General features: G+C 40.2%; 1 protein-coding gene across 1 annotated transcript; it reads left to right on the top strand.

The window, feature by feature from the left end:
* Positions 1-22,016: 22,016 nt before the first annotated feature.
* Positions 22,017-67,485, top strand: LOC149244363 (xylulose kinase 2-like). The gene is made up of 4 exons (XM_089371519.1): positions 22,017-22,206; positions 65,888-66,084; positions 66,188-66,252; positions 66,375-67,485. Exons 1-4 carry the CDS (start codon positions 22,017-22,019, stop codon positions 67,483-67,485), a joined length of 1,563 nt encoding a protein of 520 aa, XP_089227645.1.
* The last annotated feature ends 4,604 nt before the right edge of the window (positions 67,486-72,089 follow it).

Genomic DNA, 72,089 nt, shown 5'->3' with positions numbered 1-72,089 from the left:
CTGAAAGATGCAACGGATCACTGAAATCAAAGACTGATCCCATAAGGTACCAACTGAACATGATGGAATAGGATGGTACTACACTGCAAACTCAGGTGCCAGCATATAGAATGTCGCCATGACTGACTGCAACATATAAGGTGGAATGGTATCAACTAGCAGCAACAGGAGCAACTGTCAAGTGAACCAATGAATGCTGATACAACCTGAGGTCTTCACCGACCGCCGTGGTACATTTCTACACCATGGGAATAAATGATCTGAAGTCGACCATGTGAGAAATCGTTTGATTACCGGTCATTGATGTATACCGTTAACAAACGCAAGACTACTCACCGATAATGATAATGAGCGTCAAGGTACCCAGTACAATCTAACAAGTGTGAATAGATGAGCTGAAGTCGAACACCTGTAAGAATCTATCAATCAGGAGACAATGATGGTTTCCCACTGTCGATAGCGAGGAATCTGCCACTAATGACTGCAAACCCCAAGGTACTGCCAAATGGACTCTAGATCTTTGCCCCAGAGCAATGAGTCGGAGTCGATAGGGAAAGATCCGCTAGAAGGAAGGCATTAAGGCATCCTCCATCAATCTAGCGCGAGTGTAACCCGTAGGCCAATAATGTGGAAGGAATCGGACGAAAAAGATGTAGTAACCCAACCGAAGTACGTTTCCGGCGTACACAAGATGTGGCTAGCGCACGGCAGAAACCCTCTGAACCAACCAATAATGAAAGCTGACACAGAGGCGAGGTATCCACCAATAGGGTCAAATGGAAACCAAGGTACTGCACGAATCCCAATGTGTGATAATGTATGCTGATGTCGAACACAAGGGAAACCACTCAGTCAAAGACCCATGATACTGATCGATGCTGAGCACAAGGTGACCTATCAATAATGAAAATAGGGCCAGGGTGCGGTCTCTAGGTCTGCCCTCAGAGCAATGTGTCGTCGTCGATAAGGACAAGACCCGCCAGCAAGAAGTCAATGGGGACCTTCTCAAACCGGCACGAGTGAAGGACCAATATAACTGATGTGATGATAGACATGACACTGACAACCAGGGATGGCCGACTGAAAAATGAGTCAAGAGACACCGCAGAAAGGCCGACTCAGGCTAACTTCCCTTGAACAAAAGCACGACTCAATGTGACTATGTGGCAGCATATAATGAATCTGTATAAGTTCGTCATGCAGGAGGCACGAACGAACCCTCCATATGATTGGAAGAGATAACCAATCGGGGGAGAACTGACTCGATAACAAGGTTATGGCTTACCTAAGTCAAACTAAATCCCACCCATGCGGAGGAGACTTTGTTTTGAGTGCTTTGTTCAAGGGTGACACGACTGACTCTAGCTGCCAACAATAAATGGAAGTAATGTCCCTGTTCCCGCTCTTTTTGGAATATTTAATTTTTTTTGTCTTTTTCTGATAAGCCGGAAAAAGAATAAAAGAATGCTATGGTACAGTGGAAAGAACGAGTGTCGGTGAAACAAATGATCTAGTTCCTGGGAAAGGAACGTTCCTATGCTCAATGCAGGGAGGTGAAAAACTGGTCAGTGACACTCAGAGGTATGTCCCTTCCACGGATCTGTGTATGCCAAGCTGCAGAGGTCAAGGGTATGCAAGGTTGATTTTTGCAGACATCATGGTCAAAAGTGGGCTTAAACACGAGTCCAAGTGAAGCCGGCTATAGGCCAAAAGGTGCAAATGGTCAACATGCAATGCAGAAGTACAACTCAACACACATAGGAGCCTCTAGGGTATAAGGCCAGAACGAAGCGAAGAAGCAAAGAGGAATGAGTCTTCAACGCACAAGTCATGGCGGGACTACAGAGGACTCCCGAGCCTAGTGACAAAAAATCAGCATGAGTGCCAAGTGACAATCAGGTACTAACTAGGGCACCCATGATAAGGTAGGCTCTACCACACAAGTCATGATACTTCTAAGCAATGAGAAGGTTCCGCATCATAACTTGGTGGGGTCGATCCTAAGGCCAAAATGGAAAAGGAAACTGATAAATGCACAATGCAGGCGGAAAAACCTAACCTATATGCCAAGTTCGAGAACCAATACCTGTCAGAACGGACCAACCATAAACTTCCAGAGGAGAAATCTTCCAAGTTCTGTAAACATAAATAGGAACACTAGACACGAAGTTAATACATCCCACATATAAACTTCATATAAAATCTTTGTGTTATAAGATACAAAACTTGAAGATGCGTACCTCATATATACAATATGGTACAGGGAACCACGCAGCCTTGCGGCTTACGCATAACAATTCTGCTGAACAAACCCCTTGCAGGGCTCAGGCCAAGGGCTCCTTTGGTAGTCATAACTCATGGCTTCAAAGAGTTCCTCCTGTGAAGGCAAAACAAGATCTGAGAAATCATGAGAACTACAAGGATCAAAAGAGGGAATTAAAGGGTCCCATGTCCCTATAGGAAGAATCTCTCGGTCAACTGCCGGGACCAAGTCCGAAGAAGGAGAATAATAAGTCAAAGGATCCTTCTTAGAAGCAATTGAACATTGAGGATTCAATGCCACATAATTGACCCGTGGCGGGGTAGAGTCTACTTGAACACTTGGAACAAACCAAGGGGCATTCTGCAATAAAGTCGAATTAGGGTGGTGATTATCAGATGGAAGCTGATCAATAGTGACAATATTCCCGTTATGGGGAAAGCACATTACTCGAAAGAGTGAAGACACCACAGCATTCATAGCATAGACATAATCACGCCCAAGTAGCATATTAAAGTCTAAAGGGCTATCAACCACCATCATATCGATTAAGACAGTCTTCCCACCTAAAGTGATAGGCAATTGAGGAAGAACACCCATAGATTCACCAGGCCTTCTATCATAGGCTAACAACTGACTCCGAGCTGTCAACAACTTTGGGGAACCCAAAGCTTTCCAAGTCAAAGAGGATATAATACTTGTAGAGGATCCTTCATCCACCATACATCGATAGACATTTGTGGAATTAACTCTGACCTTTATTTGGAAAGGTGCAGCGGAAGGAAGACGAGGCTCAACAAGACTATCCCAATCAAAGGAAACACTCTTAGAACTTGGAGGGGGAACATTTGGAGAAACCGGAATGCCCCCTATACTAGAAGACTCTGTACTAGAGATCAAACAGACTCTTTTGTTAGGCACTTCACCCCCCAAAAGAGGAGTGTAATCGGCCAGCGATTGCACTGGCTCTACCACATTTTCAACCAACGGTTGATGGGATTGATGAGAAACCATATCAAGTGTAGGACTAGAAGTACTTTCAGACTCGGACCATATCCTTTGAACCTCTGGAATACCAGGGCATAAATGAGTAAGATGGTCTCCCTTGCATATCTTACAAGGGAACTTAGGTTTAAAACTTCTACGTCCAGGTTTCTTATCAACCTCCATTCCGCCAACATGACTAGCAGTGGTTTGCGGAGAGTCCTGAACATGACTTGCAGAGGTCGGTGACTCTTTGCTAGTATGACTCGCATTGACTAGACTCGTGCCCCCAGCATGACTCGCAGCGGCTGAAGACTCATCTCCAACATGACTCGCAGAGGTTGAAGATGAAGTGCTAGTATGACTTGCAGTGACTAGACTCGTGCCCCCAGCATGACTCGCAGCGGCTGAAGACTCATCTCCAACATGACTCGCAGAGGTTGAAGATGAAGTGCTAGTATGACTTGCAGTGACTAGACTCGTGCCCCCAGCATGACTAGCAGCGGCTGAAGACTCATCTCCAACATGGCTCGCAGAGGTTGAAGATGAAGTGCTAAAATTATTCTTCTTCTTTGACTTCCTTTTTCTCCTCTTTTTAGATTTCTTGTTACAAGAAGGAGGAGAAGAAAGCACCCCAGATTTCTCTTTGACAGAAGATGAACAATTAGCACCCATGTGATGCCCTTGAAATAAAGCATTCATCTGAGAAGCTTCAAAAGCATTCGGAATATTCGGAGTGGACCACAGCCAAACGGGTAGTCCAACATTCAACCCAGGAATATTCAAAGTGGCCATCAAGGGAGTGCCAACGTTTCCAAAGAAAGGAAAAGCACAAGGATCCCCTTTTGGAAGGGTACCTTGGTTGGTTTCCACAGGAATACTAGCCATATTAAATTGATCCAAACACCCCTTCCCTTGCGGGAATATAGAAATAACTCTTCAAAGAATATGGATAAGCAATCAAAACCTTTGCCCTTGAGGAGGCAACTCCACAACTTCCGAAAGAACGCCCAAAAGCCTTTCAAGATCGGTAAAGTGGTAAGCCAGTCACTCAGAACACAAAGTCCAAATGTGACTAGACAAAAATACCTAAAGCCAACTATGTACAAGGAGCAAAGAGCACTCACTATAAAATCGCTAAAGAAACAGCCAGTCAAACAACTTCCAAGTATTTCCGCTCCGGGTGGTGAGGACCGGACACCAAAATACAAGAAAGTGGAGTCAAAGGGCCTTCCGAAGATAGTCTGGGATGATGAGGGCCCAGTCCTATCAGCGAAGGTATCAGAGGAAGTTACGCTGACCTCCTAACAACAGCCTGCGCCGGTGCAAGCCCCCAAGCTTCGCAAGGGTGCCCTCCAGAAGTACTGTCGAGAGTGATACAACGTCGACCTCAGGTGCCACGGGATTCCCCTCCGCAGCCACCTATGCAGATCCCTAGGAGAGGCAACTATGGGTACCAACTCGTCGCAGAAGCCAGGCGGAACAGTCGTGAGGTGAGTTTGGACAAGTAGGAGAGGGGGTATCTCTCTTCCCTGTCTTCACAGACCCTCGTGCTTAACTCCCAGATCCGGAGCTTTCCTGGTCTTCCTAACGCTGTTGGATTTACTCTCTTTAATCAGACTCTTATGTTTGACGTTTTGTGTGGCCTTGGAGAGTTAACTCTCCACTCGCCTAATCCAAGGCCCTAAAATCCTAAACTTGTTGGTGTAATAACTAAAACAAAAAGTTCTAGTGGATTTTAATTAAGCGCTTGATTTTATTAGGCTGTTCTTTAAGTCAAAGGTAATGGAGGTGAAACTTGTGGTGTTTTATGGACGCAAAAGAAATTAATAAAACCTAGCTACATGCACATGCACTTTTGTTTTCGATGAATAGCAATTTCTATGAGGTTCAGAAGGCACTTGTAATATAAACAAAATTTTTTCTTTTTCTTTTCAGACTCCACACTCACAAAAACTAACAAAACTAAATATGCCTAAAAAGAGATGCAAATCTTTCCCTAATGCAAGAACTAAATGTGGATGCACGATTCAAAGACTACTCTGCAAACAAAGAAGGAAAGTTGCTGCTTTACCAAATTTTGTCTTGCCACTAAAATGCTTAGATAGAAGATGATTTGTTACTAATCATTTCGTCCAAACAATAAAAACAAGTTTTAAGATAAAAAACAAAGCACTTTCACTTCGCAAAAAAGGAAATCAGATGAGAAGCAAGTTTAAGAAAGCGAAACTCAAAAACTTTCAAAAGATTTTCTTTCAATCTAACCAAAAAGTCTTTTTCAAAGGAAAACTCTCAAAAAAAACTGACACTAATGATTGATAAACAAGCCACCAAACACTTTTGTGAATTGACACCTTCCAAATGATGAGAACTCAACAAAAATAAAATGTGTTCGAAATCGCTTTTGACAATCAAAAGCAGCAATGAAAGTCCAAGAAATCAAAAGACAAGTTTCAAGGAAATGGTAACAAACAACTTTCCCGAAACGAAGGAGCAAATGGTCATAAAAATGATTTCGTTAAGCAAACACAAATGTCATGAAAACAAAATGGACACAAAGATTTTAAGACCATCTTCCCACTCTGCCGAAACAGAGCAATCAAGATTCTTAAACAGAAACCTTGTGTGTCAAAAATCAATGACGCTTGCAATCAACGAAAAACAAGACTAGCACTCCTAGAGAGAGTTCGAAACAAGATGCCCCCTGTTAAACAGAGAACTGTCACTGGGACTTGACTGCTTTAAACTGACCCAAACCACCAGACAGACATTCAGCAAAAGAAAAATTATAAATCTTGAAAATTATGTGATATACGCGCCTGCAATTATTTGCAGAATGCGTGTACACGCGACTGTAACTAAGGAAACCTGCGTATACGCGGGTTTACTTAGTGCAACTTGCGTATATACGCTTCTGTAATCCAGAAAAAGTGCGTATATGAAGTGTTTCAAGAAAAATAAAAAACACAAACTGAAAAACTGGAAAAGCTTGGAGTTCAAGAAAATATCAAACAGTCAGAACCAACAAACAGAGGGGCTGAGCCTTGATTGGCTTGAGGACTACCCAAACTAGGAACAACAAGAATGTTATCCCCAGCGGAGTCGCCAATTCTGGTTGAAGGGAAAGTACCCCTAGAGTCCTTTGGGCTGAGACTCTACCAGACTGAAAATTGCTTATACAAAGAAACACACACACACAGCCATCTTTTTTACTTTTAAGCAAATTCTAATGTTTAGGGTACATACCTAAGGTCCTACGTCCGAGAAGACCGTTAGGGTGCAAACCCTTCTTGGAGTTCCCTTCTTCTTTCTCTGATCTGCAAGACAAACAAATCAAAGAATACAACAGTACATGTATAGAAGTTTATATATAAATCATCTTCATGCTATAAAGTTAGTTATAAAAAAAAAACTTTAAGTAACTACTTTCATAAGAATTCAACACAAGAATCTCATAAGCATAAAGAAAGATTATTCGGGAACAAAGACGTGTTTCTTTATATATAAAGGCAAATAAAGTACATATATCGGAAAGATATCACCTGAACACCTTCAGCAGGCTCCAAGCAAGCTTCCTCCCGGATTCGTTCCAGCCTCCAGCCTCCAACAAGAGCTCCTTCCAAGTCTTACTCAATGATGATGTCAAGGATGAATGATCACCAATACACATGGAAACAAGGGTTTCCTATGCAAAATGGGGGAAGTGCAGGATGCACCAAGGACTTCAGACCTGGTCTAAGGGAAAAATCTCAGCATAATAATCTTGCTCTCCTTTCTCTCTCCCTTTGGCCTTCCCTTTGATGTCTTTTTATACCCTCTCCAAAGTAGTTTTTTAGTTAGGAGTTGGTTGGGAACAGTTGGGCCACGGGCACTAACAGGTGATCCAGCAGGTAAACCCGCGATCACCGCCCGAAAAAGAGGAAATTATATTTTTTTAAGTGTTTTAATAGATACACGCGGGTTGGGTATGACAGACCCGCGTGTACACGCGTTTAACACAGGGCAAAGTCGCGTATAGGGAATAAAACACTGTTTTTTTTAATTTTTGGACCAGGTCTGGAAGGAGGGGTTGCCCTAGGCCATAAGTGTAGCATCACAAACCATAAGAGTGAGATTTGGAGCTATAACAGTTCTTCACTGGCACTCGAGGAAGAACCTATCATCCTACTCTCCTGCTTTGGAAATGGATCTTTCAAAACAGCAGGAGTTGGGGAACCCTTGACGATTTTCACAACCTCGGCCCGATGAGGGCAATCTCTTGTAAAATGATCCTCTTCACAAATAAGACAAGGATATCGAGGTTTGCGCTTTTCGTCATTGGTTTCTGACTTTTCTGTTTTCTCCTTTGGAGTTTTGTCTGCTTTATTCTTCTTCTTGCCTTTCTTTTTCCCACCGGATTTTGATTTAGCTGTAGATGACTCTACAGCGTGAATATCAGCGGAAACTTCAGCAGAAGATTCTCCTGTCGGGGAGTCCGGTAAGGTTATAATAGGCGAAGAATTCTTTGAGGATTTCTTCTTGCTTTTAATGTTCATTGTACCAATCATACCATCAGTGGCATGAGACCCCGAAGGAGCAACAGTGATTTGATTTGACTTAGGAAGATCTGGGATCTTTTCGTGTCACATACCTAACTGAGTGTAAACTAAGTCAAGGTACTGCGCTTCAGCAATCACTTGCTCCTCAGTAACTACTCCGGCCTTAGCTACGTCTTCAGTAATCTTCGGTAACAATGATTTAACAAACCATTCAGCTAAGATTTGGTCCGGGATAAAAACTTTCACTAATCGTCTTCGATGTCTCCATTCATGAATATGATCGGAAATATAAGTGGACGTCGATTGTTTTAATGAAGTTAGTAACTCCGTGCCATTATCATATCTGACCGGCAACTGAAAATGAGTCAAGAACGAGGTAGCTAACTGGCTAAAATTATAAAAAGAGGCCTGTGGTAACTCAATGTACCACTTGGCCGTGAGACCAATGAGAGTACGCTGGAAAAGATGTAAGCGGATCGAATCATCCGAGATGGAATTAGAGGCACACCAGAGGTGGTAAGTCATCACATGATTTGACGGGTCCTCTCCAGACTTACCTTCGAACTTGGGTATATCACTGGGCAACTTATTTGGCATTGGCGGCCAAAACGGAAGATAATTTATTGGATCATTCGTTAGGCGTGACAAGTCTGGTAAATCCAAAGTTGTGATAAACGGTAATTGCCAATTAGGATCCCTAAAACTCTGAGTCACAAGACCAGTCCCAGGAGGAGGATATCCAGGATAACTTGGAATAGGAATCGCGTTCGGGATATTGTATTCTCCTGGAAAACCAGGATTAAATGGACCGTACTGGGGTTGTTGAGGTTGTTGATAAGTGTACCCAGGATACGGTTGATACTGGTAAACTAGCTGCTGGATAGCAGGCCCATATTGGTACTGTCCCTGGTACGGTTGATAAGCGAACTGTGGTTGACTAGTAACAACTATACTTAAACCAGGTTGTCCTACGGGCATCTGAACTGTAGTTTAAATCGTGGATCCAAACGGTGGTAAAGATGTCTGAGGAGTAGATACAGGAACAATAGAAACTGGAGCTGTCGATACTCCAGAAGTAAGCGGGGTAGATTGAACAGATGTTGCGGCAGTTGCTACAGTCGTTTGAGATGGAGTACGAGGCGAAATAGGCCCAGACTGAGAAACTACCGAAGGTACAGAAGTTTGAATATTAGACTGGACTGGTTGCTGGGGTGAACTAGAAACTAAAGGTTGTCCAGTGTGAGATGACAACTGTACACTTGGCTGCAACACCTGTTGAACTTGCAATGGATCCCACGCCATGTTCATTCCAGGGTATTGACCCATAACAGGTTGAGGATATTGAGATCCATAACCGGATTGAGGGTAGGATTGATAATTGAAAGGTACCTTGGGGTGGTTGATAACCTTGACTCGAGTACTGACCTTGGGGTAGATACCCTTGAGGTAAGTACTGATACTGGGGTTGACCTTGAGGTGTAAATTGATACTGAGGTTGACCTTGGGGTACATATTGAGGCTGGGGTTGACCTTGGGGAATGTATTGCACCATGGGTACATACTGTCCTTGGGTTTGCCCTCCAGACGCAATTTGTGTACCTTGAGGTTGTCCCCCAGGCGTTAATTGAGGCTGCCCCCCAGGCGGTAATTGGCCACCTTGAGGTTGAGAATTAGGAATTGAACCTAACATCATGTAAATGTCTCCTACGCCCAATGGTTTATTACCATTGTTTCCAGTTAATAACCCATGTTCAATGGGTTGAGGAGATGCTCCCACAAAAGTACCAGAAAGTGACTGATACCCAGAGGGAACAGAAGGACCACCATACAAGAAAGATTCAGGCGATTGAGTAAACATGGACGACTGACCAGACATATTTACAGGAGTATAAATACCTCCAGGTGGATAAGGAGTACGAGGTGGAGAAAAACTTAACCCTGAGTTGTCCAAATAATTAGTTAACGAAAGATACCAAGTAGTACTTCTAGGTGGACTATAAAAAATGGATTCACGCTCCCTTAGATCAATAGTAGGTTGATCTTCAGGGATAGGGACGCCTATGTCTTCTTCTGGAGCAAGTTCTTCAATAGCTATCAAACCAGAAGGAAGATTTTCGGTGATGACTCTTTCTACCCTAGGTGAATCAGGAGCACTAGAAGTTGGAGTAACAGGTTCAGATATTTCAGGTTCTTCGCCTATATCACTAGTAGATGAAAAACTACCAGCAAGCTCGGAAACTGCAATAGCTTCAGGATTATAACCTGTTTCTAGACTTTGGTAATCAGGATGAACAACCAATGACGACTCTCCTTCTTTAGGTGATCCTACCTGACTGTCACTAGGAGTTACAAGGACTTTTAAACCTTCGTAATGTTCCGGGATGTCTTCAGGAGGTTGGCCCCGAAGTCTACGGGACTTCCTCAATAAATCAGCCACGGTTACAACCTCAGGAGACTGGCCCCGAAGTCTACGGGACTGTCTCAGTAATTCAGCCACAGTTAAAAACTTTTAACTACTGCACACGCAAACAAAGTAAAATCTCAAAGCAAACCGCCTAAAGTCTCTAAAGAACCAAACAAATTCGAATCACATGCCTAAAGAATCTAGGGCGTCAAACCATACACAAACAGTAGCCTTCCGGACCGAAAACACTAGTTGGTGATGAAGTCCAACATCGCCGAATTCAGTACAGAAGTGGCGGGTGGAACAGTTACCCCGGCAACCTACTTAATGAATAGACCGGCACAAGTTCCTCCACTTTAACCGTCTCGAGTGAAGTGAACCCCCCGGAAAATCCAAGTGAGTCTAGCCGACGTCTGCCCCAGGTACAGTGGGATCTTCCCTCCACCGTCACCTTGGGTAGAACCCTAAAGATAATGGTCACTAAGGTCACCAACATCAATAAATATACCTGGGGGAACAGTCTACGATCCGATAGCACACAAGGGCAGAGTATCAAGCTCAATCACCTTACCGGCTCCTTGACAATAATCCAAGGTTTACCGACAAGTGACCACAGGCTCCTCGACAATAATTCGAGGTTTACGGTTTGTAGTACGTGCGTATCTGGCGTCGTTCCCAATGAAGGAGGATTGATCCCCTCACTGGTTCGGACACGATCTCGTGCTTCTCTTTTAAGAGGAGCTTTCCCAGAGCATAAATGTAACTATTGGATTTATCCTACCACAAGATGAGCTACTTGTTTGGTTTTGCTGTCTTGGAGAGTTAATTACTCTCCTACTCCAAGACACTAGCTTGATCTATATTGGTGTTTCAGAGCCCTAGTAAATAAAAAGTGACTAAGTTAATTTTACTTTAAGCGTTAATTTTATGGCTTTTCTTTAGGACAAAAGGTAGTGGAGATGAAACTGATGGTGTGTAGACTCGACTCAAATCCACTAAAAAGATGCACCTAGGATGATTTAAACTATTTTTCTTTTTTCAATGAATTCCCTAGCTAAGAGAGTTGGAGAATGCAAAGTTGATATAAAGACAACTTTCTTGGAAATGAAAATCAAAGAAACAATCTCTTTATCTTTTCCAAAACATACAACACATGACCACTAATTATTTCACGAAAATTCCTTTCTCTTTTCAAAGACTTCAAATGCTACTAAAACAAACTTTTCTTCAAAAGAGATTTTTGTATTTTTTCTATATTAACAAAGCATGTAAAACTACTTAACAAAAATCAATTAAAAAATCTATGACAATCAAATCAATTTTACCTAAAAGAAAATCTAAGAGAAATTCACCTAAAAGCAAATCTAATGAGACAAAAGCCTACAAAGTATAATCCCAGGATGTTTTACTCAGTTACAATTCAACCAAGGACTAGTTCATGCAGAATCATAAACCGGTCAAAAACAAAAATCAAAATCTTTTGTTCTTTTTCTTAAGAATGAAATTCACAGCTTAACCAAAAAGCTTTCTCGAAAATTCCGCAAAGAGACAACACAAAGGTAGGTTTCTCACAAAGGTATATTTTATGAAAGGTCCGACTCCTAAGAAGACTGAAAAGACCAGGGATATCCAAGGTTTTACAACTTCTAAAGCCAAAGTCACTACAGGACCAATGCAAAAATCAAACCCTAGGGCTAGAACTTCTATGAATTTCACTGAAACCCTTGATACTAATGAAACAAGCTTAGATGAAGACCTCTGACAAGTAACCAGTGGATCTGGGCAGCAAAAACAAATTATAAACAAAATCTAAGAGGGAAAAAGGAAAAAATTGAAAATTTCTCAACTTTTGACAGGGTACACAGGCAACCTGTTTGCACAGGGGCGTGTACGCTCTGTGTACAAAGCTACAGTGCATACAAGTACGCATTGTGCTTAATGCAGCGGGTGCGTACTGCTAGCAAAACCAAGAAAAATAAAATCTAACTTAACCCTAAGCTATTCCACCCAAATTCACAGTCAATCAGTCAAAAACCAGAAAGAAATCGACTTTTCTCAAATCAAAGTATCAATCAAAAGAGAAATCAATCAAATCCATGGATTCCCCAGCGGAGTCGCCATTTTGTCATGTGGAAAGAGTCAATTTTGTGGACAAAACCGACCTCCCTAGAAGCTAAGGCTTTCAAGTGACAAACAAGACAATTAAGCACTATCTTTCCCTAAATATGCATTTAGAATACAAGCAATCAGGTGTTTAAAACATACCTTTAGTCCAACGTTGTTCGTAGCAGTCCAGCCTCTCCGATCTAGATGAGCTCCTCCTTCTCTTTGAAACATGCATTCACTAACAAGCAAACGATTACATAGCACCTGAATAACTCATAAAATAAAACATATTCATCATAAAGACCAAGGAGTATATGAAACAAATTATATATAACAACTTGTTGAGAAAAATGAACTTAATTGTATTAAGTGGAAACAAAAGAAACCATTACAACCAGTGCCTTGGTGTTGTGCAGGTCCCTCCCAGGGTCCAGCAAGAGTTCTCCTTTACTTTGATCAGCTCACCCACTTCCAAATGAAGCTAAGAAAGGATGGGAATCTCTCCTCTCAAGCTCTATAATGGAGTCCTAATTTCAGCAGCATCTACCCTTAGGAATCTTCAGCTCTCAACCTCCCCTCCCTCTGGACCAATGCCTGTATTTATAATGCTTTGGAGGAAGTTAATTAGGTCCACCATTAATGGGATAAGCCCCTCTTTGAATGGGATAGCTCCCCTCTTGATGGGATAAGTTCCTCTTTCATAGGGATGCATGAACCATCTGGAGGCGCTCAATACATGTCAAGCCAACTTCTAGAATGCTCTATAATCGACCACAAGTAACTCTTTTGGAGTAAAACTTGCGCCTTTTGACCTTTACAGGATTACGCACCCACCCCTTTACAGACAGAGCGTACAAGTACGCAGGTATTGTGAACTTGAGGTGCGTACACGCAGGTAAGGCTAAGAGAAACTGCGTACCCAGAGTTATATAGATTTTTAAAGACTTTCTCTCTTTCTTGGAGCTTGACATGAGTAGCAAAGGTATAAGACTTGCCAAGGAGGATAGTATGACAGTTGATGGAGCCATACTAACTGCAAATAGTCATGGTGACAAATTTTAGTATAACACTCATATTTAATATTAGGTGGTTGACTATAATTGAAGAATTCTGATTAGAAATTCCGAGGAATGAAATGTGTGAAGAAAGGAAGGAAGAGATCATGGAATATGTAACCATGGTAAAGGAAATCAACATCCAAAATACCAAGAAGATTTGACTAAGACATCTCTATGAAAGATATGAAGTCTTTGATGGAGTTTGAAAAGGAAAGAGACCCTTGACAATATATATCTTTGGGAGTTATGTCGCTATGTATACAGGATGCTGATGCAAACTAGAAGATGTCATGATGAAATACCATCACAAAGGTAATGTTGATTTTAATGTCCGTTCCTCTATTTCTGAACAAATATCTGGATGGGTTTATGTAGGGCTACTACGGGAATATTTATGGATGTCTTCCACCACTAATGCACATGTAGTAGGATGAAAGATTCTTAAGTAAACATGGCATGAAGAAAGCAGCATCGCATGAAGGAAGGCCAAATATGGACTAATGTATCACTTTCTAATGATGACATGGTTGACTCATGGATGAAAGTGATGGATGGTCAGTGCCCTACGTAGAAGTCCCAAACATGAATACTCCTAGATAACGAAAAAAATTCCATGACATCATAAGGAGGATTTATTCAAGAAATTGGTTGTCCCATCATCTCCACCTGAGGAGATGTTGTAGGTCCCTAATTAAGAGGGAGCCTAGAAAAAATTTTCTTACTTGGTAGAAACTTGGAAGCAAAATTATTAAGCCAAGAAGGAGCTTAGGTAGATTCCTTCAATAGGAATGAGTACATTCCTTTATTGGAATAGATATGTCCTCCCTAATTAAGAGGGAGAGATATACACATCATTCTTGTCTTCGTTGTGGGAAGACAAAATGGAGGATTGGGTAAACATTTGGAATTTAATGCTCTTTGAGGATGTATTAGGGAATTCAAGATAAGAGTAGTCATTGAGGATCGATATTCTTTGAGGAATGGGAATCCACTATAAGAATACTCTTGGTGGAACACACCCTGAGAACCCAAGTGGGGTATCTTCTGAGAGAGACAATGATGAGGGTGTCTATACATCATTGGTCGTGCCATCATTATGCTCAAATATCATGGATAGATAGAGTTGTTTGTCAAGGCCTTTCTATGTAACAATGTTGGTTGATGTGATGCTATATAGATGGGTTACTAATCTGACTCTTCTTATGATAAATTCTTCATATTAAGAATGACCATGTACCATTATGAATACCTCCCTGGTTAAGAGGGAGCATTGAAATGTGTAACTAGGTTCGATATTCATAATGACATGTGTAGTTGTGATTTTATGTAATTGGAGAAAAGAAGATAAATAAAATTATTATTGTAATGCTTGTATCATGGGTTTCATGAGCAAGGAATTTTATTTTAGTGATGGCTCCCATTGTGAGCCTTTAGGATTTTTCATCTAGTCATAAAAGTCAATTTGAGTCTTGTCATGTATGAAGGACCCTTCTTGGGCATGCTATATACTTATATAAGCCCTTAAATAAGCTAGAAAGCCCTCCAAGACCAAGAAAAAGTCACCTCCTTCAAGTCGGCTTCAAAAGAATAATATAATATCTCAAATTCCATTTCATAGCAGAATTTCACAAAAGGTTTTTCGATCAAGTCTGCAGCAAGAAATGTGAATCTTACTAAAGGAAGTATGTTATCAAGCGAAGGAAGGAAGGTATAAACCGATATCATTTCAAGTTTGTTTTCTTGGGTTAATTTCCTCTACATGTGTGGGGTAGCAAAGAATCAGTTGCAACAAAAGGAGCTGAGAAGAACAGTAGTCCTTTTGGGTATCCGATTGGAAAGAAGTTCAAGTCATAAGAGAGGCCGAGTCAAGCTAGTAGGAGACTCCATCCCAATTGAAGGAAAGGCATAAGAATAGGTCTTATGTACAAGTTAGAATTAGGATTGTAGACCTAATTCAAGGAGGCCAAAGATTTGAAGTATAAATTTGAAGCGGAATAGTAGGAAAGACAAAGGAAGGAGTAGAAGGTTGACTATCATCAAGGGAACTTGTGTCTTGGTCTTGGAGTCGACAATATGTCAAGGGTCTTGGTATTGGTATCCACCAATTGGAATCTATATAAGAAGAAGAATTTGTTGGTGTTTTCCACTCAAGAGTTAGAGGCTTTGGCCCTAGATGATAGCCTATATTATGTGTCTCTTGTCTATTTATGGTTTATGCATTGGTAGTTGCTTGATGAAGAAGAACACTAATAACCTAACTAAAATAATGTCCTAATCTAAAGAAGTAAAAAGCACTCACAAGAAATTACTAATAGAAGAGAAATCATTTAATTGTTATGCCTTAGATTTCTCAACACCACAGCTAGATCAAATTTCTATAACCTCGCATGTTTTGGAGATCAGCCAAAGCATATGAGTAGTTTCCAAATGTCATCAATATGGAGGTCCACCTATTGGTTGCAGATGGACTTTTATTGTATTGGTGTATCTCGTTGGTCAAGCCTATGGGCAATGTGGCTATGGAACACATAATAAGAAGAATATCAAGTTCTCGGTTCTACAAACAAACGAGTGAGGATTATAAGCAGGCAAGAGGGATTTGAAGATGATGTTGAAGTTGATAATGTGTCAAGAAATGTCTTCTCATGATTTTCTCCTTCAGTAATGAATCATGAGAAGAAAATCTCCTATTTTGATTCAGAGACTAAGATTTCGATTTCAGTTGTAGTTTCTCGGTAGTAATTACTCAAGTTGTTTAATTTCAACAACATTATAAAAACACTTCACTTGTAAGTGAACGGAGTCATTCAAAATCAAGAGATTGTTAATATTATTGTGGAGGTTCTCGATTCTGAAAAATATCTTTACACGTTGCAAGTAATATAAGTTATATTCATAGAATTTTTGTAATTGTTGATGGTGATTTTCTTCGCGTGATCTGAATTTTCGATACCTCGCACTCGTCAGGAGGGCCCCCTAAAGACGTGTGATAATAATATAGATTTTTTCCATTCCATTCCATTTCTTCATGATTTGTATTTAGATTAAGATTTTTCTCATTTAGATGCTTATTTCATTTAGATGCTCTGTTTAATTTTAATGCTTTGTTCTTAAGTTATAATTTTACTCATTTATCTATTCTTTTCTACAGGTCAAGTGCTTGATAAAAATATCAAAACAACCAAAAATATTTACTTTGATTGTCTTTTCTAGATTAGTCTCATATTTATGCTTGATAATTTATATTAGTTATGGTTCAAGTATGCACATGCTAGTAATCTCTTAGGATTTAATTCAGGTTCCTACTTTCCATTTTAGTACAAGATTTCATCATTCTTGCTTTCTAGAATAGTTTTGCTTTCACCAATAGAGTAATCTCAATTTATTTCTAAAGTCCTTGTAGATTAGGATCGTAGATCAATTTTTCTCTCAATAGATTAATATTGTCCTTGAATCCAAAAGATTAAATTTATTTCAAAGCTTCATAGAATATATTTATTTTCCAATTCAAATAGCTTGGGTTTCCTTTCCAAGTATAATAGACTGAATTTATCTTTCAAAGTTCAATAGAATAGATTTCATATCTTGATCAAAAGAATAGTTTAATAGAATAAAGTTTTTAAGCTCTCACATTAGCATAGTTTGTTTTGAATTCCTTTACATTTCAGTCTTGCATTTGATGTTTTATTAGAGACAATCTATGAGAAAGAACATGTGGGTGTGCTCACTAGATCTTTTGATAAATAGGTTTTAATTTCACCTTGTAATTAGACTAGTTTTATTTCCAATTAAAAGTTTATAACCTAGCATATATAGTACAAGTATATGTCACAAGTTCACAAACCCTAGATTGATAATTTAATGAAAGTAATTTAATGAAAAATTAAATTACCCAACCGAAGGCTCCTACTTCAATAGGCTACAATGTGTTCTTTATCAAGCTACAACTTTAAGGAGACTACAATCCCCCAATCAAATTACAAATTATATTAACTGGTTACTTGGTCTTTGTGTCTATTCTAAAATTAGTTCCTGTCCTCTTTTCTACTACTTATCCTCTTTGATTCTCTTCTTCAAGTCTTCTCCACTTCTACTCCTCTTTCTATTTTTCTTTTCTCCTTACCGGGTTGTTCAAGAATTCTCTCATACAAATGTTCAATTCACAAAAATGTTAATTCTCATTCAATAGTGCAACTTTATAAACATGGCTCTTTGACTATTTGCATTCTATGCAAGAATTTGAAATGAGGAGTTGTCTCTTGGTATTCCATGATGATTTTCATATCACCTTTTCACTTTCAGTTAAGTCTCAAATTAGGACAAATTTTCTTTCTATTTTTTTTTCTCATCTAGAATATCATGGTAAAGCATTAAATATTGCATAAGCTAAGGCTTGGATGGAAAAATATGTTGTAACATAGGATGGATCAAGATGAGGTATGTTACTATCTAGGGTAACGCAATTCAGACACTAAATGACGTGTGTTATAAAATTGGTCCAGAGAGAAAAAAGAGTGTTACTATTGTAAAGAGGCCAATAATATAAACTATTTTGTACAACTGATTCTATTCAATCACATCAATATGTTCTTTGGCCTTTGTTCTTTGGTTCTCTAGTTCTTTAGGCTTTGTTTCATGGTTCTCATGTGTCATGTATTCAGTTTTTTGAAGTATAAACATCAAAGCAATCATCAATTATCAAGCATTAAAGCCTATCATCAAAGTAATCATCAATGAATAAGCATCAAAGCCTTTATACATTAGATCACTTAGTCATCCTTCACACTTCACATCACTTTGATCAGCCGTAGCACATCAAACGCCAATCAACAAAATTGACCTTGCAACACCAAGAAACCTCATCAACATGACAGACTCATCAACATGCAACTTCATTAATATCAAAAAACCTCATCAACATGACTATGATCATTTGACATCAATGCCAACATTTCCAATAGGTTCATCCCCAACTTTGCAGAAATAGTAAATCCCTTGCAAGAAATGATTAGGAAATATGTGGAATTCAAGTGAAAGCCTGAGTAGAAAGAGGCCTTTTCAAAAATAAAAAAGGTGATCGTTGAAGCACCATCCCTTCTAAGCCTAGACTATAACCATGATTTCATTCTCTATACTTTTTCTTTGGAAGGATCATATGATGTAGTGCTAACTCAAAAGGATACAAAAGTCAATGAATTTATTTTCTCTTTTATGAGTTTGGGACTTCAAGGAGCTTAAATCCGGTATCCAAAGGTTGATAAATAGGCCTTCACAATCTTCAAAGTAGTAAAGCATTTTAGGCCTTATCTTCTAAAATCAGAAACCAAAGTGAATGTTCCCTACCCTACGATTAGGAATTTTATTACCCAAAAGGACCTAGGGGAGAAAAGGGCACATTAGATGAATTCATTACAAGATATGACCGGGAGATAAAACCTGCAAAAACTGTTAGAGGGAAAGGCTTGTGCAAGTTAGTGAAAAAAAAAATGCACAGACTGCCAATGAAGGATGGGAAAATGAAGCATCTCTGATTGAAGGAGGTGATTGCTATATTATTTCCCTAACCGATTCTTGGTATCATGAGCTCATATATTACCTCAATCATGGTTCAAATCTTACTCATTAGCTCACTCCTACACATCGAAGGTCCCTTAGGCTTAAAGTGGCTTCATATCAGTTGGTCAACGAAATCCTTTCTCATCGAAATTATGATGATTTCCTCCTTAAATGCTTAGACAAGTTAGATTTAGAAAAGATTCTAATGGATTTAAATGAATTTCCCACTAGAGGGCATTATATTGATGCTTAGAGATACTTGGGTAGAATGGTTATTATTTGAATGATCATGACATCAAGGTTACCAATATGTTTACCTCTTTTTGCATTATGACAATACAATTTTAGTTAATTGACATCAAGGACTACTACCATGTATCCAATGTCTATGACACCAATATCACCAATGGAAAACCTTTATTTCTCAATTCTATTTCCAGCACAAGTAATTTATACTCCCCATATCCATGGATTATTGGGAGTGACTTCAATATTATGAAGTGTCTCAAGGAAAAGAAAGGGTGAATCACAGTGTTTACCAAGATTTTTTGTAAGTTATACCATCAAAGTGCTAAAGTAGTATCCATTAAAGTTCTCAAAAAATGATCCAACTCACACATGTGGATCAATGAGACGTAATACATGTGTGTGTTGTGACTAACTTAATACATTGTTCTAATAACTCCACAAACTTAAGTATTTCACTCTGTCACATAAATTGACCATAGTGTTTCATAAGCAAACCAAGAGTAGACATGAAACCCTTAGGCAAAAAACATCCCCTAGAACCTCAATTAGGTGCTTAAATGATGAAGTGAAAATACAAGGGGAAAGAGGACTTAATGATTTAACCATCACAAAGATGTGAAAAAGTGTGACTAGGAGTGTATATATTCATATTTTTTCCAAAGAGGGAGTGAATACATGAGTTACCATTCGTTGGGCCTTATTTTTCTATCTTTTTCTTTTTATTATATATAGGACTTAGGGAATAAGGCTTTCATAAGTTTGGCACAACTCATTGATATACCATTTACATGAATTCTCACTTCAACCTTAGAGTTTAGAATTAAATAAATCATTATATTATATCTTTAATGATTTTGGCTTTCACTTTTTGATTTTATTTCATCACAAATGAAAAAAGGAGAAATATTTTGCCACAAATATATAAATTCTTAATCATAAAGGCACCATGCGATGAAAACAAATTAATGATGTTATTCTCTATGAAAATGATGGGTATTGTTGAGAAAAGCTTATGATTGTGGATGTCACCTCCCTGGTTGAGAGGGAGTGAGGGTGGACACCATATTATCCATGTGTCATGTACTATGTCCAGGACTAACAGTCCTAAGCCTAGTAAAGACACCAGTAGGGAGAATGGTGGATTGGATAAACATCTGGAACCAATATTATTTGAGAATTTGTACTTTGAGAATTCTCATAAAATGTAGTCAAAACATTTCAAGTATAACTAATTAATAGCTACAAAAAAATTATCTTTATTTCCAGGCATAAATTAAATTTAATCAATAATATCACATAATGCAAACTCTTCATCCTCTAGAGTTTCATCGTTTTCTTCTTCCACAATATTTTCTGCTTCATTTTTCTCATTTTCCTCTTTTGATGGATCTTTGATGCTTGTGAATCTCCTAATGTATTCCTTTCCAATCATTCCATCTAATGGTGGTTGAGGTTCCTTTGCCTTTTTTTCCACACGTGATTCATTAAAATCCCCTTTCCTCAACCTAATTTCTTGCATTGTATCTGGAAGAAATTGAAGAGCATTAAATCTTTGTTGAATAAATTTACATTGTACTAGATCTTTTTCAATGACAATGCAATTTATTCCTTTTTGTAGGCAACATGCTAGTGTTATACCTAATTATCAAGCAAAAAATAAATAATGAAGTAAATTAGTATAATGACATATAAATTAAGAAAAAATATATTGAAATTCAATTCTATATAATAAAACTTACCTGAGCCTGAAAATATATCCAGAACACAATCTCCTTCATTTGAACATAAGTTTATAAGATAGTTAATCAATGACTATGGTTTTTTATAAATGTTTTTCTAAGTAAAACTAATCTATTAATAAAAACATAATATAGAAAGAGGCACCGCCCTCTCTGGTACTAGGTCAACTATATGATCATTTTAAATAGTAATTTTTGACTTCGCGACTGCCCCGGTTGGGGAAACCAGTCCAAGAATGAGATAGGACAAGTTCATTTTACCCACGCAAGGGCTACAGTTCCAGAATTCAAAATTTTTAACCAAAAGACTATAAAATTCAGAAATATGGCCACAGTAAAACCCACAATATAGTTCAAAATTAACCACAGTAAACCTGCTTATGAGAATCGACTCGAAATCCGAGCTAGAAGCGAGACTCAAAATTGACCATGGTAAAACAAAAATAAACAAAACCGAACTTAGAACCTAACATGTGACCTGGCATGCAGCAGCTAGGTGGTTTATGTTGGTGGCTTCTCCTCCACAATTGGACACCAGACAAATTCTTCTAAACTAGTTTCCAATGATTGCCCGCCACCTGCAGTGTCCTCCACTTGAATTCCTTTGTCTTTACGGGTGGCTTTGCCTCCCAGAGTTTGATGTTGGCTATTGGATGGATGGTGCATGTCTCTCGATGAGTGGCTAGAGCTCGACTCCTCCTGAAAGTTGCCGAGCGGTGGAGGTGCCTGGTTCATTTCCGGGCTGAGCTCTGGTTCGGGGCATGAGTCAGTTACCTCTTTGAAATCTACCATGATGCTGGCAATGATGAACGGCCTATTCATGGAGCAGCGAAATTGGAATTGTGCTTGCTGGGAAGAAGCAATGGAAGTGGTGTGCTGGGCAATTCCACCTGAATGCCGAACCTCGCTAGTGCCCATTCTACCTCGGCCACTGCGGGTGTCCGGGTATCTGCCAAGGAAGCGAGAAGTGGAAGAGCTTGGGGGTGGGGAGGCAGACGGGGAGGTGGAGACATAAGGGGGCAGTGATGAAGGGTGAGTGGTGCCACCCCGACTACCACCTCGCCTACACCTCATTCTATGGCATTGGCACATGATTCTCCGACTTGAAAGATGCAGCGCGCGATGAGTTACAGGGTCAGGAGGTGGGTCAAGAACAACAGAGGGGATGTTGAGGGGAACGGGAGAATTAAAATCCAGACCGGAGAGAGGGGCCGATACCTCAAAATGCAGGTTGCAAAGAAAGGAATGAGAAAAATGATGACCATTGCCGAGGTTGACGCAACAGAGGAGTCTGCAGCATCTTCCCATAGAGGTGCGAAGGCTCGGATCTATTGCAGAGGGGTGGAAAAAGAAACTGAGAGGCTGAATGGGTGAATGCAGGGGGCTTTGCTCCATATTTCTGAAATTGTAGAGAATTTCTTGGTTTTCCCAACTGGTTAATGGCACCGACCGAGGAGCCAGGACCTACCTTAATTTCCCACAGGGGAAGGCGCAAGTTGCCATAAGGATCAGCCACCTACTTGTCCGGTCGCCAATGTGCATTAATGGTTCATCTGACACCCGCATCTAGGGGGTTTTTTATAAATTTTAACTATCTCTCCTTTTTCTTTTTTATCTCCATATGTTAGTTTTTTCACAACAACATCATAAACCAATACTTAGCTATGAATCCTTGCATCTACCTGATTAAGAAGCATAGACTTATAGCTATCATATTTTGTCCAACTATTAATATGGATGAACTCACAATAATTTATAATTGGTTGATCTTCACGGTTAAGAATATTTGAATTTTTCCTGTAACATGAAATAGTAAAAGTTAAATTAATTTGGACATAATGAATCTTTTAACATTAATCAAAAATACAATTTCAATGTCTTATCATGTAAGTTGCATCCTTGAGTTTGTTTTCCCATTGAAGCTTGTCAATAACATTGCCAATTGTGTGTCTGAATGAAATATCACAAATCTCCATAATGGTGATGATGTGACTTCTACAAATCTCGCAACCGCTTTACTAGGAGCTTGACAAGTATAAGGGTCACTATCATAGTCAATGTTTGGGATATTGAAACCATGGGGAATATCTACAATAACTAGGGAATAATCCCTTTTAGGTATGAGTTTAGAAATGTCTTCATAGTCACCTTGTATTACTTGATATTGAATAGTGTCAAGCCCAATCCAAATGAAATGAGTAAGAGTTGGATCAAGTTCAACATTCCTAAGGTGCTACTTTCTCAGTCTTTTGATCTTATTTTTTTCAATAAAGCTTCTAAAACTATCTGGCGCTCCATTTTCACCCTTCCTCGTCTTTAATAAAATAAAAAAATATATGCATAAGTTATAAAATAAAAATAATATACAAATGAATAAAAATGAATGTATAAATCAACATACCTTTTTAAATGCAAGATAAAAATCTTTTACCGTTGATGTAGAACTTCAATCTGGGTAGTTGCGTACAACATCATCCCAACTATCTTCATTCAACAATTTAACCATTTGTTCTTGTATTTTCATGTAAAATTTGTGACCAAGAACAATATGTTATATTTAAAAGAAAATTATAATCTAGAAATAAGTAAAAATAATTCAACAAACTTACTTTCGAAATTTCTCAGACATTTCGTCCAGTGATAGTTCCCCTGAGTTCACACGAGATAATATATCTTTGACAAGTTTTTCATCCTTCACTCCTCAGAATGCTCTCCAAGGTGTGATAGTCATACCTTTTGGAAGTTGCTTCATTTCAGGACCTGATTTACTGCTGCTACATATCAATGGTTTAGACTTTTTGAGCTTCTGGTTTTTAATGCCAATGTTCTCCCACATGCTAAAAATATCATTAATCAATTCCCATATCTCTACAGTTCTAAATTCTAACTGGAAAATGTTATCAATATTTCTGGATATATCAGAATTTACTTTTCCACCTTTTGAATTGATTTTCTCCTGAATTTGATATCCTATTTCCATACAACATTCCTTTTGAAATCTAGAGTAACATTCATCTTATCCCCACCACATTTTTCTTCAATTTTATTATGAATAAATCTAACCCTTTGGATGAAATTCATAGAGATCCTATATTCATTATCTGTATTATGATCCCATACCAATAACTTTGCTTTTGTATCTAATAAAGCAACAAAAATGATACATTTCATTGTTTCAAAACGTGGGTTATTGGGATATTCCTCCATCAATTCCCTTTGAGCTTCTACAGATTGGTTCCCTAGAAGCACATAATAATTTTATTCAAAACATTTTGACTTATCGAATTCTTCTTTGTTGGGAACTTGAACTAGATCAACAAGAAGCACATAATTACCCACATGAGCAAATGGATTGTACCTCATCAATGTCTTCAAGTTGTGAACATGCAGGTGGTGTGGCTTTCTGATTTGATATTTAAATTATCTTTCACTTGGCTTATAGATTTGTCTCAAATTAAGCTAAAATGTATGACCACCCTCAATTAAGTTTGTCCTTTTCAAGTTATGTCGAACGGATTTTTGTTTTTTTCTAATAATGCCATCCTCTAAATCAACACCAGGTGTAATGATTTCCCTTCTTTCTTTTGAATTTTCACTAGGATCTTCACAGTTGGCCTTGACTATTTGAGAATGATAAACTTTCATTTTCTTCCTCCTATTTTCTTCTAGATAAGTAACATTCTCATCATTAACTTGAACATAGACATTCCTGGGTATTTTTACTTTTGGTCTTTTATGACTCTTCTCATTTCTAACATCAATTCTAATGTCATCCTCAGTAATGGAAACATCTTCTTCAGCGTAAGTTTCAACTTCCTCATATTCAAAAGTAACATGTTTACCTTTTCTAGATTTATCCACTATAGACATTATTTTTTGATCCCTTGGATGTAGTTTTGTAGCATCATGAATTACTATTTTTTGCTTGTTTTCCATATCTTCTTTTGACCCTGAGTAGAAACTGCTAACAACATTCATAATATCTTGCTCTATGAAATTAATGCCTCCCAACATAATTGAAAGATTTTTAGTAAAATTATGTCAAACAAAATACCATATTTCAATAAAAATTAAGTTATAAAAATAAAATGATACAGTTACAATAGCGCAAAACACATAAATACAAATAACAATACTTACCATGTCTTATGCAATGTCATTTATAATTTTCTTACACATATTTGTAGATTCCTTTGGCGTGTCATACATTAACAATGATAACTAATATTTAATCTTGTCATGTGAGGGGGGCGATTTTGTAAGTACATAAACAACTTCATTGTCCGGTATCAAACAAATGTCTATGACATTTCCCAGCACCTCATAAAGTTCACCATTGTTAGGGATATCAACATATAGATATATTTGGAGTTATTGTTCGTCTTCTCTATCTTTCATATACCATACATTTTCTATAAGCTTCACTTCTTTTGATTTCTTAAAGTATGAAATCGTCTTCTTATCATTTGAGGCACTTAATAGATTTGTAGTTATTAGCTCAGGTTTGGTTCATTCAGTAGTGTTTTTTGATGATCCACCTTTAATTTTAGCAGTCTTTGGTACAGAAAGATTCATAGAAATATTCTTTGATGCCATTTTCCTGCAAAAAATATAGACATATATAAAAATCAATAAATTACAAACAAAATAATAATTTAAATAAACAAACAAAACAAAACAAAATCTAAAAATGATAATTAATCATAAATCATAAATAATTTTGTAAAACATAACCTTTAAAAAAGAAATTAAAAATTAAAAAAATGCAGCCCCCTACCGCCTCACCCCCGCAGCCCAACGGGCCTATGGGGGTGGAGGCCCGATTCGCGCATCCCCTCCCATCCCACCTCTGCGGCCCAATAGGCCCATGAGGGTGGAGGCCTGATTTACACAACCCTTCCCGCCCCACCCCCGCAGCGCAATGGGCCTATGGGGGTGGAGGGCCGATTCTGAGAATTATCCCTCACCCTTGGCAGGTTGGGCCATGGGGGTAGGTGCTGCCAGCGGGCATGACCGAGCTCGCCACACCCACTATGGATGTAGTGGTCTTCTACTTACCATTAGGCTATCAAGTAAGCCTGGCTCATCTAAATTTTTTTATTTCTAAAAAAATTCTAAATTTCAATAATAAAAAAATAAATATTATTTTACTAGAATATGTTTTTGGTTTGATATTTTACACAAAGATAACAACCCAACTGATACATAACTACTAGTAAACTTATTGAATTTTAAAACTTGCACATAACAAAAGGGAAACTAACCTTTCAAATGTGATAATATTTCGTTGAATATGTTGTCGATAACAATATAGTTGCTCCACAAAATCACTCCAAGTCTTTTAACGAACTTTGAAAAGCCTTGATGTGATGTGAGGAATATAGATAATGAAATTTATGATATAGTGGAAATGATGGAATTATTTTACCGCACGGTGAATGTGGGATTAATTTGTTTTTATAAAAACTTTAACATATAAATCTTGTTATGGCGATATAGTAAATTATGATAAAGCGAACATTACAGAATTGTTTTACCACATGGTGAATGTGGTATTAATTTTTTTCTATAAAAACTTAACATATAATTTGTGTTATGGCGATATAGCAATTTATTTTAAATGTGTGATAGATGATATAATAAAAATTAAAAGAAACATTCAATTGTCTAGTAAGTGCTATATAGTTTAAGTAAAAATTTAATTTAGGTAAAATATTTAGTTAACAATTTTAATTTAAATATTTAGTTTAAAAGATTACTTTCATAAGAAAATTTTAGTTAAAATTTTCAATAAATTTTAGAACAAAATTATGGAGGAAAATACATGAAATGGAATTTTTGGCAGGAAAAATTTCAGCGAAACTTTTTAGAGTGAAACTTTGGGGGGGAATTTTCATTCTTTAAGTTATATATTATCATTAGGAGAGAGTTCATTTGTATCATTCAACCTCTTCTATTTGAAAGGCATGGATTTTTCTGATAGTGAAGTTTCGCTTTGTGAAACATGAACATCTTTGTCGCTTAACAACTCTATTCATAGTGATGAATATAACGGAAATTCTTCCACTATGAATAGAGAGTCAAATCTTCCACTTAGTCTTAATCCTAAGGACTATGAGAGAAGAAATGATGAAGGGAAAGATGAATAATTTCAAATAAATAAAGGGTCACGGTTTCCACTTAGTTCTAATACTATGGACTATGAGAGCAGCAATGATGAAGAGCATGATGAGGATTTTCAAATAAATAAAGAGTCACGGTTTCCACTTAGTCCTAATCATATGGACTATAAGAGCAGTAGTGATGAACATCCTGATGAATAATTTCTAATGAATAGAGAGTCATGATGTCCAATTAGTATTAATCCTATGGACTATGAGAGAATTAGTGATGAAGAGCATGATGAAGAATTTCAAATGAATAAAGAGTCATGGTGTCCACTTAGTCCTAATCCTATGGACTATGATAGAAATAGTGATGAAGATCATGATGAATAATTTCAAATAAATAAAGATTTGGGGTTTCCACTTAGTCCTAATCCTATGGACTATGAGAGTAGCAGTGATGAAGATCATGATGAAGAATTTCAAATGAATAGAGAGTCACGGTTTCCACTTAGTCCTAATCCTATGGACTATGAGAGCAACAGTGATGAAGGCCAGGATGAAGAATTTCCAATAAATTGAGAGTCACATTTTCCACCTAGTCCTAATCCTAAGGACTATGAGAGTAGTAGTGATGAAGGGCAGGATGAAGCACTTAGTCCTAATCCTAAGTTTTATGAGAGCAGTAGTGATGAAGGGCAGGATGAAGCACTTAGTCCTAATTCTAAGGACTATGAGGGAAGTAGTGACGAAGGGCATGATGAAGCACTTAGTCCTAATCCTAAGGACTATGAGAGAAACAGTGATGAAGGGAAGGATGAAGAATTTCCAGTAAGTAAGGAGTCACATTTTCCACATAGTCCTAATCCTATGGACTATGAGAGCAGCATTGACAATGCACATGATGAGGAATATCCAATAAACATCGAGTCAAATTTTCCATTTAGTCCTAATTCTACGAACTATGAGGGTAGCACTGAAGAAGAGCAAGATGAATAATATCCTCCAAGTCAGTATTTCAAAAGCATAGATGATCATAATGAGGATAATATTCCTCATAATGATGAAAAAAATTCTTATATAGATGATGATCCAATTATGGAGATGTTTCCAACAAATATTGTATTGAGGAATAGGAGCAGACCTTTTTGTATCAATCCAAAATGTTCTAGTTATACAAGGGGTGGAGAAGAATATATGATGAGAAGAAGTTATATCAGTGCTCTCATTTCAATTGAATGTTGTCAAAAATATTTCTCGAAACATATGGATTTCAAGTTTGCATTGGAGAAAAGGAAGAGATATTTTTCAAAGAATAAAAGCATGCAAAAATATATTTATTGGGGTGCATGCAATCTACATTGTCAGGTTATGATTATCATATTGGATTTTTATTTATTTGTAGAAAGACTTTCAGAATGTTTCACTCAATGGGTAATTTTCGTCTCTCAAGAATCCAAGAAAATTTGGAAAAGGATCCCACATTTTATTCAGAAGTACGTCATAAACGACAATTTGGGCCATTATCAAATACTAAAATGTCATGGATGAAAGACTTATTTTCAAAGCATGGAGAGTGTATGCCAAATAGAGATACAATACATATTCCAGATAATTTCTCAAGACGAGAAATCTACAACTTATACAAATAATATGCAGAAGGTGATGAAGGAAATGGTCGATTTACTACATATCAATATTTTTTGAATATATGGAAGAAAGAATTCAACAATCTTTGTATTCCTAAGAAGACAAGGATGGGGATTTGTAGTATATATGCTTCTCTTAAATGAAAAAGGGATAGATGTGAAGGAGACAAAAGCAGTAAGCATTCATAACATTAATTTTTAAAATTATATGGTCATCAACTATGAAAAGGTATTTATTAATGACTTTCTTTTATGTTGTGTAGATTCCATTGTCAAAGCACTTCAAGGGCATCGCGAACAACAAACAAGTGAAAGGAAAAAGTTGTACAAGCATCAAAAGAAGTGTTATGATAATCAAAATAAATATTTGGATTTGATAATTGATGGTATGGACCAGAAGAAAACACTTCTACCACATTTTGTTCACACACCCAAAAATTTACAGGAGGAAAATTTTATTCAGTGTCACTTGGTTGGTTGTATGGTCTTCAATGGTAAATTGTTGCCAAGGGTATACTTCATAGCTCCAAATATTCATAATGATGCAAATCTGATAATAACCATAATTCATGATGTGCTTTCTCATTGGTCTGGTAATCTTCTTGAAGTTTTGTATCTACAATTGGACAACACTTGTCGCGAAAACAAAAATCAGATTGTTTTTGGATATCTAAACATGGTTGTTGAATTGAGAATTTTTCATTAGGTAAAGGTTGGTTTCCTTCTTGTTGGGCACACTCATTACCATATTGATCAGATGTTCAGTTGTTTTTCAGTCACAGTGAGGAGGAAGGAAGTTGGTAGATTGCCATCATTAATTGAATGTGTTAAGAAATCATACATGCTAGAGCCTATTTTTGATGTGTTGGAAGAAACTATTGACATGCGAAGGTTTATTCTAGGATCTCATGGTGAGGAGAAATGCATTGAACAAATTAATGACATTAGCTTCCAACATCATTTTCATATCAAAAAGATTTATGGGAAAACACTAATATGGGGAAAGAATTATTCATCTACTGCAGAATTGGTACCGTTATCAGGTTTGGAAATTTTCAAGTTCATTCTAGATCATCCAATATTTGCATCAAATATATTGTTATTACAATCAATTGTTGAAGTTCATAATGCAAGCAGGTAGAATACAGATATAAATTATTCTAATTGCCTGGAAGAAATTAAAAAATGTATTAGATATACATATGAGTACTTTGATATTGTTGATTTAATTTTGTGGGAGTCTTTTTTCAATAATCAAAGTGATATCATTTCAAGAACAAGAAATGAAGATATACCTTTGAAAACTCCATTTATTTGGCCACAAAATATGTGAAATGAACATGAAGAAAGAAACATTGTTCAACGGCAACAATCTCAAGTGTTCGACATGGAATCCCCCCCAACGCATGTTTTGGGGATCAAAGCCCAAGTTTTTATCCAATATTATTGTAATGCTCTGCGAATTACGGGCGCAAAGTGGGAAAAGCATGACAAAGTCACAGGGTTGTCCACCCTAGTTTTGTAATGTAATGTTGGCTGGATAGACCTACCCATGGTCCGCGAACCATGGGATTGTATAAATAGAGTGAGGCTCTAAGTGTAGAGAGGAAGTAGAGAGATAGGAAGAGTCTAAGTGACTAAGTGTATTGTGTCTTTAGGTTGTAGAGTAGGAGAAGGCTCTACATCTAAGTGTGCAGAGGCCTAGTAGTCTACAGCTCAGTGCACGGACCCCTGCAACTGAGTGCACAAGGCGGATTCGAGTCTATAACCGAGGAAGGAATTAATAAAGAGAAGTTTGTTGTCAATTTGTGTATATGTTCTCGAGTTAATGAATGAATGATATAATTTGAAAATATATTGTGTATTTACTGCGCACACCTGTATGAATGGTTTATGTTGTTAAGTATAATTTAAAGCATGCAAGTAGGATAAAATAATCAACTAACATTGAAATACCAAACACTCATCCCCCGAGTAGGGCTATGTGAAGGCAGTATATTAGGTTGCGAGGTACGAGAAAGTGCGCAAAGCGACTTGCGTGCAAGGTTGAACCGCGGACCACTTGAACTCATCAGACATCTCCAGAGTGTGGAAACCTGTTCTATCACCCTCACATACTACTTCAGGTGAGACCTCAATCTGCGCTCTGCAGACTATTGCGGAAAGCGCCAGTAGTATCGGGATTTGTTTGCCTAACTTAACTCTGAACCTAGTTCAGGCCCCAATAAGCCAACAAATGGTTCTATTGCTAGGACCTGGATTTGCATAAGAGATGTATGATGTTGTATCACTGGAATCCAACAAAGAAAGGAATTGAAGAGTGGTTGGACAAAAAGATTCACGAGTTCGCAGCATAGGAAAATAGGAATCTGCAGTTATCAAAGGAAGAGTGGTTAGATTTCTACTTATATATAGAGATCCACTAAATTTTCTTTGCATCATTTCCCTCTGAGCTGTACAAGTGGATCGTAAAGCTAGCAGATAGTGAAGGAAGGTGTAGGCTCGACAAACCTATTGTGTGGACTCCAGAGTTGGTGCACAGACTGGAAGCATCGAAAGATAAATCGCACATGCTGTGGACCATTGCCTCGATCGAATTATAGGAGGGTTTATCACCAAGTTCACGGTAAATACTTCAGTCAGCTATAGCAAGGTGGAATGACACTTCCTCAAAGGACCACAAGGTAAGTATGTTAAATCTTTGAACACTTGGATTAAAATGCTACTGTGTGAAAAGTGGGTTATGCGAATAAATTGATGTTTGGGGCTACTTGGAGTGGGAGGATCTATAGAAACGAAGGTACCGCAGAACTAGAGTCTAGCCCCTTGATTTCACCTCCGTGGGAAAGCAAGGAAGAGCCCACGAATGTTTCACCAAGAAGTGCAATCAGTCTGATAAAACAGCGATTTCCACGCATACCATCCCCACCTACACCACTACCATTTCCACCATCTTCACCCCTGTGTTCACCCACACCACCTCTACCACCACCAAAGTTCAATATGGTGAGCACGATAAAGTTGTTGGTGTTCAAAGGAGTACGGAACGAAGATCCAGACCAGTTTTTGTTCATGGTAAAGGCTGTATGGGAAGCACAAGGAGTCATGGATGACAATATAAAGAAATCAACAATGGTCAGTGCTTTGTAGGATCGCGCACTATTGTGGTACATTAAGCATTCCAATGAAAGTCCAAACACAGGGATCGCGGACATCCAAGCAGTGCTAAACAGGGAATTTAGCAAGCCAAAATCAGAGACATAGTCGATTATTGGATTTAAGGAAATCACGATGCTTCCAGGTGAGACTCACTGGGAGCTAGATTAGAGACTGAAGTGTATGATTCGTGAATCCAACATGACCTTGACTGATGGGCAACACCACGCATGGTTTGTAGCATCACTAATGCCGCATCTAAGGAACATGTTGTCACAGCAGAAGCTATCCACTCAGGCCAAGGCCTTGGAGATCACAATCAGACTGCATGAGACCCCAATACAAGATCCTAACCTGGGAGTCCAACAGATCCACGCACAGTTCAAAAACTTGTGCCTTGAGATGCAGAGTTTGAAATAAGACAGGATGACTCGCCCAAAAGTGCACGAGGAGTTATGGTGCGTAAAGTGCAAAGGTAGGGACATGACAAGGACCATTGTCCAGTATTCATGAACTACCTGGGGGGAGGAGGACCAATGCCATTGAGACCGAAGGCACAAGTAGGAATGAGTGTGGCGCCTGCATTATGGTGTGTGATTTTTCAGATAGGAGGAAAGCATGCTACAAATAACTGCCATCTATTACAGAAGTATATGTAGAGTTCCCAGCAGTTGTTTTGTAATTTCTGCAGGTCAGTAGGCCATGATGAGCGTACCTGTAGGAGTTATGAACTGATGATGGATCAGGCTTCTACCTACAAAGTTCAAACTGAAACACGGGCTCTCAATCAAAATGCAGGGATGGCGCGCACTGGATTTCAGGGGCGTGTACGAGGTCGAGGTGGAATGGGACCCGGAGGGGGTTGCGGACAACTAATCTGTTACAATTGCAGAGGGCCAGGGCATTGTGCCCGCGATTGCACAAGTCTGACGAGACCATCATGCTTATATTGTACCCAGTTTGATCATGAGATGGAGGACTGTACCATGCTGATAGTGAGGTTGCATGATAAAGGAGCACTCCAACCTCCCCAAACTCAGAACCTGCAAATGATGAGTTCTGAGCCGCATGAGGAAGACCCGAATGTAAATATCGTGCTCTGAAGTGGTATTACGATAAGAGATGACAAAGGCAAGTAGCCCGAAGAGAGTGCCTAGGTTTGCAAGGCTCCAACAAAGGAACCAGAATTTTATTTGGAGCGCACTAAGCTAACATTCATGGAAGCTAAGAAGAGTTTCGTGATGCATCCACTTCAAGAAGTAAAGACAAACTAGAACCAAAAATGGACCTATCAATGCTCACTACATTTTTGCAGACATACATGAAGCTGCTGCATGACAGCAAAGCTATGAAGGGACTGCAAGAGCTCACCACTAGATGTGTTGGCACCACACCAAGAGAACCGCGTGTAGTCCGGAAGCTCGGGAAGCACACAACGCAAACAGGAAGGGAGATGAGATTGACTGTGCAGATCGGGTAATATGAAATGGATCAGGTGATTTTGGATCTAGGATCGGACGTGAACGTCCTACCAAATAAAACATGGGAACGCATGGGCAGGCCCGCTTTGCAATGGTCTCCTATTCAATTGCGAATGGTGAACCAGAAAAAGATCCTACGCTTGCATATTTCAAAGTGATAGAGATTGTTGATGAAATAAATCCCTATCCCACGCTACTAGGAATATATTGGGCCATGGACACGAATGGAGTGATAAATCTAAAGAAGCGCAAGATGATTTTCGAGAAAACGTCACTACTCGTAGCGGTACCTTTAAACCCTATGGAAGGGTCGTGCTACACAAAGCCAGTGCGCAACTACGACAACGATGACAATCTAGACTATATCTACAAGATAACCATGTGAGAGGAGGATTGGGTGAATCCAACAGCGGATGATAGGATTTCGTGGGAGCGCAAAAGCTCCAGCACCTCAGATTCGGCCGAGGAGATAGAATGATGGTAGAACCAGTTACACGAGGTAACCACACTCAACTGCAACATGATGACAAGGTCACTGCACTGCATGGAAACAGAGGCAAGAGATCTGCCTATGTATAATGGACTAACCAAGGTGTATGATTTCCTAAACCAATTTGAAAGAGAAGTACCAGAAAAACAGTAGTTTGACACTCTGAAAAGGTTACTGCGTGCTACGCCCGCAAGATGGTGGGGTACACATGAAAGAAGTTTTGAGGACTGGCGGGAATGCAGAAGGATGATGCTCATGCAATTTGGAAAGTCTCAGCTGTGGATGAAAGCTGGGTATGACGGACAAAACAGCCAACACGCCCACCTCTCTAGATGGGTACAGGCATATGGTATGCAACCTACACAAACGCACACCATCTTCGCGATAGGAAACACGACCAACAAGCAGGATAGGGCAAGACGATGGTGCAAACGATGAAGTATGATAATACCAAGCATGTAGAAGATTATCCATGTGGAAGCCTTTGACAAAGTCTGTGAAGTACTTGTTATAGGGAAAAGTGTCTATTTAGAACTGCTCTATCGCACTAAGGTGTGACAGCTGCCTTAGAAACAAACAGAGAAAAATTACTTTTGTATTTCCTTTATGAATTATAGATAGAAAGGAATAGAAAGAACCAACCTGTGTCTTGCGCTAATCCTTTGATCCAATCCCTCTCTTCTTTGATAGTCTCCAGCTACCTGCTCCCTTGCATGCCCAGCTTCACAAAGTACCTGTAAGATCACAGAAGCAGAACACTATACAAAGACACGGATCTATATTCATAAACAACTTAGGATCATATTTAAGTTAACCATACAAATGTAACCAGCATCAATGATACAAAAGCATGGAGGAAAACTGAAATAGTTTTTATTGATAAACAAGAAAAGATCCAGGAGGAGTTACAACCAGTGGTTCCGACCCAGCATCACCCTCCCAACAAAGAAGCCCCTCTTCACCTCAAACAAAGCATAAATCACCCAACAATCTGATGTTTGTCTCTAGAAACCAACAACAATTCCTTACAATATGCAAAATTCCCGCCTTCTGGATCTCTGGGATGAGGGATCCATATATAGATATGTGTAAGGAGGATGAGTCAGCTTGTGATTTGATTAGTGTCTTCTCTCTGTCAGTTCTTGCTTCCACTTGGATACTGAGGGCCTCTTACTCATCCTTGGTCGAATTCAGTGAGGCAAGTGTCACAGGAGAAGATTCTGGAAGCTTCCATTGCCTCTCCACCTCGCGGAATGACACTGCCATTTGTCATTTCTCACCCATCGCACCCTACAAAAGGGATTTTTGAAATGCAACGCACCCTCACAGTGTATTTAGGTGCAATGCAACGCACTTAGCCAGTGGAGCAGTTGAAATGATCCTGTTTTGACCAATTCTGAGCAGTTTCTGGTGGAGAACTTCTGGGAGAAGCTGTAATCTGTTGACCTTGTTCCTTTAGGGGTTAGAACAACACTTTTAGGGACTTAGGAGCCCTTGGTTTAGGGACATTTCATGCTTGGATTTGTAGGGCACAAAAATGTCTATAACAGTTGCCCCCTAAAGTATGAGGCCGTTAACCTTTTGGTGTCGGGTGAAATGCTTTATTATGAGGATCCGAAGTTCTTTCAATGCTGGGAGGAGACCTGTAATAAGATACAATACAATACATTATCTTCATACTGTTTTCATGATCTAGCTGAGGCGGGCATTCCCATGCTCAGCTTTATAAATTCATTTTCATGTACATAGGACAGACAATCGTCTGATTGTAGACTGATGATTCTGATAGAGCCATCATCCTTTTGGTAGGATGATTATCTGTGCTGCAATGTTGTACATTAAATGTCTTTATTTCCCTGAATATATATCACAGCCCGGATGGATGAAACTAGATCCGGGGTCTTCAATCTCGTTCGATCTTCACTCGAAGTACAAGTCGATCCATGTGAGAAATGTTTTGAAGTCGAACATGGAAAGACATCGCTTGATTACCAGTCAATGATGTAAACTGTTAACAAGCTGGAGAGGAATCACCGATAATGATAATGATCCTCAAGGTACTGCAGTACAATTCACATGGCGTGAATAAGGGACTTGGCGTCGAACACCACGCAAAATCTTTCGGTTGAAGGCCATTGATGTAAACCTGTCGCCGGAAGTGAGAAACTTGCCATTGAGGTATGCAAGCTTCAAAGTACTGAATGGGGTGTTCCTAGATCAACTTCTTGGATAATGAGCTGATGTCGACAAGAAGTGATCCGTCACAGGAGGGCCTTAATGAATCCCACATCAATGACACGGAACGGAGCAAATGAATTTGATGGAGGTGAAAACGATCTGATGATATAAGGTTCAGGGTGGCGGTCATGAAAGAATGGAGTATAATGTATGGTAGTGGGTGAGACATAGGTGACTTCTCTGGATGACTTCCCTTGAACATATCGGCGACACTGATGTGATGGATTGGTAGCATTAACCCCAAATTTGGATGGTATGGCGTGACCATGGTGATGTGACCGGTGAATGAAACAACCCAACCCAACTCGGACACGGAGTGGAAGTGTCATGTTCAAGAGCGACTTGCTACCAACAAAGTTTCTTTGAGTTTTCTTCCCAATTTTTCCCCACTCATTGCTGACCAGTACCTCTTTATTTTTGTCAAGCTTGAGGAGGATAACATATGCTTGTTCTATAATTTTCCCTTCGGGAAAACCCATCGCTACGTTTTAATGAGCCTAGCGATAGTGAAACTCGTTCTCGTCTAAAGACAAGTTTGTCGCTATTAATCTTTTTAACGAGTTTAACGACAAAGATAACTTGGTCCTTTTCAATTTTAGAGAGTCTGAAAAGGAACGTAAAGGTAACTCCAAAACTCCTTTTTCGTCATCTAATCCCTTAATTCCGAAAAAGTATAAAACAATACAGAAGGGATGAATTTTCGATAGTTTTAACGAGCCGAACAAAACAAGCACTTGATCTTTTTGTGTAATAATCCCTCAGGTCCAAAAAGATTAAAATCTAGAGGAGGGATAGCACTTCCTATCCCTTTAACGAGCTGGAGAGGCCAATGGCTCGGCAATATTTTCATATTTTACGAGTCAGTTGAAAAGAGCTTAAAGGAGGCTCGTCTTTTGAGGAACGAGTGATAAAACGGGTAGCAGCTGATTCCAGGTAAGGTTTGGAATTTTCCAATCACGGCAGTGTCACAAGGATGGCTAGTGAAATCACTCTTCGCAGCTGTTCCTCAAAATGGGTAAACAATCAAATGGAGTTGAATGATCAGCCAATGAAAAAGTGGAGGTGAAGGTGCAAACACGACCAAGGCTTTAACGGCTGAAGTACTACATTCACGATGGTTATTTACCGGGGGAATAGTTCATTTTTTAATGAGCTTAAACGCGGGTGGAAACATTTTCTCATGTCTTATGTTTATTTTTTAACGAGCTTGAACTATGTGCTAAAACTGCTCGATTAGATGGTCTTGTTTTGATTTTACCATAAATAGCTTTGTCCTTTCAAAGATCGTACTGTACTTTCAACTGCTTCATCAAACTAGTGAGAAATGAACAATATTTGCTTGAAAACAAGTTAGAACACTAATATTTTACTTTGAACTACGTAAAAGTAATGAAAAAGTGTCTTTTACCTCTCATTTTACCATTTCATTTGAACTTGGTCTATTGGAGCTTTGGAGGTGCTTTGCCCCCTCGATTTTCATCAGCTGATTTCGAGAGATTCTGTGGACGATTCTCGGCACCGTCTAGACCAGGTAGGAGCTAAACCTGAGCTCTTTCATTTCATGGTTTCCATTTTGCATTTTGAGCTTGATTCCTAGCTTTTCTGAGTCCCTGGGGTTTAAAGAACTCGTTCTGCCATCAGTGCACCCTCAGTGCATCGAAAACTGCGTTGAATGTTGGCCTGTCTAAAGGCTATTTGACATTCAATGCACCTAGAACACTGCTGCAGGTGCGTTGGGCGCAAAAAGGGAATTTGATGCACAATTTTTGATGGAATGTTTGCCTGTTTCTCACCAAAATTAGGACCTAACTCCTCTCTTGTTTGTTTTTCAGAGATCTTTGGAGTAAGATGACCATTACATGGCGAGAATGTGAGCATGAAGAAGAGGACATGCTTGCCCTACATGATCCAATTACAGTGAATGCGCTGCGGAACTGTGGCTTGCTGAAGTTCTTCCGCATTTCTAGCATGAGACAGCAGATCAATTTACTGCAGTATTTGCTCGATGCTTCGGATCCTACCAATCAGGTTTTCCAGATCAGGGGCAAATCTATCCCCTTGACTGTAGTAGACATCTATTTCTTGACTGGCTTGTCGAGGCGGGGTGCCCCCATCTCTTTTTCAGGTTCGGCTCGAGGAGGCGATTCTGTGAGAGATTATGTCCGCCGGTACTACAGAGAAGGATCTCAACCGAGTAAAGACGGCAAGATCATCATCTGTGATGTCGCTGACAGGTCCCTTAGGACTATTCTGTTTACTTTTGGTAGGATGGCCGGTGGTGCGGCTCTTCATGTAGCCACCCAATCTTACATGCAGCATGCCTTGGAATGCCTCCAACCGAAGTTGTTCAACTGGTGCGACACAATACTTCTTGTGATGAAAGAACAGTTGACCAAGATAAAGAGCGGGAGGTTGAAGAACTTTGGGTATGGTTCTATTTTGACCGCCTTTGCCTTGGAGAAGATACCACTGATGCAGTCGCAGTACATTGCACTCGATTTACCTTCTCCTACTGAACCACGTATGCAGAGATGGGTTGACCATATGTTTAGGCATGCTGGCCAGTCTCAGATTTCATTTTCTAATACCTTCTTCAGGTGGTTTGATCGTCAGGAGATGGTTTATTCTAAGTATCCATACGTTGGCATGGACTTCCAGGGTGATCCAGATTTAGTACTGCCGGATGGCGAGCAATGGGGCACCATTGGTAAAATCTTTGACCATATTCCTGTTTATCGTTTTTTGTTTATAATTTCCTTGTGCTTTATTCTATCAAAACTTTAATCAAACTCATGTGTACATGCAGATGTTGGTCCTGTTCATCCAGTAGTTCGCCTGAGAGTACCAGCTGCTGCCCCAGCAGGAGAGGCCATCGGAAGGGCTATTCTTTGTGACCTCGATGTGGCCGAGACTCTCACAGAATTACAGGAGCAGGTTGAGGGCCTCACTCTCGGTATTCCAGATGTGAGGACCGACAAGCTACCTTTGCAGTTACAGCGGTATACTACTGGTGTGCCCAGACGATGGACTCGTCTCTTACGCATGATCGCACAGGCTGTGACTTGCTATCACGAGCATCATTAGACTAGGGTGCCCCCTAGAATTTTGAGTTTTTGGGTCATTTGACCGATTTTGTCTTGGTTACAAAACATTATGTGTAAACCATAAACAGTTATATATATATTTTTGATTTTCGGAGTTTTATTTTGGTTGAGCTACATGATCCACATGCAAAACTTTGATGGTGTGTTTCTTTTTACAAATGTTGCAAATGTCTATCTAACACATAGTTTGCTAATGAGTCAGTTAATGTGTTTAAGTTTCTGGAAATATGTTGATATTGAATAAGATCAAAGTGTCTTTCCAAAATCTTAACCCTTAGGAACATGCGATAAATAGCTGGGTTTCGGACGGAATATATACCATTGAGTTATAGTATTACGAGTTGTGAGTCTAGCCTGACAATTAGTTGGCGTATACCATGTGTGATGGCATCAGAGAGAAGTTCTATCAACGCGCTATATTCAGCGATGTTATTTGTTGATCGACCAATACATACACCTCTGAAACTTACTAACTCGCCGCTTGGATCAAAAATGGCCCAGGCTGCAGAGGATAGGTTCCACGAACTACGACTCGCTCCGTCGGCATATCCAACACATGACTCCAATAGGTTTGACATCTGCAACAAATGTAAAAAGTAGATTACTTGACCAAAATAAACACTTTAGCGAAAACAAAAATATAACAAAAGCACACAGGTTACCATTACGCATAGTAACGCTTGAGGTACAACCCATTACGAGGTTGTGCCAGCGGAATTCCGTCATAATCCATTAACTTGTAGGCTCCTTTTGCTAACACTCGTTTAACAATATAGGGGTCCATCCATAGAGACTTAAATTTACCTGCTCCCAATTTATCGGATTCTTGGTCGTAAAGCAAGACTAAGTCACCTTCTGAGAAGACACGGGGTTTGACATTTTTGTCGAACTGCGCCTTGACTCATTTCTTATGGGATTCATTAGCCAAAGCGACATCACGACGGGTTTCATCCAATTGGATTAATTCCAAGAAACGAGCTTCTTCTTCTGAAGTTCTGGGGAGGAGATCAATTGTGAGTTTGAGAGACAAGATTTCACACTAGATTGGTAAGACTACTTCCAGGCCATATACCAGTTGGAAAGGTGTGAACCCATTTGCATTCCTTACCGATGTTCGGTAAGCCCACAAAGTTGAGTACAGGATTAGGTGCCATCTTCTTTTGTGAACTCCAATCATCTTTTGCAGCATGCGTTTGAGGACCTTGTTGATTGCTTCAACTTGTCCGTTGGCTTGCGAATAATATGGAGTAGAGCTGTCGTGAGACAACCCTAGTTTGGCAGCTAATTCGACCATCATGTGATTGAAAAAATGTGATCCATGATCTGTGACTATAGCCTGCGGCACTCCGAATCTGGCGACTACATGATTAAAAAAGAAGAGGGCAGCTGTTTCACCAGTATTATCTAATGTAGGCATTGCCTCGGCCCATTTGGTAAAATAGTCAACTGCGACTATGATGTACCCATGTCCCCCGGTCGAGGTGGGGTTACATGTCATGAAATCGATGCCCCATTTGGCGAATGGCCCAACAGCAACTATTGGTTGCAGCGGTGCGGGTGGTCTTCTGGTTTTGCTATCGAAAATTTGACAAGCATGGCAACTTCTGACTGCGGTTATGCAATCTTTGAACATTGTTGGCCAGAAGTATCCTACTCATAAGATTTTTTGTGCCGTAGCATATCCAGATTGATGTCCCCCACACGTGCCTGAATGACAATCATTCAGGACTTTTTCAGCCTCCTCATGGGTGAGGCACCTTCTCAGAACTGTATCGATACCACGACAGTAGAGTGTATCACCGACGATCATGTAGTCTTTTGCTTGGTATCGAATACGTTTTTGTTCAGAGTGGGAGGTGTTTGGCCTGTATTTTTGAGTTTGGAGATAAATGATTATATCTCCATACCACTCATTGCTTGCAGATATCAGAAACAAACTTTCATCCACGATTGTTTCTTCTGATGTGTCATCGTTGGACGGCGATGGGAAATCGCACAATAATTCTGCGAAAACTAGAGCTTTCTTTGACTTGGATTTTACAAATTCCAAATCAAGCTCTTGTAGGATTGCTATCCATTTTGAATATTTGCCCCCAAGCAACTGTCACGACAGTATATAAGTCATGGGGTTACAATCTGACAGAATGGTAGTTTTCCGAAAGAGGATATAGTGTCGAAATCTCTGTATCGCTTGAAGAGCTGTGAGTGTTAGCTTTTCAACGTAAGAATATTTGCTTTCTGTATCATTTAAGTTTTTACTTAAATAATATATAGGATGTTCAATTCCATCGACTTCTTGAACTAAAACCATTGCAATGGTTGTATCCGCTACAGCCAGAAACAGGTTAAAATCTTTTTGATAATCAGGGGCGTACATTAATGATGCTTTCATTAGGGAATCCTTTAAAGCATCAAAGGAAGCTTGCGCAACCTGATCCCAGACAAAGGGTACCTCCTTTTTCAAAAGACGTGTATAACCTTTAGCAAGTTCTGCGTAATTTGGAATGAACCTCCTCAGAAAGTTCGCTTTCCCTTGGAGTTTCTGAATCTGAAGCAAATTCTAAGGTGGAGGCAAATTTATGATTGCCTGGACCTTACATGGGTCAAGACGAATCCCATCCTTCGAGACTAAAAATCCAAGTAAACAGCCAGAACTGACGCAAAATACACATTTGTGTGGATTGAGTCGTATCTTGTAGTGTCGGCAACGTAGAAATATCGCTCTTAAATGCTGCGGGTGATTAGTCTGCTTTCGCGAATGAGCCGGAAGGTCATCGAGGTATGGTTGAACGATGTTTTTGATGTCATGGAAGGCATAATTCATAGCCCTCTGAAACGTCACCCTTGCGTTCTTTAAACCAAAGGGTAATTTTTGATATGCGAATGTGCCCCACGGACAAATAAATGCAGTCTTTGACTGGTCCTGCGGGCAGATATTTATTTGATTATACCCGGAGAATCCATCCATGAATGAAAAGATTTTGCATCCAGCGCATTCATCAATTATCTGGTCAATGAAGGGTGTAGGGTAGTTGTCTTTTGGACAAGCTTGATTTATATCACTATAGTCGACGCACACTCTAATTGTTCCTTGTTTTTTCATAACAGGGACAATATTCGATACCCAATCGGTTAGAGGAACCGGGTAGATGAAACTAGCATGGAGAATTTTTTCAACTTCTACCTTAATGGCAGCGGCTTTCTTGGGGTGCACCTCCCATAGCCGTTGTCGTACTGGTTTGACATCTGGATATGTCTTAATTTCGTGTTCAACGATACTCGAGTCAATGCCTGGCATTTCATCATATGACCAAGCAAAGACATCTCTGAATTCGCGAAAAAGAGTGTTATATATCTCTAGTTCTGAAGGAGAACAACATTTGCTGACATAAATATTCTCTACAATATCTGTTTTAGTCGAGATATTTATGGCGATAGTCTCTTCAATATTGGACAAGTTTCGCTCGGAATCCACCGTGTTTACAGTATTTGATAGGAATTCAAAAACTGAAGGATGACACAGGTCATCTTGATTATCTTCTCCACAATCCAGAAGAAGGGAACGATGGTGGGAATCATTCCATGGTGTCCCTTCAATTACCATAGATCGGACAATTCCTTCGTCGGTGACATGCACTCGCGACCAAGGATCTGAAAGGGTACCATATTCTCTAGACCTATCTATCCAAACGCTTGATGAGCGTTGATTTGGGTTTGCCTCCCATGCTAGGAACATTGATTGCTATAATATTTCCATTGGGCTTGGGGGCAAAACCACTGCATGATCCATGTCGATATCGTTTTCTGAGATCTTTTTAGAAGATATCATGTTGCAGGTTCCTATCGACGCTACTTCCACCAGATTGATTGGAGGTGGAAGAGAGAAAGTTCCCATTAGTATAGGATCTTTTAGTAGGCCTACTCCGATATTCTGAAGCGAATGGGGGCTTCCATGGATCATGGGAATGCTTCCAGTAACTTGAGAACCATTGGGGAGGAAGTTTTGTTGATCGAAGATTGTAATCCCTCCTTGAAAGGGAAATGCAATCTTTCTAAAATAGGTCGACACAACAGCTGCCATGGCATATATCCATGGTCTTCCTAGTAGGATGTTGTAATCAAGTTTCCCATCGATGACTTCAACATCTATTTCTACTGTTTTCCCTCCTAGTTCGACTTTCAAGTTACTTAGGATACCATATGGGGTATATGTCCTTCCATCGAATGCTTTTAATGTCGTCGAAGATCGCGACAAGGTTGGAGATCCTAAAGTCTTCCAGCAACTCATCGACATAATGCATGTAGATGCCCCCTCATCAATAATCGTTCGATGAACAGTTTTGTTGAGGGCTTTCACTTGAACAAGGAAAGCTAGTTGAGCTGGTAATTGAGGATCGTATCCTTTATGATCGAAGGATACAAGATTGGAATCCTTTGGGTCAATCCCACCAATGGCCAATAATAAATCCTGCCTTTGGGATGGGCAATTTTGTAGTACTTCAAGAGTCAACATAGCGGATGGCGATTGGGCCAAATCTTCCACTATATTATAATGTTGTGCCGCTCTAGCACGGGGATTAGACGTCGACTTGTGTACTACTTCCTTTGGCGGTTTTATTGTCAATTCAGGGATGATGGGCGGTGCAACTTCTGTCGAAGTTGTTGTCGAACTACTAGGTTGATCTTTATCCTTGTTGTTCAACAGTTGTGGATTCCCATAATCTTTGTTCCTTGTCGATATCAAAGCATCATTTTGCTGTTTTGAAACCGACAACATTAGCACTTGAGACGGGGAAGCATTTCCACTTTCAACCAGATTTGTTCCTGGATTTGGAAACGGATCAGTTAACACTACGGAGGTTTTCGAATTCTTGAAGAATTTCTTAAGCTCAGCTCTGTGTGGACAATGCGCCGTCCAATGATCCTCATCGCATATAAAGCATGGATTTTTTGGTTTCCTATCTCTAGGTGGGTTTGAAGAAGATTTTTTAGGTGATGATTCCTACTGTTTCTTCTTCTTCCCTTTGCCTTTTTTCTTGCTTCCTGGTTGTTTGGTTTCTTTTCCTTTATCTGTCGATACGGCATTTACTTCCGAAGCAAGAAGTTTGTCTTTTGCATTTTGACCTGAAATCTTACGAGCCTTTTTGGATGTAGCCTTTGTTGATTTCGTGTCTGTCGTGCCAATCACACCATCGCCGGCATGAGAGTCATTGTTTGATTTAGGAGGAAGAGGAATTGAGAATTCCGGTCTAGGGGCGTCAGGTATTTTATCGTAGAGCGTGCCGGACTGAGTGTAAATCAAGTCCAGATATTGCGCACGAGCAATAACTTGCTCTTCTGTTACGACTCCCCCCTTTGCCACATCTTCCGTGATGGAAGGCAGTAATGACTTGATAAACCATTCAGCTAACAGCTGATCGGGGACATACGTTTTTACCATTCTACGACGACGTCGCCACTCATGTATATGATCAGATATGTGAGTGGCCGTTGTCTGTTTGAAATTGGTAAGAAGTTCTGTTCCTGTTTCGTACCTTATTGGTAATTGAAAATGGGTTAAAAAGGTTGTGGCTAAGGTACTGAAGTTGTCGAACGAAGCTCTAGGAAATTCGATGTACCATTTTGCCGCCGGACCCATTAACGTCCTCTGAAAGAGGCGAAGTCTTATCAAATCATCATTTAGGGTGTTTGATGAACACCATAGATGAAAGGTCATCACGTGATTCGATGGATCTTCACCCGGATTTCCATTAAATTTAGGAATATCTTATGGAAGTTTATGCGGAATCGCTGGCCACCAAGGGGCGTAAGCAATTGGATCGTTTGTTAACCGATTTAAATCAGGTAACTCTAAAGTTGCCACAAAGGGTAACTGTTGGTTCAGGTTAGGTGAAGCATACGCAGGGTAAGATGGGATTGCCTGAGCAGTTGCTCTTTGCATACCAGCATAATGCATTTGCTGCTGGTATGTTTGGTAAGGTTGGTGGACATGACCATTGTAAAATGGTTGATTTTGACCGTTTTGAATGTACGGCTGTCCACTGTTAGCAAAGATTTGTTGCTCAGAACCTTGGTATACTTGTTGGAATTGCGGTTGTTGGTATTGCACCAGCCATGGTTGTGAAGCCATGTGCTGTTGCCCGATACTAACAGTTTGACCAAGATGAGGGGTAATTGTACCCGTCTGAACCTACGGCGCTCCACTAGTCGGCGATTGTGATTGAGTCGCAGGGTCAAGGGGTTGTTGCATTACAACCTGAGAAACCTGAGGTTGGCATACAACAGGAAATGCTTGCGACACCGTCACAAGAGCTGGCGTAGTCGGGATATTCAACATAGGTATGCATTGTTGCATTGAGTACACAACTCTTGGTTGTTGAGGTAGTATAGGTACCCAACCACTTGAGGTAATTCCAGTATAACCCGAATGTTGTTGTGAACTCCTGCATGGATATCCTCCCGGAGGGGATAATGAAAGGGTGTACTGCCCCCCATACAGTGGTAATCCAGAACTCAAGGGAATTGTTTGCCCTTGGGGGCTGGATTGCCCAAATTGACCTCTAAATGGATCAATTTGTTGAGACTCAACATAAGAGTTTCCGGATATTATTCCGGATGAACAAATAGGAACGGACCATACTGTCGAAATAGCCCCTGAGTGGGCTCCTTCTAGCGGCTGAGAGCTAGTCGGGACAGATGGTATACCGGCGAACATTGTCGGAGTGATAGCAGGGAGTTCTGCCGTCGCTGTGTCAGATGACACAATCCTAGATGTTGACGGTTGTTCAGACATTTGTAATCTATCCAAAAGATTACCTAGCGATTCTACAGGAGCTTCTGCTGGTGGTAGACTAACTTCCGAAGAAGAAGGATATAGAATGATCCCGACTCCAAATTGTGTTGGAGTACTTGTTTGAGGATCTTCTACAATTTCTTCTATGGCAATCAGACCAGGTGGAAGGGGAAGACCGTCAAGTCCGTAAAATATTTCTGGTGCCGAAGAAGGTGTGAAATCGGCAGCGACAGATGTTTAAAGAGTAAGACTCTCCGAACCGGTTGTAGATGGAACTCATTCGGTAACACAAGTGTTTACTCTCAGACCAGGATTAGTATCACTGTCCTTCTGTGGTTGTTGAACTTCTTCTGTAGAGGCAGCGATTCCATAAATGTTTGGAGTAACCGGAGTCTCTGATGTCGTTAGAACACTTGTTCTAACTTTAATAGGAGATTTGGAACCGGTTAAATGAGTTCGCTTTGTCTGTACTGGTTTCGATTTCGGAGACAAAGACGGTTGACTCGTAAGCCTCCATGAACGACGGGGTTTCAATTGACTTTCTTCCACGATTGCAGATTACTTGATCAACTAAAATAAAGGGGAAGTATGTTTTCGAATTAAATGAATTTTAGACGCTTTGACACAACTTGTTTTTTCAGTTTTTAAGAGTCGAGAAAAAACAAAAGATGACTCTAGTCGCCTTCGATTTTTAATGAGCCTGAAGTGACAAGTGCTCGGATGGACCTTTTTCGTTAAGGAGTCTGAAAAGGAACGAAAGGGACTGCTATGGAGGTCTAGGTAGAGGGAGTACCAAACCAATCGCAAAACTGCAGAATACTTTTTACGGTATGGAAGTCAATCTTCCCGAATGTTGTGTTCAGTGCATTGCGATCGATAGGGCGGCAGACACAGCTTCCTAAGGATAAAGGATTTAAGCCTATAGGGGTCTCCCAAAATATACTCGACGGTACATGGGAGCACAAATCTGTACTGGCACTTATCGTCTCAAAGTGGAGGAATCACCCAACCATCAGTGAGGACAACAGTTACCAGGCTTTACGACGCCGGAATACGTCTCTAGCCTAGACCTCTAAATGTTGTGCGTTAAGTTCCAAAGCGTTGTTAGATTCATTGAATTTATTTTATGTTGATCTTGTTTATGAAGTTTGCCTTTCGGGTTCACCACGAGATGTAGATGTAATTCCTAAAATGCAATCTAAAGATGATAAACAAACTTTTTATCTCTTTTGTGCAATGAAAATCCTAGCTACTAGGGGAAAAGAAAGACAGAATCTTTTCACAAAGAGCAAAGAGCACACTATAAATGTACTTTCCTAAATCAAGCCAAACAGACTGTCTATATGCAAATGCACATGCATGTATTTGTTTTCGACTTTCTTAGTATTGATGCTAAAAAGAAAGTTGATGTACAAATCTGAATTTCTTTTCAAGCGACAAATATAAACAAGCTCTTTTCCGAAATCAAAAACAGAGATGATTACGACACCTTACGATTTTGAAATGGACACTCGTTCTTGACACTAGAAAATTACAAATTCAGACCAAAGGCAATAGTAACAGTATAATCGACCATCATGTTGTATCACTGGAATCCAACAAAGAAAGGAATTGAAGAGTGGTTGGACAAAAAGATTCACGAGTTCGCAGCACAGGAAAATAGGAATTTACAGTTATCAAAGGAAGAGTGGTCAGATTTCTACTTATATATAGAGATCCACTAAATTTTCTTTGCATAATTTCCCTCTGAGTTGTACAAGTGGATCGCGAAGCTAGCAGATAGTGAAGGAAGGTGTAGGCCCGAAAAACCTATTGTGTGGACTCCAGAGTTGGAAGCATCGGAAGATAAATCTCGCACGTTGTGGACCATTGGCTTGATCGAATTATAGGAGGGTTTATCACCAAGTTCACGGTAAATACTTCAGTCAGCTATAGCAAGGTGGAATGACACTTCCTCAAAGGACCGCAAGGTAAGTATGTTAAATCTTTGAACACTTGGATTAAAATGCTACTGTGTGAAAAGTGGGTTATGCGAATAAATTGATGCTTGGGGCTACTTGGAGTGGGAGGATCTATAGAAACGAAGGTACCGCAGAACTAGAGTCTAGCCCCCTGATTTCACCTCCGTGGGAAAGCAAGGAAGAGCCCATGAATGTTTCACCAAGAAATACAATCAGTCTGATAAAACAGCGAATTCCACGCATACCACCCCCACCTACACCACTACCATTTCCACCATCTTCACCCCCGTCTTCACCCACACCACCTCTACCACCACCACAGTTCAATATGGTGAGCATGATAAAGTTTTTGGTGTTCAAAGGAGTACGGAACGAAGATCCAGACCAGTTTTTGTTCATGGTAAAGGCTGTATGGGAAGCACAGGGAGTCATGGATGACAATATAAAGAAATCAACACTGGTCAGTGCTTTGTAGGATCGCGCACTATTATGGTACATTAAGCATTCCAATGAAAGTCCAAACACAGGGATCGCGGACATCCAAGCAGCGCTAAACAGGGAATTTAGCAAGCCAAAATCAGAGACATAGTCGATTATTGGATTTAAGGAAATCACGATGCTTCCAGGTGAGACCCACTGGGAGCTAGATCAGGAACTGAAGCGTATGATTCGTGAATCCAACATGACCTTGACTGATGGGCAACACCATGCATGGTTTGTAGCATCGCTAATGCCGCATCTAAGGAACATGTTGTCACAGCAGAAGCTATCCACTCAGGCCAAGGCCTTGGAGATCGCAATGAGACTGCATGAGACCCCGATACAAGATCCTAACCTGGGAGTCTAACAGATCCACGCACAGTTCAAAAACTTGTGCCTTGAGATGCAGAGTCTGAAACAAGACAGGATGACTCGCCCAAAAGTGCACGAGGAGTTATGGTGCGTAAATTGCAAAGGTAGGGACATGACAAGGACCATTGTCCAGTATTCGTGAACTACCTGGCGAGAGGAGGACCAATGCCATTGAGACTGAAGGCACAAGTAGGAATGAGTGTGGCGCCTGCATTATGGTGTGTGAATTTTCAGATAGGAGGAAAGCATGCTACAAATAACTGACATCTATTACAGAAGTATATGTAGAGTTCCCAGCAGTTGTTTTGTAATTTCTACAGGTCAGTAGGCCATGATGAGCGTACCTGTAGGAGTTATGAACTGATGATGGATCAGACTCCTACCTACAATGTTCAAACTGAAACACGGGCTCTCGATCAAAATGCAGGGATGGCGCGCACTGGATTTCAGGGGCGCGTACGAGGTCAAGGTGGAATGGGACCCGGAGGGGGTCACGGACAACTAATCTGTTACAATTGCAAAGGGCCAGGGCATTGTTCCCACGATTGCACAAGTCTGACGAGACCATCATGCTTATATTGTACCCAGTTTGATCATGAGATGGAGGACTGTACCATGCTGATAGTGAGGTTGCATGATAAAGGAGCACTCCAACCTCCCCAAACTCAGAACCTGCAAATGATGAGGTCTGAGCTGCATGAGGAAGACCCGAATGTAAATATCGTGCTCTGAAGTGGTATTACGATAAGAGAAGACAAAGGCAAGCAGCCCGAAGAGAGTGCCTAGGTTTGCAAGGCTCCAACAAAGGAACCAAAATTTTATTTCGAGCACACTAAGCTAACATTCATGGAAGCTAAGAAGAGTTTCGTGATGCATCCACTTCAAGAAGTAAAGACAAACTAGAACAAAAAATGCACCTGTCAATGCTCACTACATTTTTGGAGACATACATGAAGCTGTTGCATGACATCAAAGCTATGAAGGGACTGCAAGAGCTCACCACTAGATGTGCTGGCACCACACCAGGAGAACCGCGTGTAGTCCGGAAGCTCGGGAAGCACACAACGCAAACAGGAAGGGAGATGAGAATGACTGTGCAGATCGGGTAATATGAAATGGATCAAGTGATTTTGGATCTAGGATCGGATGTGAACGTCCTACCAAATAAAACATGGGAACGCATGGGTAGGCCTGCTTTGCAATGGTCTCCTATTCAATTGCGAATGGTGAACCAGAAAAAGATCCTACGCTTGCATATTTCGAAGTGATAGAGATTGTTGATGAAAGAAATCCCTATCCCACGCTACTGGGAATATATTGGGCCATGGACACGAATGGAGTGATAAATCTAAAGAAGCGCAAGATGATTTTCGAGAAAAAGTCACTACTCGTAGTGGTACCTTTAGACCCTGTGGAAGGGTCGTGCTACACAAAGCCAGTGTGCAACTACAACAACGATGACAATCTAGACTATATCTACAAGATAACCATGTGAGAGGAGGATTGGGTGAATCCAACAGCGGATGATAGGATTTCGTGGGAGCGCAAAAGCTCCAGCACCTCAGATTCGGCCGAGGAGATAGAATGATGGTAGAACCAGTTACACGAGGTAACCACACTCAACTGCAACATGATGACAAGGTCACTGCATTGCATGGAAACAGAGGAAAGAGATCTGCCTATGTATAATGGACTAACCAAGGTGTATGATTTCCTAAACCAATTTGAAAGAGAAGTACCAGAAAAATAGTAGTTTGACACTCTGAAAAGGGTACTGCGTGCTACGACCGCAAGATGGTGGGGTGCACATCAAACAAGTTTTGAGGACTGGCGGGAATGCAGAAGTATGATGCTCATGCAATTTGGAAAGCCTCAGCTGTGGATGAAAGCTGGGTATCACGGACAAAATAGCCAACACGCCCACCTCTCTAGATGGGTACAGGCATATGGTATGCAACCTACACAAACGCACACCATCTTCACGATAGGAAACACGACCAACAAGCAGGATAGGGCAAGACGATGGCGTGAACAATGAAGTATGATAATACCAAGCATGTAGAAGATTATCCGTGTGGAAGCCTTTGACAAAGTCTGTGAAGTACTTGTTATAGGGAAAAGTGTCTATTTAGAACTGCTCTATCCCACTAAGGTGTGACAGCTGCCTTAGAAACAAACAGAGAAAAACTACTTTTGTATTTCCTTTATGAACTATAGATAGAAAGGAATAGAAAGAACCAACCTGTGTCTTGTGCTAATCCTTTGATCCAATCCCTCTCTTCTTTGATAGTCTCCAGCTACCTGCTCCCTTGCATGCCCAGCTTCACAAAGTACCTGTAAGATCACAGAAGCAGAACACTATACAAAGACACAGATCTATATTCATAAACAACTTAGGATCAGATTTAAGTTAACCATACAAATGCAACCAGCATCAATGATACAAAAGCATGGAGGAAAACTCAAATAGTTTTTATTGATAAACAGGAAAAGATCCAGGAGGAGTTACAACCAGTGGTTCCGACCCAGCATCACCCTCCCAGCAAAGAAGCCCCTCTTCACCTCAAACAAAGCATAAATCACCCAACAATCTGATGTTTGTCTCTAGAAACCAACAACAATTCCTTACAATATGCAAAATTCCCGCCTTCTGGATCTCTGGGATGAGGGATCCATATATAGATATGTGTAAGGAGGATGAGTCAGCTTGTGATTTGATTAGTGTCTTCTCTCTGTCAGTTCTTTCTTCCACTTGGAGACTGAGGGCCTCTTACTCATCCTTGGTCGAATTCAGTGAGGCAAGTGTCACAGGAGAAGATTCTGGAAGCTTCCATTGCGTCTCCACCTCGCGGAATGACACTGCCATTTGTCATTTCTCGCCCATCGCACCCTACAGAAGGGAGTTTTGAAATGCAATGCACCCTCATAGTGTATTTAGGTGCAATGCAACACACTTAGCCAGTGGAGCAACTAAAATGATCCTGTTTTGACCAATTCTGAGCAGTTTTTGGTGGAGAACTTCTAGGAGAAGCTGTAATCTGTTGACCTTGTTCCTTTAGGGGTTAGAACAACACTTTTAGGGACTTAGGAGCCCTTGGTTTATTGACATTTCATGATTGGAGTTGTAGGGCACAAAAATGTCTATAACAGTACTGAACACAGTCCACCATGTGAAACGCACTAACTGGGACATGCGTGTACCAGTGGTTCTATGGGCTTATAGGACCATATCCAAAACCCTGACAGCATGGGCCCGTCCAAAGTTGAAGTATGGAGCAGATGTTGTAATCCATATGGAGCATGTGAAGCCTAGACCGTGCGCAGTAGGACCCATAGATATGATGGTTCACGAAGCTCGGAAAGGAGGGATCACATAGCCGCAAGAAACAGAACGCATGGGACTTGAGGAAGAAATCCAACAGGGAAACCTTAGACTCCATGAACTTGAAAAAGAAAGGGTACGGTTAAGGAAGAAAAGCGCTTTGATGGACGCGGAGGTCAAGAAGCTAGAGGACGAAATAACGAAATATTTTATCGGCAAAAAGACCAGGCTGGTAAGGCAAGGTGCGTGCGATCCCAATGACAAGGTTAATACATATTGCCATGAATTGGTCAGTCTGATGCCTTGGCTTGGATTGCATATTTCTAAGCATAGTGACCAAGGTAGCACGTTGCAAATGGTGAAGTGCATGATGCCGACCGTAACAATACAAGGTGGGGATTCTCCAGGAACCATGATGGAGGGCAGGATGGAACTCCACACAGGTGGTACGACCACCTGATTATCTAAGGGAAGGATAGTCTTAGCGCTCCAGAAAGTTGGAAGGGAGCACGGGAGTATAAACTATCCTGCCCAAGAACAACACAATATTGGAGATGCGCACAGAAGCAGAGAGTCACAAGGTCCGCGACCGGGCACGAGGGGTTGTGTTGCCACACTAGTTGGCCAGAAAGTGACCATTGAAGTCATTATTCACGATGGGATGCTCAACTTGATGCCAAATGGAGCAGGTGACAGGAATTTAAGATGCGATTCATGGGTAATATTTGGGAAAATCTACCGCCAAGAAAGCATTAATGAACCAGAATTTGGGGGAATGGTCGAATTCGAATTCCAAAAGTGAGATAAAATACAAAGGGATGCCCAAAAAACAACACTTGGTCATTTTAGAATTGAGCGATTGAGTAGATCCCTGAGTATTGTGAGCCGAGCGTTGATTAAGCCCCTGAATTCATGAGTGATAGATTGTTGCACAACTACACAGTAACTAAGGATGGTATGGGGATAGAAGAGGTGACTGCTGGTGAGGCCGCATACGCCCTAACTGTGGAGGATGTTCCAGAAGGTGCCAGGATTGTGGCAAAGATCTCAAAATCACTGCGTACACCAAGACCCAAGAAGGATAAACAAGCAATGGCTCCCGTACGCATGTCCCCACAGAACGCGTTGTGCAACAAACTATCGATGGAGGAAAAAGGGAAAGTTGTCACTATAGAAATAGATGAAGAAGAAGAAGATCTGTAGGCCCTTAACATTGTAGAGGAAGAAGACGAAGGCATGGAGGTGGATACTCAACCTACACACTCTACGACAAAATTGCCCACCTATGTGACCCCGCGAAAATGGAAGGCCAAAGTGCCCAAGGACCTGGACGAGACCAAGAGTTTGCTCCAGACCCCACTCCTCCAAGATGGCATTATGTTTGAAGGCACGCACCTAGGCCGCATGCCGACCATGAAATTTGAAGATTGGGACCTTGCTGACTGCGAGAAGTTCCCTCACCTTAAGACCAAAAACCTCATGAAGTAGAACACCGTAGGGGTGGTGACAATATTATAGCCGCGGAAGTGGTTGTGCGATGTGAAAAATGCCAGGCTATTGAACCTACTATGGGTGCCGCATTTCCACCGCCCCCCAATAAACATTTTCATCATCAGGAAGCTGCTCTGGCTAGTGCATGAAGGGTATTTATGGGTGGAGGAGCCCATCCCCATCACGATAGACTTGATTCATCACGTTTCCTGACTTCCATACAAAAGAAAGGACCCCATGACCATATCAGAATGGAAGGACAGTGATTTGGCCATCATGGAGGCCATGAAGACGAAGTACAAGCTAGAAAAGAAGAATAGGGGCTATGCCATCTCCAGCATCGAGGACAAAGCAATGCGCGTGGCAACCCAAATCCTGGCAGGCAAAGTTATGCGGAAGTGGCGCACTGACGAGGTACCAACGTTAGTGGTCGCACTGGCCAAGCAGTGTGCAGAGGGGGTCCAATTTATCTGGTTTGAATTCCTCTGCACAGAATTCTTAGAGAATTGTTGCAAAGCCTAGGAGTAGGGTAAAACCTTCCACTATGCATGGCTATTGCTGTCCATAGTGCTTGTAGCAGGGGAATTGCCAGAGGACAGTCAATTCCCCATAATTGACAAAGATTTACTAGAGGCCGTGAAGTACGCTTCACTCTGGGCCACGAAGGATGCTACAAGGATATGCGACAACAAGATCTTCTAGGTGCTCATGGAGATGAACATCTGAATGTGGATCAACCGTAAGCCGTGGTTTTCACCCACAGTTTACAACAGTCTGCAAAGTTTTGTAGAATTTAAGGCAGACATGCACAACATATATATCAGGGTACACAAGGATCCAACGAAAAAATGGACAAAGCTACCCTTTGTAGCCACTGACGACGCCATTTTTAATGTCTTAGAGGCATGGCCTCCAGAATTGCACACCCCAGACATTGCAAAACTCGAGAGGTCGGCACTATAAAAGAAGAAAGACAATGCCAAGCTGCGCATTGCATAGTTGGCCAAGAAAAGGCGAAAGGAAACAGTGGCAGCCAAAGTTCGGACAGCACAGGAAGCGCATAGAAGGCAGCTGAGCCAGAGAAGGCTGCAGCACTAGCAGATGAAGTAGCTGTGAGGGTAGGCAAGGGCCAAGCAATGACTTCGCAAGGGTAGATAGTAGAGGAAGAAGAAATAGAAGAAGGAGGTGGGGATCCATGAACCACGTCCACACAACTGAAGCACCAGAACCCAACAGAGTGAGCAGGATCATGGAAGAAGGTCAAAGCATTGAAATTTTCCATTGACTTGATCACCCTAACCAAGGGTGATCTGCATGAAATCGGTGAGAAAATGCACGACGTCACAAATGAGGCTTTCCAAGATTTCATGCAGGAGAACCATATTGTGTTGGGGGCCCTCATAGCGCAGTTGCAGGAATTACAGGCGCACCCCCCTCAGGTTGGTACCCTTTCAACCAACCTCACAGTCAGATCTACGATAGTAAAGAAGATGTTTCGCGTGCAGACGACGAACACAATAGTGTTGTCGGAAGGGGCTCTAGTGACATCAAATGAGGCCAACAAGTTTTCGGTTAGCACGATGAAAGGTCTCAGTATTAATCTAGCTGCCCTTCCACGTGAGACATTATATCTATTGCAGGATGGGATAACGACAGAGTTGCACGCTAGGGAGAGCCGCACACTCCATGACCTCAGCGAGCAGAAGATAAATATGGAATAACTCAGCTTGCAGTGTAATGACTTGGTATCGCAAAATCAACAGTTGGTGTAGGTGATAGGGGACGCTTGCCGAAGAGTCTCGGAGCTGGCCAGCCTAGCAGACCGACCAGTGGAGGTGCGGATCCATAGGCTAGAAGTAGGAGTCTGCACGTCTAGGGAAGAAACGACCAAGGTTTCAGCTAGAGATGAATATTCAGATCGTCGAGCTACGATTAAAGGCACAGCCATCCACTCCCCCGGAAGTCAAAGAATAGTGCACTAGCACTATCACAGTGGGATTGGAGGAAATCAGAGGTGCAGTGCGAGACTGCACCAGCATGTTGGAAGAATCACTTGAGGTCCTCACAACTCTACAGGAGGACCCCAACATCCAACGCTTAGAGATAGAGGCACGAGAACTCCAACAACAGTATGACAGTGTCCGAGGAACTACGCAGACAGTGGTCCTCACCCAACATCTTGCAAGGATGCAGCAGGCTAAAGTAATAAAGGAGTAGGTGGATGCGACACAACATAAGGAGCCAGTTATCAAAGTGTGCATCCAATATTGGATCAACGAGGCCTTCACCATCATGGCGTACATCGAAGGAAAACTCATGCACATAGAAGGGATGCACACATTGATGCAGATAAGCACCCCAGACACAAAGGTCTCGGAACAGTGCATGCAGAAGATCCAGTAAGCAGTATCTCAGTACACTGGTAACGTCCGTGCAATTCGAGAACAGTTGGAGGGACTCCATGCAAATGCCACACCAATAAAGTGACTCGAGGGTGAGTCACGATGTTTGTGTTGGGGGCCTGTTGGGCATGGTATCCCCCACAAGGCATGTTTTGGGGCTCAAAGCCCAAGATTTGATCGAATCTTGTTGTAAAGCTCTGCGAATTGCGAGCATGGAGCATGAAAAGTATGATAGAGTCACAAGGTTGTCCGCCCTAGTTTTGTAATGTAATGTCATCTGGATAGACCTACCCATGGTTCGCGGACCATGGGATTGTATAAATAAAGTGAGGCTCTAAGTGTAGAGAGGAAGTAGAGAGATAGGAAGAGTCTAAGTGACTAAGTGAAGTGTGTCTTTGGGTCGTAGAGTAGGAGAAGGCTCTGCAGTTGAGTGCACAGAGGCCTAGTAGTCCGTAGCTGAGTGTGCAGACCACTGCAGCTGAGTGTGTAGGGCGGAATCGAGTCTATAGTTGAGGAAGGAATTAATAAAGAGAAGTTTGTTATCAATTTGTGTATCTATTCTTGAGTTAATGAATGATTGATATAATTTGCAAATATACTTTGTATTCATTGCGCACACCTGTATGAATGGTTTATGTTGCTAAGTATAATTTAAAGCACACAAGTAGGCTAAAATAATCAACTAACATTGAAATACAAGTAAGATCTTGGGTGATAGCGCAGAGCGCGATGCTCAGTCCCCGGGTAGGGCTCCGTGAAGGAAATATATCAAGTTGCGAGGTATGGGAAAGTGCGCAAAGCGACATGCGCGCAGGGTTGAACCACGGACCACTTGAACTCATCAGACATCTCCAGGGTGTGGAAACCTAGTTCTAAAACCCTCCCATACTACTTCTGGTGAGACCTTAGTCCGCACTCCACGGACTGCTACTGAAAGGGCCAGTAGTACAGGGATTTGTTTGACTAACTTAACTTTGAACCTGGGTCAGGCCCCAATAAGCCAACATCAAGGTATTATTAATTCTTCATATATAGAGGAAAGAGAAATGTATATTGGTTCCATAAGGTCTCATGCACAACATGAAGCCATGGAAGACCTTTACAGGGGTCTATTACAAGATATTAAAGAGGGTATGATCACAGTGCTAGCAGATGGAGATCCCAATGGCTATTCATTATGGGTTGCTAAGGTTATAAAGGTCATTACATAAAATGAAGATGTTTCAAGTGTTGAAGTACATTGGTATGCCACAAATACACACCCATTCATTGGTGTGTATAAGCCAGATATGGTAGTTGATAAAAAAATTGCGGAAAGAGAAAAAGAAAGGGTACAAATATAAATCATTGTCGCACAAACCTCTTAAAATTAGAGGATTGATATACTTGTTTATGACTTCAATTTAACAAAGAGAGGAACTCTTTGCTTCAAGACGATAGAGATTCTGAAGAGGTTGTTACCAAAAGAAACATCATTGAGAGGGCAGTCTACTAAAACCAGTTGTAGATCCAGAAGAATTTTGAAACCTAAAATGGTGGGCACGCATGTGGACTCAAATGGGGCACTAGTTAATGAAAGAGAAGAATATAGAACATCTTCATCTACATCTAGTCATTCATCTGAAGATGTGAATTTTGATGGTGTGCAAGAAAATATGAGTGATTTTGAATCATTGTCTAAAACAGTTTATATAACTGATGTTTGTATCACATCTTCAATTAAAAAATTTGATTTTCGTATGATCTTAAATGAAGTTATGAGTCATTTTTATTTTTGTTGGATTATATGTTTTAATTATGACTATTTTTATTGTTTATAATATCTACAATCCAACAATAACTTAGAGATATAATTTATGTTTCATTCAATCTACAAGTATTGACATTTTGATTAATTTAGTCATATAATTTGTTCATAATGTTATGCTTTAAATGTGTTGAAAATTTTCCAAATTTTTTATCTTTAATGTTATGGTTGAAAACAATTAGAATTTTAGGGATCTTTAGTGTCATGTTATTATATGTTTAACAACACGAATGAAAACTAATAGAATTTTAATGTGTTTCGGATCCCATTATTTTATATTTATCGTCATTACTAAAAAAAATTGAAATTATACCTGGGAAAGAAAAATGTTATTCTACCAAAAACATTAGTGTGTTTCTTTCCTCGAAAACAATTGTTTTTTGCAGAAAAATATTGTTGTACTGCCATTTTTTAAATATGTTTAAAATTAACCGCAAAAAAAACATTCCAATATACACACTTTTCGTTTTTAGCACTCTTTTTCATGTTTTTTGGGGGTTTTGGCTAGAGTTTCCATTTTGAGTTTATACTTCCAGTTTCAAAGTTTACATTGTTGATTGAAATGGATACATTTATTTTAGTGTAATTGTTGATTTATAATCCTATTTGATTGTTTGACCTAGATGCAATGATTTTAGTGTAGATGTCAACTTCTAATCCTATTTGATTACTTGCACTATATGCATTGATTTCAGTGTAGATGACAATTTGTAATCATATTTGATTGTTTGCACTAGATGTATTGATTTCAATTTAGATGTTATTTCTGATTTTATGTAACTAGATGTATGATGTACATTAATTTCAAAGTAATGAGATTAATAGTGTGCATTGATTTCAATGTAAAGACACAAAAAATTTTGACAACGTACTTTGATTTATGTGTTACACTAATTCAACCATAAATAAAATACTTGAATTTCCATCAAAAATTAAAATGCTCACTTACCTGAAATGTTTGCTTCTTGAAACTGTAAACTATTTGTAATTTACTACATTATTATTATTCCCATTTTCTATCATTCAAAATTCTTAGTCACTTTGCATTCAAACGTGGTAATAAAAAATAACTACCATTGAAATGTACTTGGGGTTTAACATTCCATAATTCATAATGATTGACTTTAGAGAAAGATACCATTGATTTTGCGAAGCAAGAGAAACAAGGTATGACAATTGCTAGGGTAGCTTGAGTTAAAGACTTGATTGGTCTAAAATTTCAACTGCCCTTTTCAAATGATTGATATGAAAAGATGAAAAAACTAACATGTTGTTGGCTTATATGGGCCTGACCCAGGTTTGAAAGAGTTATTTAGCCAAACAAATCCTGTAGCTATTGGCCCTTTCGGCAATATCCCATGGAGTGCGGACTTAGGTCTCACCCGAGGTAGCAGGGGAGGGTGCTGGAACCAGGTTTCTGCACCCTTGGGATGTCTTGATGTGGTTTAGAGGGTTCATGCGTCATTCCGGGGCCTCGCACCACTCTGCTTCTGCATAGATCCGGAACCAGGTAATTCCTTAATACTTATTATTTAATGAGTTGTTATAGATTAGATCTACTTTTTACGGTCTTTAAGCAAACATTTAATAGAGATAACCAGTGTGCGTACCTAGAAAAGATATAGATTTGCATAAAATCATAACATAAGCATAAACACACATATCACACAGAAATATCAACCATAAGTTAACCATATCCACAATGTTTCTAATTCGACATAGTATTTCAGAACCAACTTATCTTTATTCAACTCTTTCACCAATACCTCTAGATCTGCCTTGCGCACTTAGCTGCAGGGGTCTACGCACACAGCTGCAAAGCCTCTATCTACCCACCAACACCTTTGACTTGATCTTATAGACGCTCCAAAACTTCTTGCCACATAAACCCATTACAATTCAGATCAATAATGCATATTAAAACTAACTTCCTCCTAACCATAGAGCCTTGCCCTATTTATACATTTCCAAGGTCCACAGACCATGGGTAGGCCGACTCAATTTACATTATTTTTGGGCAGACAACCCTCTGACTTGACTCATTACACTCCACGCTTTGCGCATCTCTGAGAGCCTTTACCATATCTTTACCCAAAATTTCGCGCTTTGAGCCCCAAAACTGTTACGCGGGGCTTTTGCTACCCAGCGATCCCCCAACACAATCATCGTGACTCATCCTAAGTCACTTGGCTGGTGTGACAATCTTCAAACAGAGGTCGGTTAGAAGCTTCTGTGCTTCGCTTGTACTTGCAGCAAATTCTTCCGCAATCCACTATACATGTTCAATGCATGCCGCTGACACATCGGTCTCTATCTCAGCTGCTTCCTTGGGTACATATTTTTCCTGCATGTGTGCTACCTTGTGCTTGATGGTAGTAAAAACCACGAATGCCTCATCAAGCCATGGCTGGAGACGTTCTTTAATCACTTCTTCCTTCTTTCGGGCAGCATCAGCTCGTATTTTCAAGGCTTGGGCCTCCCTCATCTTGGCTAAGCACTGCGTAATAGCAACTGTCTGCATGGTCCCTCTGACATTATCATAGGCTTGCTGGAGCTCCTTGCCTCTATTTCTAGTTGTTATAGTGTTGGATCTTCCTGGAGGGAAGTGAGCGTAATAATCGACTGAGCCAACAAGTCGATGCATTCCTTCATGGAACGTGTGATCATTTCCCATCTGGAGGTAATGATTCTTTTGCGCTGCTCGGTGACCTCTAGTGGCATCGAAGGTTGCACCTGTAGTTTCAGTTCTGCAATCTGCAAGCTGAGCTCCAACTGAATCCGTGCAGCCTCCTCCTTTGCTTTATGGAACCCACTAGCCAGCTTGTGGATTCGTGTGCCAATAGGCAACTCGGCCACAATCTCTAGCTCAGGGGCACTCGTACATGCTTCCCTTACAAGTTTCTCCACTTGCTGACTCTGTGCGACAACTTCATCCCGTTGGAGGCTCAACTATTCTATATTAATTCTCTGTTCGCTAAGTACCTGTTCCACGTGTCCTTCCCTGGTGCAGAGCTCCATCATGGCACTATCCTGGAGCTGTGACAAGCTTTCGCATAGTAGGGTAGCTAAATTAACCCAAGCCCCATAAGCTGTCCTATCACAGCTCTGTCTGATCTGGAATTTATCTAGGACAAACAATTAAGGTATTACAGACTCATGTGCATGGATGTGCCTATGTTACTTTATGCAATGGATTGATACACTGACACTGAAGTAGTTAGAGAAAACACAATAGGCAAACATGTAAATGAAACAAGTTTAATAAGGAGTTTTGGGCTACGTCTCCTGGTCCAACCTTCAGTGGTGGCCTCTGTATTATGTTTTCAAAGCAGATTTTTTACAAAAGTGATCTCAATTTGAGTCTCACTCAACAGATATAATTAGCAAGACTGTACTTGGATCCCCCAAGTCTCTGGAGTACACAGACTCTCCTTACTAAAATTCAACCTCTACTGGTCACAGTAGTATGAGCCCAATCTAAGACTCATACATTACAGGAATATACAGAGGAGTTCTCTTGAACCTCTCAAGCCTTCTCTGGAGTACACAAACTCTCTGACTCTCTCTGGCTCTGTCTCAATGCTGCCTTTGATTTTCAAGTCAGCTCGGCTTCTTCTCTCTATTCCCTACTTTCTGCTTCTAACTAACTCTTCCTCTTCTCTGTTAGTTCGTGGCTTTAAAGCCAATTTGCTTTTTGACTGTTCGTTTTCGCTTCCCAGCTTTCTGGTTCTCCTGTCCCTATCCATTTGAATTCCTCTATTTTGTGTCATCATCACTGTGTAACACCTCACAGGGAGGTGGCCACCTATTTCATAACAAACTGAGTGTCAGTTCTCTTGGAAATGTTTAAATAGTCGTTATTTCCATTTGATCCTAGATGCCCACCAAATACGAATCTTTGCCAACTCATCGTCCATGCCGGACTTCAAATCTTGTACAACTTGGCCTATTTACCCTGTTGAATCCGGTCATCCATTAGATTGCATTTCTACTATCGATCTGGAGCCTCCAGATCCTACGGTCTCCATCCATATCGGGCGAGTAAGTAGCATGACGTTTACCCCTCCAGTGTGAGCAGTTTTCTCTCTCTTCCATCGGACGCATGGCACCCAGTGTGTGGCATCGGGTGGGACTCGGTTGAAACCACTTACTGCTCGAATCCCTTCCGATATCCTGCCATTTTTTGTGTGGGACCCGCCTCTGACAGAATCGGTGCGATATCCATACTTTTTATGACCTTTTGGGTATAGGTCGCCCGAGGCTTTTCCATCTTTGAGGGGTTTGCCCAGCGATATGTGATTAGCGACTTAATTGCATATCAGAAACCACCCTTGTTTCTCAAAAAGGCCTCCCGTTTTGCCAATTCGTGACAGTGCGCGTTACCATGGGCCAACGGTCTGCGCGCTTGATCGAGGGTCCTCGTTCCTCGCTACTCACAAATTACCACTTTTCTGATGATATTTCTAATAATATCGACCTTTGTAAGTCTTTGAAACTTTGGCATGAATTTTACAAAGCTATGAAAACTTAGGGAGTGTTTTAGGATCCAATTCGGATCATGGCCTTCCCACTGAATAAATAAATTAATTAATTAATTAAAAATTTAAAAAAAAAAAAAAAAATTGGACCACCAAAAGTTTGTTTTCTAAGCATCAATCAAGTGAGGGTATAGATTCCTCGCTTGCCCAATTTCTATCCATTTTTCACTACTTGGTTTTGAACCTTTGAGTCCAATCCTAAGGTACTCAACATCCCCTCTACGCGCAATTCTCACCTTCCTGTCCAAAACTGTATCTTCTTGCAACTCATTGAGATATTCAAGCAACAGATCATCAATAGAAGGCAATTGAATATGCTCTTCAGGATCTTCAATCAATGAAGGTTCAAATAGTCTCAAGTTGTATACATTAACAACTGAGTAGATGTGCATGTAAGCTGGTAAATCAAGGCGAAAATCATTCTCACCAATTTTATCAAGTATATTGAAAGGTCCATACCTTATTGGTTTAAGCTTCTTACCTTCACCTTGCATTCTGTCTTTGCTGATATACAGCCAGACTTGATCACCAACTTGGAAACCATGCTCAATTCGATGCTTATCATGCCTTGCCTTGTACTTGGCTTGGCTCTTTTCCAGTTGTTCCTGTACTGCCTGGTGAATCTCTTAGATTTGTTCAATGAACTTGATTGCCTTGTCCACATCACTGTGTCCATCAACTGCTATGTCTTTACCAAAGACAAAATCCGAGGGAGACCTTGGTGTGAAACCAAAAAAGGTCTCAAAAGGAGATCTTTGTGTAGAAGAATATTTAGCTCGGTTGTAAGCATGCTGCACATAACATAAATGTTCATCTCAAAGCTTGGGATGCTTGCTGCAATAGCCTTTGAGCAACTGGATCATTGTCCTGTTGACCACTTTTGTTTGGCCATCTGTTTGCGGATGAAAGGTTGTACTCTTCTTCAGTCTGGTGTCCATAAATTCCCATAAACTTGACCAAAATTTCCTAACAAATCGGGTATCTCGATCAGATACAATGGAAGTGGGTAATCCAAAATGAGCCCGTACATGCTGAAAGAACAAATTTGTAGTTTGTTCAACTGTAATATGTTTGTTACAAGGTATTAAAATACACATTTTGCTGAGCCTATCCACAACAACATATAAATAGTCATGACCTTTTCTAGATTTAGGCAGTCCTCTAACAAAGTCCATGGAAACACTTTCCCAAGGATGAGAAGGAACTAGTAGTGGAGTGTACAAGCCTAGTTTTCTATTGCTGGGCTTGCTTTTAGCACACATAGTATAGCCTCTTACATATCTAGAAACAGTTTCATTCATTTTTGGCCAATAACAAAATCTTTGCATCTATGAAACTATTTCACTTACACCAACGTGACCTGATATTAGAGAAGTGTGTGCTTCTTGAATTATCTTTACTCTTTCACTTTTTGGAATACATAACTTTCCAAAATGATATAAGAGTCGGTCCTTAACACGATAATCCAATTCTTCTACTTGTTTTCCATGACTTAAAGTTGCATATACATCTTTAAAATCTATATCTTGAGCATATTGTTCAATGTAACTTTCATGCAATACTGAATTATGCTTAAGTATAGTAGATGAATTTATAATTGGTCTGGACAACATATCTGCAAATTTATTGTGTATGCCCTTTTTATATCCGATGACAAGATGAAACTATTGTAGAAAACCAATCCACCTGTTGTGTCTTGATTGTTGCAACTTAGTTTGTGAGTGCAAATATTGAAGTGGTTGATGATCAGTATGTATAGCTGTCTCTTTGCCCATTAAATAATGTTTCCACTTTTTCACACTTTGTACTAATGCATACAATTCTTATCATATGTGGGATAATTTACTACTGCAGAATTAAATGTCTCAGAATGATAACATATGGGTTTACTGTGCTACATCAACACTTCTCCCATGGCATAGTCACTGGCATCTGTTTCAATCTCGAATGGTCTTTGAAGATCGGGCAGTGCTAGTACTGGTGTTGTACTAATCTTTTATTTCAAGGTTTGGAAGGCTTTCTACTATTTGCCTCCCCACTGGAACACCTAGTTCAATCCTGTTAAAGCATGTAAGGGAGCTGCAATCAAGGAAAATTTAGAAATAAACTTTCTCCAATATTGTGCTGCTCCTAAGAAGCTTCTAACTTTTGTAGTAGATTTGGGTTTAGGCCAGTTTACAATGACTACAACCTTAGATGGATCTATCTTCAGTTCACCACCCCCTACAATATGACCCAAATAATTCAAAGATGTTTTGCCAAATTCACAATTTTGAGAGCTTAACATAAAGATTTTCTCTTTTCAAAATATCTAGAGTCTTCTTTACATGCTTCAAATGTTCTTCCCATGTTTTACTAAATATAAGAATGTCATCTAAATATACAATGAAAAAATCATCAAGAAAAGGTTTGAGTACATCATTCATTACTCTCATGAAAGTCACAGGAGCATTAGTTAAGCCAAAAGGCATAACCAACCACTCATACAATCCCTACTTTGTTTTGAAAGCAGTCTTCCATGCATATTGTTCTGCAATTCTGACCTGATGATAGCCACTATGCAAGTCCAACTTGGAAAAATAAACAGCTTCTTTCAACTGATCTAGTAGATCATCTATGCAAGCAAGGGGATAACAATTTTTTATCGTTATCTTATTCAGTGCTCGGTAATCAATGCACATTCTCCATAATCCATCTTTATTTCTCACCAAGACAATTGGAGACCCACATGGCGATTTTCTAGGTCTTATGAACCCTTTCTCGAGCAGCTCCTGTACTTGCTTCTTGATTTCTACATTCTCTAAAGCGGACAACCTGTACATTCCAATGCTAGGCAATGGAGCATCTTACTGCAAATTAATATCATGTACTATTTCCTTTTTGGGTGGCAGACCTTTAGGTTCTTGAAATAGTATATCATATTCTGAAACAACTTTTTCTAAATCAGCTTGTTGTTTAGCATTACAGCCCTCAAATACATTGGTTTTATCAGGTTTATTTTCCTTTACAACCATCAGTAAAAATTGTTTGCATGAATTTACAATTCTTTTCATCTGCCCTGAGTTTATGAGAGTATAATTATTCTTGAGTTTATGAGCTCTTACAATATATTTGATTCCATCTTTAACGAGTTGATACTTGTTCTCAGCTCTATAGAAAATGGCTTTCCTATTGTTAGACTCCGTCTTGCCAGTTTGCTGTCAAAGTCAAATTATCAAAGTTCATTTCTCGTTATGTACATTCCTGTTTGATGTCTAGGTCAGCAAGGAGTTAATTTGGTATTTAGGGCTAGGTGCAAGTTATTGTTCTCAAGGTGCTTCATAATACCTGCAGACTAGAGGAAGGTTCAGTAAGTTTTTTATTTTTATGTCATTGTCAATAATGAGAAATTGATTCTTCTTCAAAACAGGGTTTTGAAGAAGAAATCATCAGATGTATCTTTTCATCATGTAGTTCCTCAGTTGCAGATGCTGGTTCTCCTTGCCAAAGTTCAATATTAATTATCCCTGCAAGCAGACAAAGAAAAAGCCCTCATTCAAAATCAGCAAATTAAAAAAGGGAATTGGAAAATAGAGTTTGTAATAATGTGTTGGAGCATGTTGAAGTTTGCCCTCAGGCTGTTGAATTGGCAAAGAATATTGCAAAGAGGATTTCATCAGATGGTGGTGGTGCACTCATCATTGATTATGGACAAAATGGAATAATTTCAGACAGCTTACAGGCCATAAGGAAGCACAAATTTGTTCATATTTTAGTTGACCCAGGAACTGCAGACCTTAGTGCCTATGTTGATTTTGCTTATGTAAAACAAATCATGGAAGAAATGGCAGGTTCATGTCTTCGATCAACATGGAGTGATTGCAGAGTTTAGAGGGCGAAAAACTGTGTTTGCATACCCGTGGCAGTGTTATAGGAGTGCGCTACGCATAGGAGGTGCACGCTGTGCATTGGGCAGTGCGCTACGCACTGGGTTTGCGCACTGCGCATTGAATCTCAGCACCAAAATTTCTCTTATTCATCCAGACATTGGCATGCTGCTAGTATTTGCTAGTGTTCATGAAGACTTGAATATTTTTATGCATTTTTTTTCAGTTGTTCGAGGCTTGGGAGTCATCCATCCCAACAAGATTCAGGATTGCTCCATTGTTGGTCTCTCAAAGCGACTGTTTTGGACTATAATCTGCGTATTGTCCTCTCTGAAACAGTTCATTTCGATTCAGAGTTGCCACATTTCAAGACAACGGATGGAGTATACAGAGATCCATCGGGCAATAGGCGTGTTGTGTCATCACCTTTGATGTGGGTAGAAGCTCTTGACCTCATACTGAACAAATTGAAGAAGGCAAATTTAAAGTTTGATAAAATCAGGGCTATTTCTGGAAGTGGGCAGCAGCACGGGAGTGTTTATTGGAGAAAGGGTGCCCTGGAATCTATTCTAAAAGGAGTGAATCCAAAAGATCCTTTGGCTGTCCAGCTTCAGGATGCTTTCTCCACGAATGAATCACCTATTTGGATGGACAGTAGTACAACATCACAGTGCAGAGAAATTGAGAAGGCTGTCGGCGGAGCACTTGAATTGGCTTTGCTTACTGGTTCTTGTGCACATGAAAGATACACAGGACCTCAGATACGGAAATTATATCAGACACAAAAGGATGTCTATGATAACACTGAAAGAATTCCTCTTGTAAGTTCTTTCATGGCATCCCTTTTTATTGGTGGCTATGCCAATATTGATGAAACCGATGAAGCAGGGATGAATTTGATGGATCTAAGGGAAAGAACTTGGTCGAAGGAAGCCATAGAGGCCACTGCTCCAAACTTGGAAGAGAAACTTGGACCATTGGCTCCATCATATGCTATTGCTGGTAGTTTGAGCTCATATTTTGTAGACGGGTTCGTGTTTGACAAAAAATGTTTGGTTATCCAGTGGTCTGGAGACAATCGAAATAGCTTTGCAGGTTTGGCTTTGAATCATCCTGGAGACCTTGCAATCAGTTTGGGTACAAGTGATGTGGTTTTTGGAATTACAACTGAACCACACCCTGGCCTAGAAGGACATGTTTTACCCAATCATGTTGATCCAAATCGCTATATGGTGATGCTGGTTTACAAAAATGGGTCTCTAACACGAGAAGAGATTCGAAATCGCTGTGCAAATGGATCATGGGACACGTTCAACAAATTAGTAGATCCGATTTGAAATTGTTTCAATCTGATCTTGAGAACGCCGTGTCAGAGGATTCAGCTGCTTTTGAAGAAGTTACACGTGAGCATTGTGAAAAAGAAGGAAATAAAAAGTAAAAAATCTAGTTTTATTAAAAATTGGTTTTTATTTAAAATAGCAAATGAAAAATGCCAAGTCAAAATACGCCTAAAACAAAACGAAGATATCCATCACAGCAGAAGAAATAGGATTCAATTTCCTATTTTTGACCTCAGTTAAATCTCCAAGTGGATCTGCGCTCCAATTTGTGTCTTTAAAGTGGCCATCAGAGGATTTTAAGGGGAACGATCTTCTGTTTTTAGAATAAAGAGATGATTCTATCTCTATTTTTGTAACTTAAGTTGAAACAACGCCCTTGTTTTGGGTCGTTTTGTTTTTTTTCTAGTTGAGTTTTATTTAATGTATTAAATAAATCATTTGTAGGAGTGAGAGGGAGAGAGTTCTGAGAGCGGTGCGTGGAGAAAAACAGAGTTTCATTGTACAGTTTTGACAGGGATTCAATAAAAAAAATACAGCTCTGACTCCTGAGATTCCTGTGGTATGACATTTGACATATGTTGCTTCTCTGTCTCATACGTTCCTTGTTATGTTTACTGTTTCATTTCATAATCATTTCTGTTGAATACTTTTAAGTGAGAAAGGCAGAATTCAATTTATTTGCTCTGTCTTGAGGAAGTGTTCATATTTAATGTTTTCTTCTGTTTGACAAGGATCCATCTTCTATGCCCTTGTCGACTTCTCAGCAGTCTTGCCATTCTGTTTATCTCAATTTAATTGTTAAATTTCTTGCCTACCTTGCCTCAGGAGATAATCTGTGTTTTTTATTACATTTCCCTGTTCAAGTTGTTCTTTGCCCCATGCAGCCCAGAAAACCCAATCATTTATCAAAACCCCCTTTCTATCAATTTACTAGCCTAAAATCAGTATTCCTTATCGGTCATCTCAGCCCCTTTGAAAACTTGTCTGCCGAGATAGACCCGGAGAGAGCCCTCTCCTGTCCTCGTAGGGATAGCTACGAGGCTGAGCTTGGTTTGATGTTGCCTTGAGTTTTGCCTTCCTCAGCCTGAGGCAGATTCGAGCGCTAACACCTATCATACAAGTAAGGACTTCCTAAAACAATTCCACATATATCCAAAGGAACTATATCTAACTCAACCTCATTTACAAATGTTGACCCAAAAGAAAACTTAAGTTTACATTGTTTAGTCACTTGTAGCTTTGCTTTATCACATAACCAACCTAATGGATATGGTTTCTTGTGAGGTGTGGTTAGTAATCCCAACTTCTTTACAATTGCTTCAAAAATTAAATTTACTTGTGAGCCACTATCAAACAAAGTATCAATCTTTTGATGCTTGGAAATAACTCGAATATGAAAAAGCTCATGTCTTTTCCTCTCATTTTCTTCATTATTAGTAGATTGTGCAGAATTACTAGTAGATGCTTCAGAATTTTTACCTTTTATACCTGTGGTTGTGATTGTTGTTTCATCCCCTGAGTCTGACCCCAAATCTTTTTGAATAGCTGCAACAGTCTTCTTCTTTTTTCCATCGTACTTCTTGGGTTTCAGCTCTGGATGCAAAATCCAGTAGTGTTCATCATCATGCCCATCCTTCTTACAGTGAGTGCATGAAGATTTGGTCTTTTGTACAGTATTTGTCTTTCTCTCTTTCCATTTCTGTTTTCTTTTCTCCTTATTCTTTATTGTAGTGGGTTTTGATGATCCCCCAACTTCTGGGTTCACATTCTTGCCTCTAGATTCTAGATGTGTAGCCTGAACAAATACCTCATATATGCTAGTGGGATTAAACATGAGAATGGTGTGCTTTAAATAGCTGTGTAGACCACCTATATACTTTAGCAAAGTTTCAGGTGAGTCTAAGGAAATTCCTAGAATCAAAGCTCTTTTGCTAAATTCTTGAGTGTCGTTGTGTACACTTTGCCCTTTTAATTGGCGAAGAGTTTGCCAGCTCATCATGGCTTGCTGCATATAGGCTAGTGGATAGAATTTCTTTTTAATTGTAGAAACAAATTCACTCCAAACGGAAATAATTTTACCATGCTTCTTCATGCCAGCTTGTGTCCTGCATTCCCACCATACCAAGGAAGTGCCTCCAAGGCATAGGCTAGCCAGCTGAATCTTACTCTTGTCTGAATAGATGCTCTGCAATATACATCAATTTGTCTAATCCAATTATCTAGCTTCTCTGCATTCAACTCTCCATCATATATCGGCAAATCAAATTTAACATCTAATTTAATCAAAGATGTTTTCTTTTTATTTTCAGGGCTACTAGGAGGTGTGGGAAGTTTTTCGTCTTTCCCTTTGCCTTTAGAGTGTTCATGGAGGAGATATTCTTCTAGTCCTTTATCTTGTTTAGAGTTTGATGAATCTTCATCTCTACCTTTCTTAAATTCTCTATACATTTCCTCTACCATGGCTTTCATGGTCATAAAACTATCAATGAACTGGGAGTCTGATTCCAAGGGACTTTCTTCTGACATTTTCCTCTTAGGATAGACTATTCCAATTTCTGGGTTAGCTTCAACCAACTCTCCTTCTCCTAATTTAAGCTTTGATCTAGTTAGAATTCAACAACAAAATCCAAAACAAGCTTGTCTAACCTTAGTAACCTAGAGCTCTGATACCAATTGATCTGGAATTTATCCAGGACAAACAATTAAGGTTTTACAGACTCATGTGGATGGATGTGCATATGTTACTTTATGCAACGGATCAATAAGATTGCGAAATACATAGACATTGAAGTAGTTAGAGAAAACACAATAGGAAAACATGTAAACGCAACAAGTTTAATAAGGAGTTCACCCAATACTCTTGGGCTACATCCTCTGGTCCAACCTTCAGTGGTGGCCTCTCTATTATGTTTTCAAAGAAGAGTTTTTACAACAGTGAGCTCAATTTGAGTCTCACTCAACAGATATAATCAATAATTATGTACTTGGATCCCCCAAGTCTCTGGAGTACACATACTCTCCTTACCGAAATTTGACCTCTACTGGTCATAGTAGTATGATCCCAATCTGAGACTCATACATGATGAGCATATATAGAGGAGTTCGCTTGAACCTCTCAAGCCTTCTCTGGAGTACACAAACTCTCTGACTCTCTTTGGCTGTGTCTCAATGCTACCTTTGCTCTACAAGTCGACTTGGCTTCTTCTCTCTGTTCCCTACTTTCTACTTCTAACTAACTCTTCCTCTTCTCTGTTAGTTCGTGGCTTTAAAGTTAATCTTCTTTCTAACTATTCGTTTCCGCTTCCCGGATTTATGGTTCTCCTGCCCCTGTCCATTTGAATTCCTCTATTTTGCGTCATCATCACTGTGTAATGCCTCACAGGGAGGTGGCCACCTGTTTCATAACAAATTGAGTGTCAGTTCTCTTGGAAATGCTTAAATGGCCGTTATTTCCATTTGCTCCTAGATGCCCGTAAAATACGAATCTTTTCAAACTCATCGTCCATGCCGGACTTCAAAACTTATACAGCTCGGTTTGTTTACCCTGTTGAATCCAGTCATCCATCAGATCGCATTTCCACCGTCGATCTGGGGCCTTCATATCCTACGGTCTCTGTCCATATTGGGTGGGTAAGTAGCATGATGTTTTCCCGTCCGATGTGAGCGGTTTTCTCTCTCTTCCACCAGACGTGTGGCACCGAGTGTGTGGCATCGGGTGGGACTCGGTTGAAACTGCTTACTACTCGAAGCCCTTCCGATATCCTGCTGGTTTTTGTGTGGGACCCGCCTCTGACGGAATCGGCGCGATATCCGTACGTTTTATGACCTTTCAGGTCCGGGTCACCCGAGGCTTTTCCATCTTTGAGGGGTTTTCTTGGCAATAAGCAATTAGCAACTTCGCATATCAAAAACCACCCCCGTTTCTCAAAAAGACCTCTCGTTTTGCCAATTCATGACAGCGTGAGTTACCATGGGCCAATTTTTTGTGCACTTGACCAAGAGTCCTCGTTGCTCCACGCTACTCACAAATTACAACTGTTCTGAGGATATTTCTGATAAGCTCGACCTTTGTAATTCTTTGAAACTTTGGCATGAATTTTACAGAGTTATGAAAACTTAGAGAGTGTTTTAGGATCCAATTCGGATCACTGTCCTCTGCATTTTCTGTTATCAATCCTCCTGCTACGATCACGATAGTAGGAGCCATTTGAGCCTTCACTAGCTGCTCAGTGGCTGACATACCCGTAACCCCACGAGTAGCGATGGTTCCTGTCTATGTTGCCTGTGTCCCAAGTTCCTATAGCTGCAAGCGGAGCTCCCCCAACACAATTTGTTGCTCCGACATGGCCTCGTCGATTGCTTCCTGAGTGACTTTGCGAACTGTGTCGCCTATGTCACCTAGGTTGCCCTTAGTCAAGGTGGTCAATTTTCCATCCCATTTAGATGCCTTGGCCTTCTTCTGTGACTTCGTCCATTCTATCGACAGCGGCCGTTTTAAGGGCACACCCTTGGTGGTGGATGGTTTTCCTTCCATCCCTATCTTCGTGGCCATCTCTATGGGCACCTTCTGACCACTTTCGTCCCTTGTCGTTGCAGCCCCT

The sequence above is a fragment of the Pinus tabuliformis genome, chromosome 8 (genome assembly GCF_031772625.1).
Source record: "Pinus tabuliformis cultivar Carrire ecotype Pingquan chromosome 8, CPIR1, whole genome shotgun sequence".
NCBI classification, from domain to species: Eukaryota; Viridiplantae; Streptophyta; class Pinopsida; order Pinales; family Pinaceae; genus Pinus; species Pinus tabuliformis.
The sequence above is the reverse complement of the archived record's forward strand: the minus strand, read 5'-3'. Positions and strand labels throughout refer to the sequence as shown.

Bases quoted from the DNA above. Each gene is read 5' to 3' on its own strand.
- LOC149244363 (XM_089371519.1), top strand. From the start codon at position 22,017: ATGAGTTACAGGGTCAGGAGGTGGGTCAAGAACAACAGAGGGGATGTT. The intron at 66,085-66,187 runs GTAAAACAAATC...TACCCGTGGCAG, and splicing joins CCTATGTTGATTTTGCTTAT to TGTTATAGGAGTGCGCTACG. The intron at 66,253-66,374 runs GTTTGCGCACTG...ATTTTTTTTCAG, and splicing joins GGCAGTGCGCTACGCACTGG to TTGTTCGAGGCTTGGGAGTC.